This window comes from Mercenaria mercenaria, unplaced genomic scaffold, assembly GCF_021730395.1.
Source record: "Mercenaria mercenaria strain notata unplaced genomic scaffold, MADL_Memer_1 contig_4294, whole genome shotgun sequence".
NCBI lineage: Eukaryota > Metazoa > Mollusca > Bivalvia > Venerida > Veneridae > Mercenaria > Mercenaria mercenaria.
This window is the reverse complement of record NW_026462512.1, coordinates 1-67,790: the sequence shown is the minus strand read 5'-3', so window position 1 is coordinate 67,790 and position 67,790 is coordinate 1. Positions and strand designations below refer to the sequence as shown.

The 67,790-nt window shown below is 35.1% G+C and overlaps 1 protein-coding gene and 1 non-coding gene across 2 annotated transcripts; both read left to right on the top strand.

The window, feature by feature from the left end:
* The first annotated feature begins 13,172 nt into the window (after positions 1 to 13,172).
* On the top strand, positions 13,173 to 13,335 carry LOC128553769 (U1 spliceosomal RNA). The gene has a single exon (XR_008369434.1). It is a non-coding gene; the product is annotated as a U1 spliceosomal RNA (small nuclear RNA).
* A 119-nt stretch (positions 13,336 to 13,454) lies between these two features.
* LOC128553768 (protein unc-80 homolog) lies at positions 13,455 to 44,864 on the top strand. Its single transcript, XM_053534946.1, has 28 exons — positions 13,455 to 13,501; positions 13,659 to 13,794; positions 14,117 to 14,273; positions 14,590 to 14,814; positions 16,137 to 16,321; positions 18,155 to 18,370; positions 20,540 to 20,675; positions 20,812 to 21,057; positions 21,556 to 21,696; positions 22,223 to 22,342; positions 25,362 to 25,564; positions 26,286 to 26,498; positions 26,879 to 27,052; positions 27,469 to 27,607; positions 28,262 to 28,370; positions 28,884 to 28,956; positions 29,339 to 29,473; positions 30,412 to 30,595; positions 36,572 to 36,706; positions 37,692 to 37,792; positions 38,435 to 38,521; positions 39,003 to 39,086; positions 39,729 to 39,797; positions 40,216 to 40,314; positions 40,755 to 40,851; positions 41,289 to 41,488; positions 44,244 to 44,351; positions 44,799 to 44,864. Exons 1-28 carry the CDS (start codon positions 13,455 to 13,457, stop codon positions 44,862 to 44,864), a joined length of 3,885 nt encoding a protein of 1,294 aa, XP_053390921.1.
* Positions 44,865 to 67,790: the final 22,926 nt, after the last annotated feature.

Below are 67,790 nucleotides of genomic sequence, written 5' to 3'. Positions count from 1 at the left end.
TTCTCAGACAGAAAGGGCACAACTGCTTACAGCGGCTCCAGAAGCTGAACGGTCCATTGTTCAGTAGTTACATGAAGGACACAGTGAAGGCCCGCCCACTACAGGAAGTGGTCGACTTCTTTCACGCTTTTCTTGGATTTTGTGTAGATCCAGCATATCTTTTACAACCTCAGCAATGTAAGTATAAGTATAAGGTCCTTTATTATTAAGTTTATATGAGCCACATAACAATTACAGCCTTATGTTATAAGGAAATAATGTATTGGTCTATGTTATTTAAAAGGCAGAGATTTTTTCCAAAGTTACGATTAATTAGAGCAATATTCATACTGGTAGAAAGACAACTTGCCTTAATTTAGTGTTCATTACAAAACAACAAAAAATGTGATGCTAAAGAAATCATTCTACAATTCATCCATCAATGGTCATTTCTTTGGTAGTTACACATTCGTAATCTCATTTAGGTTACATATTGCCTGGTTGCAAAATGAATGCCTGTGAAAGCAGGCCTATCTTTAAATTTTGAGGTATTGTAATTGGAAAAAAGTGTATTTTTTGATAGTTCTGAGAAAAATCTTTTACTGTAACAGTCTTGTATCTTTCTCGGCTAGTCGTTTTCTTGCATATTCTAAAGAGGTGTGGTTTTACTTTAAGAAAAGTCAGCTTGCATTTTGCAGGTACTAACTGTAATTGTCATAAAGTTCTCACAGGAAATGTACCTTTGCCAAATGATTTTATGATCAGAGGTTGCAAATAAGACTTTCGAGTGACTGTGTATACAGATATTTAACTTAATGATGAGCAAGCTGCTGGAAGGCTTTTACAGCTGTCTGCAGTCTGTATGTTTAGCTTTGCTGTGATTTCTTGAAAATGTAAATTGGAGAAACTCTAGTTAATGAAATTCCAGTCACAGACTGTCAAGGCAGGAAAGATGTATAAATCAATATAAAGATTTTCCAATATTTAGTGACTTTATACACAAGATGTCTCAGCATTTAGGTCAGCAGCTGTGTGTTATATATTGAAACTGGCCATATTTTCAGTAGAAAAAAAATTATGGTATGCAAATAAGACTTCTTATGGTGATGGTTAAAATGATGTATTTAAATGGTATTTATGAGTTATAATGTTAAGCAGATAAGTTTTGGCCATTAAAAATATTCAGGCAAGTAGTAACACCACTGAAATGCAAGTTTATTTGGTTATTGTAAAGTACTGGTCTGATATTTGCTGATGTTTTAAATCAGGAATTTCACTTTGCTGAGAGGAAACTAACAAAGAAAGAGGTGTTGAAATAAAACTTTAAGGACATTGTTACTTGTACTTGCATTTTAGAAGATATTAAGATGTGAAGATGCTTCTTTCAGCTTCAAAGAAAACTAGCACTGTGTCGGCAACAGCTAGTCCACCTTCACAAGCTTCAGGTTACACAGATTATCAGCTTTTCTATAACATTTAGCCATTTTCATTTTATTCTTGTTTTAGCATGAATGCTGTTTTATCATTGGCTTTTATGTGATGGATTTGGTTTCATTTTAAATAAATGTTACCCAGTTTATTAACCCTAAAAAGGAAACCGAAAAATGTTACCCAATTTACTGACCAAGAAAAGAGATTGAAAATGTTACCCAATTTATTTTCCAGGTAAACCCCCCCCCCCCCCCCTCCCCCACCCTCCAGTTTATGGATATTTGTAGACTGAGAAGAAATTGAAAAATGATACAAGGTTTATTAACCCTGAGAAGAAGCTGAAAAATGTTACCCACATTATTGGCCCTTTGAAGAAACTGAAAAAATGTTACCCAGTTTATTGGCCCTTTGGAGCAACTGAAAATATGTTACCCACTTTATTGCCTATATGAAAAAACTGAAAAATGTTACTCAGTTTTTTAACCTTTAGAAGAAACCCATTTTATTAATCCACCCATTTTATTTACCCAGGACAGAAGTGTTGTGAAATGTTAACCAGTTTTGATATGGTTGACCATGTGAAGAAACTGAAAGATGTTGCCCACTTTTTATATGCCCTTCTGAAAGATGGGATGTATTATGGGAACACCCTTGTCAGGCAGGTGGATCGGCGTGCTCCACAAACTTTGTCCGCAGGATTTCTTCTTCATGCATGGATTTTGGTGTAACTTTTCACAAATATTCACCAACGTGAGACGTTAGTGTCATTTACAATATGACTTCTTCTCGGTGATATATGATCATTTTGTGTCGAATCGCCGTAAAACCCAACGCACTCACTCATGCGCAAGAACCAGGTCCTTAGGTCTAAGATCAAGGTCACACTTAAGAGGTCAAAGGTCGAGTTCAAGAATGACTTTGTCTGGAGAATTTCTTCTTCATGCCTGGGGGGATTTTGATGTAACTTGGCACAAATGTTCACCCTCATGAAAGGGAGTGTCATGCGCAAGAACTAGGTCCCTAGGTCTAAGGTCAAGGTCACACTTATATGTCAAAGTTCAAATTCAAGAATGACAACTTTGTCCGGAGCATTTCTTCTTCATGCATGTTGGAATTTTGATTTAACTTGGCACAAAGGTTCACCAGCTCTCAACAGCCCGCCTGCTTAGCTCAGTAGGTAAGAGCGTTGGTCTACGGATCTCGGGGTTGCGAGTTCGATCCTCGGGCTGGGCATATGTTCTCCATGACTATTTGATAAACAACATTGTGTCTGAAATCATTAGTCCTCCACCTCTGATTCATGTGGGGAAGTTGGCAATTACTTGCGGAGAACAGGTTTGTACTGGTACAGAATCCAGGAATACTGGTTAGGTTAACTGCCCGCCGTTACATGACTGAAATACTGTTGAAAAACGGCGTTAAACCCAAAACAAACAAACAAACACCAGCTCTTGACAGCGTATTTTAAGACTATGGCACCCTTGTTTCTGAGTTTATTAATCCTGAGAAGAAACTAAAAATGTTACCCAGTTTTTGACCCTGAGAAGAAACCCAAAAATGTTTATACCCAGTTTATTGACTCTGGAAAGAAGTTTTGTAAAATGTTAACTGATTTATTGACTATTTGAAGAAGCTGATTATGTACGTACTTGATCAACTCTGCAAAGAAATGAAAATTGTTAATACCTAGTTTATTGAAAGAAAAGTTTTTTTTTAAAAGTTACCTAATTTATCAGCTTTTCAAAGAAACTAAGAAGTATATTCCTTTTTTTTTACCTTGTAAAGGAAGAAAGAAATGTTACCCAGTTTTTTAAGAAACTGAAAAATGTTATCCAGATTATTGCCCTAAGAAGAAACTGAAAACTGATGCAGTTTATTACCCTGGGAAAAGCACTTTAAAATGATACAGAATTTATTGACCCTGGATAGGAACTGAAAAATGTAGCACTATTTTATTAAAACCAAAATAGGGTTTCATTTGTATAATAAAGAAATTATCAAATACTTCTTTAAAAAAATGTAAATGAAGTACAGTTTATTATCTTTATTACTTTCTTACATAAATCAACTGTTTGTTTTCTTGTTTTCGTACTACAGTTAGCATGAAGATAATCGATTCATTTATAAAATGTAGCATTTCAGTTTTTCACAGTTGGAATGGCTGTTATTGTATACATGTGAAACTAACTAAATGTTAGTGGTACTGCATGTTACAGGCTATCTCTGTGTTCTTCAGAATATATTTAATATATTTTTGATATTTAAACTGTTGTCATTTTTCTTCGAAATCTTTTTGAAAGCTTTTGGAAATGTTGGTGTACTACAAGGGTATTTCCTTTGTTTCTATGAAGTTGTGTTTTAACGTGTGAGTTGATTCTGATAACACAATTGTTTTTGTTAAGCTGATAACAATGCCTCTTGTGCAACATCCAGTCTTATTTGTATGGACAGATTTGTTATAAAGGTAAAAAAAATGCACAAGAAACTGAAAATTCTTTTGTTAGTATATATTTACAAATTATAATTAAACAAACTTGTCATTTAGTATACTACCATTAAACAATATTATTAACCATTACACATAATTTTATGTATTTAACCAAATAAATCTCCTTAGACTGGCTTATTGGTAGCTATTTCAGCTTAAACGATTTTTTTTTTTTTTGTAATACAAAATGAGAACAGAAAATGGGGACTATTACTTTGTATTGAAGCATAACATCTTGGAATGCATAGTTTGATTTCAATTTTGATAAACAGCTAATACTACAGAAATATTTTATAGAGATTTTAATACTTTTAAAAATCTTGTATTTAATCATACAAATGTATTGGCATGTATTTTAGGCCACAGAAAGTCAGCATCACAGGAGGCTCTTGTTAACAATGGTTTTGCCAACAATTTTGGCCACAGTATTGGAGGGGTGGGGTACAGGGGTGTAGAGGGCGTGCTCATGTCCAACAGTATGAAGACGTTTATATCTAGATGTGTGGAGAGTACCAAAGAGCTGTACAATAGTGATAACATTGTAAGTGTCGAATATCTCAAAGGAATGGGTTTGCTTTATGTCCACTGAACAGATGTTCTAATATGGAAAGTTTTTCTGTTTATACATGTATTGTGTTATCTTTGTTTATACTGTGTTATCTCTGTTGATACTGCAATTTTCAGCAGCATTATTGTTTTATTAAGGAATTAGTACCTAAGTCAGAAAACTGAATGCAAATACAGTGGTTTAGTATGATAGATAGGTGTTTGGTCCTTGACTCATTCAGATTTTAGGAATAAAAATGGATGTTTTCTTGCTTAGGGTTAAGCATTAAGACTGGTCAGCCCACTGTCAGTATAATTGTGACGGTTCTGAACCATGTCATATGTATGTTGCATGATATTCAAGTGAGACAGGACTATACATTTAGACATTTTGCTCACAGCAAATTTATAGTCTCGACATATGACTGAAAAATATGCTTACTTCAAACACACAAGATTAAGTGCTGATTAATTTGACTTTTTCTTAAAGATATGCTTAAGACTGGACTTGTTTAAATATGAAAGTTAAAAAATATATAGACCTCAGTTCAGGTTTTAGCATGATAAAATGTTGAAATCTTGAAACGATATCTTAAGCAGAATTCACTTTAATGAGCAATTTTACCTGAATTATAAGTAAATTACAGCTCAAGGTTACTCTTTGTTAAACTTGTCTTTAATGTTGGAAAACAAAAAGGAATTATTTATAACTTGCAAAGAATTGGTTATGTAAACTTATTCCTTTGAAGTTTGATTTTTTTTTACTGATATTTAATGTTTTGCAGAGTTTGTTTTGTGACATTCGACAGCTGATCACGTATTTTAAGGAAATACACGGCGGAACTTTCCGTAGAGTTGCTCTCAGTGGCCTGTTGGACTCGTACTTTGATGTGAAAAACAAGGCTGAACAGGTCAAAGAGGTGGCCACACCAGTATCTCACCCTATAAGGTGGGTTAACATAATAATATCCTCACAGTTACAGTGAAATATTTAATATTCGTGGGTAGCTAATTTTTGTGGATTTTGTTTTTTAAAATATCCTAATGATTACAGTAAAATATTTAATAATCTTGGGTGACTTATTTCATGGATTTTGTCTTTTAAATCCACGAAAATATATCTAAACAAAGAAATTAAATATTCTGTTCCTTTTAACTTTCAACAACTTTACAAGTATACATCCAGAAAAGAATATTTTGGAGGGAAAAAAACTCAAAATTTCATATCCACTAAATTAAATATTCACAGCAATTTAGATTACTGTTTTAAAACTCAGAAATCTTTGTTGATACTTTAATAGATTGGAATAGGTGTTTAACTAATGGCCTGATTGACTGAATTTGTGATGAAAGTTACTTTGAATTATATATATTTTTTTGGTCAAAACAGTTATTGTAAAATTTAGCAGTTAACCTGGTTATTAAGTTGAATGAACTAAGTTAAGACTTTTTTATTTTGCATTTTTCTTTTTCAGTAATTTATTCATACATTATACATAATTTATTTGTTTATAAAATAAAATATATGTCAGAAGCGTTGTTTGTCAGTTTAACTAATATATTCGAGTACTAACTTTTTATTTTATTACCCGAAATTATAACCAGAAGACAAGTAGCATTCACATTTTTACATGTTTATTTGTACATTTCAGATATGAATACAGTCACATATTTCAATTACCGGCACGTAAGATACTGTAAACAGTGCTAATTCAACCTATGAAATATTCCTTTCAATATAAAAGTTATTATCAATATTTTGGCAGAGTATGGCCACTCCAATGAAAGCTATTTGAAAAACCAGTCGACCGGGAGGAAACCAGACGTACTCGTAAAGCACCACGTCATTGCTCCACGTTACCTGTAGAGCAACAAGCAGCGCCACACGGACGCAAGGGATACCACAGTACAACACAGTAAATTAAACATCCCCAAAACTCGACGTTACCTGCAAAGCAATGAGGAATATTTAGCGGACCAACGGAGCAAGGCAACGTACTGTGGTTCTAAGCAACGAGCAAGGCTACAGTACACAACAATATTTAGCGGACCAACGGAGCAAGGCAACGTACTGTAATTCTAAGCAACGAGCAAGGCTACAGTACACCACAATATTTAGCGGAGCAAGGCAACGTACTGTACTTCTAAGCAAGGCAAATACTATAATGAGCAAGGCTACAGTACACCACAGTAAATTAAATATTCCCCATAACTCGACGTTACCTGCAAAGTAATGAGGAACATTTAGCGGACCAATGGAGCAAGGCAACGTACTGTAATTCTAAGCGAGGCAAATACTATATGATGAGCAAGGCTATGACATCAGCAAGGCTATGATACATTTAAGCAAGGCTAGTCAGATATTGCCAAGGCACTAGAGCAATACCTTTAATATACACCGTAACATCCGTACCATCAAAACGTCCCAAAGCACGCCCGATCGCCCCACGGTCGACAGAATTCTTCCAGGCCCTTACAATTAGGAGTGACATAAAAATAATTGTATATAAATATGGAAATGATTAACTGGAATTTTAGTAATAAGAATTATACATGTATTAATTCTAAATTGTCCTTTTGATTTCTCATAAAGCAACAGTCCGGAAGAATGATATCCTTTTAGATTTGTCTGTTTCACAAATTGTTTGTAGCCAGGAATCCGTTCAATTAATGTCTGTGGAAAGTACCTGGAGTCTGATCACTTCCGGAGTTGGCACCCAATGGCAGCATATTATCTGCAACATAAATACTTCACAAAACAGTCAGATTGTCATAACAGAATTAAAGGTACAAAATATAATGAATTGTAGTATACAACAATTTTTATTATTATTATTATTACTGGGGTGTGGCGGGTGGGCAATTTAACATCGATCTGAAGCGCTAGCCAATACACCTTTAGTTCAACTGAGAAGATTGCACGTGCTCTCGATTTAATATAACGCTCGAGTGGTTCCCTGACGAATAGGCGTTTATCATTAATCTGTTATGTTTAGACAAGGAACTAGAAAACTGGATTACTTGACAACGACGATAGTTTATAGCTAACACACCTGGCAACGAGATAGCCATAAATTTCGGGAAAAATAAAAGTAATTAGTTTTAGGCAAAATAATTTTTATTATTTTATTACCCGAAATTATAACCAGAAGACAAGTAGCATTCACATTTTTACATGTTTATTTGTACATTTCAGATATGAATACAGTCACATATTTCAATTACCGGCACGTAAGATACTGTAAACAGTGCTAATTCAACCTATGAAATATTCCTTTCAATATAAAGTTATTATCAATATTTTGGCAGAGTATGGCCACTCCAATGAAAGCTATTTGAAAAACCAGTCGACCGGGAGGAAACCAGACGTACTCGTAAAGCACCACGTCATTGCTCCACGTTACCTGTAGAGCAACAAGCAGCGCCACACGGACGCAAGGGATACCACAGTACAACACAGTAAATTAAACATCCCCAAAACTCGACGTTACCTGCAAAGCAATGAGGATATTTAGCGGACCAACGGAGCAAGGCAACGTACTGTGGTTCTAAGCAACGAGCAAGGCTACAGTACACAACAATATTTAGCGGACCAACGGAGCAAGGCAACGTACTGTAATTCTAAGCAACGAGCAAGGCTACAGTACACCACAATATTTAGCGGAGCAAGGCAACGTACTGTACTTCTAAGCAAGGCAAATACTATAATGAGCAAGGCTACAGTACACCACAGTAAATTAAATATTCCCCATAACTCGACGTTACCTGCAAAGTAATGAGGAACATTTAGCGGACCAATGGAGCAAGGCAACGTACTGTAATTCTAAGCGAGGCAAATACTATATGATGAGCAAGGCTATGACATCAGCAAGGCTATGATACATTTAAGCAAGGCTAGTCAGATATTGCCAAGGCACTAGAGCAATACCTTTAATATACACCGTAACATCCGTACCATCAAAACGTCCCAAAGCACGCCCGATCGCCCCCACGGTCGACAGAATTTTTCCAGGCCACAATAAATTTGCCAAAATTTATCCCCCAAAAATTCTGTGCAACGATTTCTTAAATTCTAAAAAATACTATCTCAACTTTACAACAATTATATTTGTTCTTTAAAACCAAACTGGTTCATCCATATAACTATAACACAATCGGATAGGCTATTTGAAAGACAAGTAGAGCAAATCCCGCCAACATCACGTGATCACGTTTTGCCAATGTATGAAACAAGGAGCGGAAGGATTATCGTCTTGAGTGATTCGGATCATTTGTTCATCATCATGATGATAATCTATAGTTCTATCTTTGAAAGAAATAACTAACTTAAATGCTTACCTAAAATATATTGTTTGGATACACGTTTTATCTTAAGATTTATGTCCTAATGTAATTCAATTAAATTCAATTCCAACCATGTTGATATGTGCCCCTTCAAGGCTATACATCAATATCCAGAAAGACCATTATCCCTTTAATCCGCAAGCATTATCCCTTTTATCCACAAGCATTATGTTGTTACTGCATTTTGGTTAGCTTTTCAATGAGTTTACCAGGCCTCAATCGGGTCGGGTATGACAACACAATCCAATACACTACGGTACCAATTTAAACATAGTATAGATTAACTTGATACTAATTAAAACGACTGCATGTTTATACATTGTGTTATCGTTTGCTTGTTATGGTTCTCATGCATCGTTGAACTCAAGAAGATTGTCAATGAAAAAAGTTAAGTGCATACTGAAATGTTTTCTGTATTGAAACGTTTTAATGAAGAAAATCATAATTATCAAACATTTTATCGTTTAAGTTACCGTGTGGGATTTATACATCAAGGCATGTCTGCCCTATTGATTTATAATAATACTGCGGTAGAATACCGAAGCTAGCGGATGGGTCACACATCCCTAAAAATTGTCGTGCAATTATACATGTATTTATAAATGAATAGATCTACTGCGGAACTAGGTCGATATATTTATCAATAACGTGTTAAAGTAGTTGTACTTCTGTCGAATCGTATATTAAAAGAAAACCATACTTTACTATGAAGACCCTGAATAATCGACTTTTCCAATAATGTTTCGCTATCGCTTTTCTACTTCTAAATACGTAATCGTTCTATAAATAGATTGCGCTATACAGCATGAAATATGTCCAGATATTCAACTTACACGAAAACACAATTTCAACCTTATTTTGTAAATCTAATACATAATGACGTTAACATTATCTGTCTTCAGTAAATAATTTCGGCTTGGTTTGTCAAAGAAATTTTTTTTACTTAAATATTAAAAATCCGACTTTAATAATTTATATAACAAACCAACACTGATTTATGAAATCCCCGGTTCCGGGCTAAGGTCAAAAAACTACAGAATTTCGTTAACATGATATAGTGCTACATGGGCTATTCGGAGAGAATTCACTTACTGGAACAGGAGAAAAATTAAGACAACCAAAAAATTTTCATTCATACATAACGTAACAAACGACTGGTAGTTTGTTACAGATTTCAACCAAATCCCATGATAACCAGCTCTGAAGTTTTGCTCACTACACATACATACTCCAGTGATAAAATCATCAGTCAAGAGTGTTGTAATACAGTATGATGACTTCCAAAATTTTAAGAACCATTAATATGATCTGTGATATTGGATTCGGCTAAATATTGGCAGTATATCTTAACGCTACCTATTTACAACTATGATGACCTAATCTTACATTAGTTAGCTTCTAACACCAAACAAAAACGTGACACTATATAACGGGAAACCAAGTGCAAAACAGTTCTATCTACTGTTATTTGCAATGTCACACCATTTTAAAATGTCATGTTAACTGACACCAGTGCCCTTAGAAATAAATACGAACAGCTCTAACTAAATACTATTAAGAATTAATGACAACCAATAAAATATCATAGGAAAGCTAGCCACATATACATGTATAAATTCAATCGATTTCTCTTTAGTTTTAAAAGTTTAGAATGATGTAAGATTTTTTTTTTTTTTTTTTTTTTGAGGCCGCAACTTGAATTAACAAAGTTTCCGTGATATCTTATTTGACTCTGGTAACAATAGAATCTATAATAATATAATAGAATCCGGTTCTGTATGGAAAATAACAAAATATCTATTGTTTTTCAGCCTCTAAATTGACAGACATCACGATTCTGACCCCGTTTCTTCGAAAAATTCAAGTAACAATGTGTTTCGGGAAACGTAACAATCGTTTCAAATTTAATGTACGGAAAGTTGAGCTTCAACGAAACAGAATTTCCTCACCAAATTAACAAACGTAGTAGTGCAACAATTAACAATCCTGAACACCAAACAAAGAACAAACTGCCCAACTAATACTGTTTAAAAACGTTTGAATCTTATTTTCATAATAGACCACGCGATTTTTTTTATTTTTTTTTTTTGTAAAACGTTTGCGAGCATTTAGCCTAAAATAACAGTGAACGAGTTACATAAAATTTATCAACAACATGCGTCACTCTATTTCAAAGATGCACTACAAAGTAACGGTACTCTTTGTAATCTGTGATGACAACTCTACATGATTTGCATGAAAAATACATGAGGCACACAAGAATTTAGTTCAAAACTGACAGTGACATATTAAGCGAAGACAATGTGCATTGCATGAATTAATGTAGCGATATATATGTACGTCGGTGTGTTTAGTTAAATTTCAATCATATTTTGTTTCCCAGCATAAGAAAATTATTCCTCTATACTTGACAAACTATGCTGAAAAGAGATTTAATAAATAAGTCTTCAGATAATGTTGCGAAAACACATTTATCAAAGGAAGGGCCTAAATTACCCACCTGACATGTACATTATACCTGTATTATACAACCTAGCAAGTTCAACATCTTTATTTATTTTGGATTAAGTATTGTGGATCTTAAATTTTCGATTCTATGGATGCACGTGTTCCCGTGCAGTGTATTTGAAGATCATTACCGAAACCAATCGGAAGAAAATGTAAGTACATCTAAGTCTAATATTGAACCAGTGAATTTGTTAGTGATATTTGTTTATGATATCGAAAGAGTTAAATGACCTAACTGATCCAACGTTAACAGGTGCTGATGCCTGCGTTTGCATGCCGACAGATTCTCCTGGTCATGTAAAACTTATCGCAAAGTGAGGGTCGTAATTAATAGTGTTGAGAAAACCTACTTAAATATCTTACAGTTGCGTCCTTGTATAAATATTTTTCCTTACAATCTTTCTGGTTTCCATAACCCATCCGATCTTAATCCGTATACTATACCCTTGCAATACTAAACTATTCGACGGTCCCATAAAGGGGACATTAACGTAAAACACTCCAAAAAATTTGCTATTTAAATTGCGGGAAGTAAATGAGCACAACAGTGTCACTGTCTTATGAAATGTGACGTCACCGATGTTACTATTTACTTTGCGAGCACCATACGAGTAATAAACGGAAATGCCCTATGTGAATCACGTGTATTGAAAGTACCACTGCCTGTCGGAATCAAGAAACTATTACGACAGTGACTGAACTAGCATCATTATTGTTTTGGTTCGAATCTGTAAAATTATGAGAAATAGGGTCGCCACACCCCGTATTAAGTTTACAGTTAATCAATACACAATTCATAATCGGTGCATAGATGTTAACGGGAAGAGATTAACTGTGTATAACTATTTACTGACGTAAGTACTGTCATTACCAAACTGCAGAATTAATTGCGACTCCTTCGAAATTTGTTCGAAATCAATAACAAACCTACCGGCATTTTGTCTGATGCCTGGAATTTCTGGCAAATCCGCCGTCTAGTTCGCCTTTCATTTCCTTCCCTTCATAATCATCTCGACAGGCTGGCTCGCCTCTACCTTTCAGGCGTGTTCTGCATCGACCACGTGGCATGGCTATTCAATTTAACATCGATCTGAAGCGCTAGCCAATACACCTTTAGTTCAACTGAGAAGATTGCACGTGCTCTCGATTTAATATAACGCTCGAGTGGTTCCCTGACGAATAGGCGTTTATCATTAATCTGTTATGTTTAGACAAGGAACTAGAAAACTGGATTACTTGACAACGACGATAGTTTATAGCTAACACACCTGGCAACGAGATAGCCATAAATTTCGGGAAAAATAAAAGTAATTAGTTTTAGGCAAAATAATTTTTATTATTTCTTATTTACTTTTAAGCATTCATTTATAGCATGACACCAAGAATTTAAGATGTTAGTTTAAACTATCGATAATTTTTGAATGAATGCATTCTTGTAGAAAAAAATATCTGTTTTATAAACAGCTTCTAAGATTTAAGATTTAGTAAAGAAAATTACTATTTGTTAAATACACTGCTGTTATCGCGGTACAGTGCCCTTGTGGTTTGTACAGATGTTTAAGCTAGAGTAGCTGGCCTTTGTGGATCTATTTTTAGACCTTTATCAATGAATACCACTATATTTTCTCTGCGTAATCGGTTTAATGATAGCTTTCTGTGCAGATTTTAAGAGAAGGGTTATGATTTCTCTTTCCTATTATTTCATTTTAAGCCTGCATAAAATTTGTTTTATATGATAAATTGAAAATTAAGAGAACTGTTCTTAATAGTTAATTACTGTTCATGAAAAAAGAAATAATTTTGAATATTGTAATATTTGAGCTGATGGTGGTTTATTATGAGACAGTATAAAAGCTTGAAATTTTCGTGGTGTAGCATACTTACCTGGTACAGGGAACACCGTGATCAGCAAGGCGGTTTCCCCAGAAAGAGGCCCTTCCATTGCACTTCGGTTGGGCTGACGTCTGCGATAGCCCCAAATGTGGGTTACTCGGGTACGCAATTTATTGGTGTGGGGACTGCGTTCGCGCTATCCCTAAATAATAATTAAGTGTGATAAATGATTGCTTAAAATGCATTTAGTCTGTAAAATCAAAACTGTTGGTTACTATGCTGAAGTATGGTTATTATAAAAATACCTTGATCTGCAATGTTATATATGACTGGAGTGGATTTTGACAGACCTTGGTCCTACGAGGAGCTTGGGTACAGTGTGAAAAGAAAATTGAATACAGGGTTTTGTATTAATTAGTGAAATACAGGTGGTAATTTAGACAGATTATGAAATAGTTTGTAGGGATATGATGAAAGAAGATATTTGTTTAGCAGTGTCTCAAATATTGATTGTTTTTACATGTTACAGTCGGACAACCTCAGTTACATCAGAAAGTGGGGATGAGAGAGATCCACAGAAAGCCTCAACTCTCAGCAGTATTGCAACAGAACTGAAGGATCATGGGAAATCTAGAAAATCTATATTCAGAAAGAAACTGAAAAAGGTATGGTGGATTTAAAGAAGTATAGATAAATGAAACATGCACTGTCACTAAAATATTTAAATTTAAGACCTGTATTAAGTGTTTTTTGATTGAAATTCATTTCTGTTTTAAATGTAATGGTTTTTGATTTGGTTTTCAGAAACGATCCATTAAAAAGTCACATGTTAATAAAATGATAATTAATTTAGGTCATGTGATCTTTCATTTTTATTTTGAATCCCTTATATATGGCTTTACCCTTACAAATATTTATGCAATGGTTTGGAAAATTGTATGTGTCTGGAGTGCCTTCACTAAATGCAGTTTTAACAATTTTTTTCAGCAACTGTTACAGCAGCAACAGTATGCAGCCAGTGATTCTGAAATTATTGATGACCTTGTATTCAAAGGTAGTCCCAGGGCCAGTCTGTCTGCCACGGAGGATGAAACACCCTCGGGAACTGTCACACCACGCAGGAAGTTCAGCAAATTTCATATTGGTTTGTAGTCCACTATTTGTTGATGTATGCCAGCATTTGACTGTTTGTGCTTCTCTTATACTCTTTTGAAACTTGTTTAGCACAATTTTTATAATGAATAGTAAATTCTTCAGAAAGCTTCTTTTTCTCCTATTTTCACATACTCTTACATTAAAAATCATAGGTACCTTACTGCATGACTAGTTGTTAGTTATGCATTTTGTCACCTTCAGCAAAAATGTATTGGAATTTCCTAGAGCATAGAAGTCCTCAATATTACAAAACTATTTTGAAAAGGGTTTAGAAATACATAAACAGTAAATATTCTCACTAACAGGTTGGAGGAAACCCAAGTCAGACCACGAAGAAGACAGTCCTAGTGACCAGAGCCCTTTAGACATGAGTAAAAGTGACAGCAGTTTCCAGCGGCATGCTCGGCGTGGTAAGATGTCATTTAAAACAGCCAGCCAGGCCACACTGACATTTCTCAGTGCCAGGAGAAGGATCGAGGGTGGACTCAAAAGTCTCGGAAAGAAAGCGCACAAAGCTGACCAAAGTAAAGGTAACGACTTTATGTACTGTAATCATTAAAATTTCTGTATTAATACATATAAGTCACAGTTTTGTAATGTGTGTGATTTTTTATTGTAATTTCACCAGAGGGAAGAAGTTAATATCTTGACTTTTAAAAGGAACAGTTGTTATCTAACTGACTTTTGCTCATAAGGTCCCATAATGACACTTGACAGTTTCCTTGAGAGTTCATTTGTAGCTTATATAAGTACATGACGATCTGTACTGGCCTGAAAAATGTTGACGTTGCTTACAGAGTGTATGTAATCAAACAGTTATTGTCAGTTGCCATTACTAGTCCACTACCTTTAACACACAGCCATGATTGACCTTAAATAGCTGATTGGCTGTATAAAATTAGACTTTTGATATATGATTCATGAAGTATTTCTCTTGTGTGCTGGTTTTCCAAAAGGTAAATGTTGTTTTGTCTTTGCAGTAAAACTCATAACTAACAACCTATTTACCAGCCTGTTTACCAGTATTTAATGGTGTTAGCATATACTTGTTTGATTAGAAGATACATTCTGGAGAATGGTGTTGATAGGGGTCAAATACAAGAAAGGGGTCAAAATTTGACCAACAATAAGCAGCAGAAAGTGGCTAACATTTGACCTACAGCTAAGTAGTAGAAATGGGCCAAAATTTGACCTGAAAGAGGCTAAATTTGAACTGAAGAGGCTGAATTTTCTCAACAACTTGAGTAGCCGAAAGGGCTGAAATTGGACCAAAAGAGGCTAAATTTGTCTATCAAATAGTATAGCAAACAGGGGTTGAAATTTGACCAGAAAGAGGCTAAGTTTATATTATAACTTGAGTAGCAGAAAGAAATTGAAGTTTGAGCAGAAAGGAGAAATCTGACAAGAATGAGGCAAAATTTGCCCAATAACTTCAGTAGTAGAAAGAGGTTAAAACTTGACTAGAAAGAGACTAAATTCATCCTACAACTTTAGTATTAGAAGGGGGTGATAAGTTGACCAGAAAGAGGCTAAACTTGTCCCACAATTTGAGTAGCAGAAACAGGCTAGAATTTGACAGAAGGGGGCTTAATTTACTGTACTATGTGACTAAGAGAACTTGGTTGATACTTGATAAGCAAAGAGCTATGTAGTAGAAAGAGGTCAAAATTTAACCTGACATTGCTGTGCAAGGTTAAGACAGAAAGGGGTTGATGTTTGACCAGAAAGAAGTAAAATTTGCCCTACAAATGAGCAGCAGATTTTGACTGAAATTTACCCTTGACATATGTAAAGGAATGTCTTGTATTGTTACTCTAACTCACTGTGAAATGAATTTGAATGGTTATTTCAGATATAAAACAGAGCCATACTGATCTTACTGAGGATGCAGATGATGTTGGTCTTGTGATGAGAGAGAAGAGATTGGTAGATAAGTTCATCATTAAATCTGGAATGCTACGCTTCAGTTTTCTGCTGGAATGTTGTCATCCTGGCACTGTGCCAGATCCGCAGCTGGTAGCTGCTATGATACAACTCGTAAGTGAATTATATTTATACATGTAATGATATACATAATTTGTTGAGTCTTAGATTAAGGAATTTTCTGACCAAGTTTGGGAGTCTTTGTGAGCTATTTCTTTTTAAGACCTAGAAATATGACAGTTTAGAATAAACATGCATATTGGAAGAGAAATGTTTTATAAGTCTGTTTTCTTTTTTAGCTCACATGTCACAAAGTGACAAGGTCAGCTTTTGTGGTCGCGCAGCGTCCGTCGTCCGTCCGTCAGTGTGTGCGTCCGTAAACTTTTGCTTTTGACCACTCTAGAGGTCACATTTTTCATGGGATCTTTATGAAAGTTGGTCAGAATGTTTATGTTGATGATATCTAGGTCAAGTTCGAAACTGGGTCACGTGCGATCCAAAGCTAGGTCAGTAGGTCTAAAAATAGAAAAACCTTGTGATCTCTCTAGAGGCCATACTTTTCAATGGATCTTCATGAAAATTGGTCAGAATGTTCACCTTGATGATATCTAGGTCAAGTTCGAAACTGGGTCACGTGCCTTCAAAAACTAGGTCAGTAGGTCAAATAATAAAAAAACCTTGTGACCTCTCTAGAAGCCACTTTTTTCATGGGATTTGTATGGAAGTTGGTCTGAATGTTCATCTTGATGATATCTATGTCAAGTTCGAAACTGGGTCAACTGCGATCAAAAACTAGGTCAGTATGTCTAAAAATAGAAAAACCTTGTGACCTCTCTAGAGGCCATACTTTTGAATGGATCTTCATGAAAATTGGTCAGAATGTTCACCTTGATGATATCTAGGTCAAGTTCGAAACTGGGTCACATGCCTTCAAAAACTAGGTCAGTAGGTCAAATAATAAAAAAACCTTGTGACCTCTCTAGAGGCCATATTTTTCATGGGATCTGTATGAAAGTTGGTCTGAATATTCATCTTGATGATATCTAGGTCAAGTTCGAAACTGGGTCAACTGCGGTCAAAAACGAGGTCAATAGGTCTAAAAATAGAAAAACCTTTTGACCTCTCTAGAGGCCATATTTTTCAATGGATCTTCATGAAAATTGGTCTGAATGTTCACCTTGATGATATCTAGTTAAGGTTTGAAACTGGGTCACGTGCGGTCAAAAACTAGGTCATAGGTCTAAAAATAGAAAAACCTTGTGACCTCTCCAGAGGTCATATTTTTCATGAGATCTTCATGAAAATTGATGAGAATGTTCACCTTGATGATATCTAGGTCAAGTTCAAAACTGGGTCACGTGCCTTCAAAAACTAGGTCATTAGGTCAAATGATAGAAAAACCTTGTGACCTCTCTAGAGGCCATAGTTTTCAGTGGATCTTCATGAAAATTGGTCAGAATTTTTATCTTGATGATATCTAGGTCAAGTTTAAAACTGGGTCACATGAGCTCAAAAACTAGGTCACTATGTCAAATAACAGAAAAAAGACGTCATACTCAGTTCAAAACTGGGTCATGTGGGGACAGGTGAGCGATTCAGGACCATCATGGTCCTCTTTTTTATGCTAATTGTCTGAAAAATTAGGAAAATGATCATAATGAAAATGTTTCTAATGGCTACTAAAATTCAGCAACATTGAAATTGTAGTTTTACTTTTAGCCTCCCTTCAAACATGAGGGGTGTGTTATTGTGTTCGTGTTTGTTGGTCAGTCGGTCATTAAGTACTCTATTTGGTTTCCAATCAGTAACTAGAAAAATCACAAGCCTAGAGAAGCCAGACTTCATAGGAAGATAGACGACATCTATTACTTTGGGGTCAGTAAGTCAAAGGTATAGGTCATGGTTAAGTAGTTTGGTATTACTTAAATGTTTTCTTTTTCCCTTTAGGATGCTCCTGTGTCTGCTAGAGCTACACTGTTGTTGGAATGTGCCCACTTTGTTCACCGCTGTAACCATGGTGACTGGCCTAACTGGATGCGTCTCAACTTACCAAGTTTTCGGCATTCTTCATCTGCCCTTCATTCACGAGGCCAACCATCTGGTTACAGGAGGACACTGAATCTACAGAAAGCTGCTGGGAGACTCTTCTATGGTTGGGCTGAGGTACATTGTATTTAAGATCTTTGCTACATTCATATACAGTATAACACCAATTACTTGATGTGGCAAAGGGATAAGCAGAATGCTCAAGTTATCCAGGAATTTGAGAGAGCAAAACAGAAAATATAAGGAAAATGGCTGGGAACCACACAAAGTGCGCAGGGAGCCTGGATGCTCCAGCTGTTGATACTTGAGGGACCAGTGTTTAGATTAAAATCCTACGTTCCATTGTTTCATAATGATTATAATCCTTTTAAAAAGCTCACTGTATTATTATTACAATGTAATTCTAACAACTTCAGGACAAATAAGTCCCAGATGAATTTCCATTAGTGTGTCATGCAAAGAAAAAAAAAGCTTTCAAAAAAAGCTTTCATCTTGAAAACCTGATACATTTGCATTTTTGCAAGCATTATCAGAGGATTCAGATCTCGAAGTTAGCCCTTTTCAGGTCACTTTCAGCTTACTGAAGATATTTATTTTACTACCGAAATTCTACACAAGAAACAACTGCAATATTCACAGTTTACTACATGTTTATTTGTACATTTAGGTATTATGACATTCACATAGGCTATACTGATTATAGGTGCATATGATACTACAAGCAACAACTTTAATTATGTAATTCATACTTATATATGAAAGTTATTATAAATAGTATGGCAAAGTTTGGCCACTCCATTGTTTGTAGTAACCCTGTCGACCGGGAGGAAACCAGACGCGCCTGTAAAGCACCACACCATTACTCCACGGTTTGCTGTGGAAGCAACAGTCAGCACCACACGAACGCAAGGGATACCACAGTACACCAAAGTAAACCAAACACCCCCATAACTCGACGGTTGGCTGTCAAAGTAATGAGGAATATTTAGCGTACCAACGGAGCCAGGCAACGTACTGTGATTCTAAGCAAAGCGAGCAAGGCTACAGTACACCACAATATTTAGCGGACCAACGGAGCAAGGCAACGTACTGTGATTCTAAGCAAAGCGAGCAAGGCTACAGTACACCACACTATTTAGCGGACCAACGGAGCAAGGCTACAGTACACCACAGTAAATTAAACATTCCCCATAACTCGACGGTTGGCTGCCAAAGTAATGAAGGAATATTTAGCGGACCAACGGAGCAAGGCAACGTACTGTAATTCTAAGCAAGGCAACTATACTATAATGAGCAAGGCTATGACATAAGCAAGGCTATGACACATTTAAGCAAGGCTAGTCAGATATTGCCAAAGCACTAGAGCAATACCTTTTACACAGTAACATCCATACTATGACAACGTTCGTAAGCACGCCCGATCGCCCCCGCGGTCGACAGAATTTTTCTCGGCCCTTAATATATTAGGAGTGACATCAGTATAAAGATAAAGAAGATTAATTTGAATTTTAGATTCACTTTAAATAAATTCTTATCAGTATAACTAAAATGTCTATATATTTTCTTTTTTCTTTTGGTCCTCAATGCATAACTTGGTAAATTGTCATCTAGGTTTCTCATCATCAGCCATCTGGAAAAAGTTAATACCAAATTGGATTTGTCTGTTTCACGATTGATTTGTAGCCCAGGAATCTGTTCAATTTTGTATCTGTGTAAGGTGCCTGCATTCTGTTCACTTCCGATGTTAACATCCAAATGGCAGCATATCATCTGTAACATAAGTACTTCACAGAACAGTCAGATTGCCATAGCAGAATTTAAAATGCGATAATATAATTAGTTTTAGCATAACAACAGAAATTTTTATTATTGGGGTGTGGCGGGTGGGCAATTTAACATCGATCTGAAACGCTAGCCAGTACACCTTAAATTCAACTGTGAATATTGCACGTGATCCGAAGTTAATATAACGCTTGAGTGGTTCCCAGACGCTAAGGCGTTCATCATTACTCTATTGTGTTTAGACAGGTAACCAATAAATCACAAAACCAGATTACTTGACAACAAGGATAGTTTCTAGTTTACACACCTAGCAACAAGATATCCATTCATTTCGTGAGAAAATAAATGTAATTATTTTTAGGCAAAATAATTTTTATTATGTTGTATCCTAAAAAAAAGGCTATATATGTATTAAAAACGACATTACTGTTGACAATGGTTAAAAAACATAGGGTATTTTGAAATCTTCACCTTTTTCAAAACTTTTCACCTTAACTATTTCAGAACTTGGGATACCAGTTGGAATATATGATGGCAAAGGAACAGCAGTCACAGCTCAGTCATGTTGAGGTGATCTATGATGAGAAAAAGAGAAGACAACTCCGTATAGAAGATGATTTTGAAGACTTTCTGGATGAAAGTAAGTTTGTTGTTGTACTTGGTTTATTTCGTCTGTTCTGTCCGAAACAATTCATTTCTATTAAATTTACAGTTAAACGAGCTCTGGTGTGAGTTTGAGTAGAACATATTTGATATTTGATAATGTTTGATTACAGATACAGTGAATCCCAATGGTAACAACTGTCCCTATGCTTTGAAGATGTTAGCTTGTCTAGTGCTGGAAGAGATCACCACATTCTTGCGAGAGACATTCCAGTATCTGCCACGCAAGAAGCACAAGCTTGAGCCAGGCTGGGACAAACATTTGACCTCTCGTAGATACAGCAGTATTATATCCAGTCCAGGCCACTCCGATAAAAGTTCCGAGTCTAATGTTGGAGAACCTCCACAAAGTTCACCAGGTTTGTGCATTTTAGTTTACATTTGATTATTTTAGAAATAAAGTATTTTTAAGTGAAATAAAACTTGAAAGGAACCCCTGGCAAAATTAATTTGGCTCATCTAAATAATAAATTTGGAAATGAAATCTTATATAAAAAACAGATGCAAAAAAGCTTTTAGCCCTTTAAACGGTTAGTTTAAATCTTAACAAATCTGGGTTTTTACTAAACAGAGTGTGTTAATTTCAAACACCGTTAAATATTTTAATATGGATTAATTTTGGGACATCGTAGTCATTGAATGCGTTTTTTTTGCTGCTGATGCATTTGCATGTTATTCCAGTTAATTTTAAGTATTCAACTCCGATTTGAAAGCGTATTTCAGTCATAGGCAAAATGCAGCTTGTAACCAGTCTTTGATAGTTGTTCATTTTGGGAACAAACTGTCCTGTTTGACATCCTCATTGATTTAATGTAGACAAAAGTTACCATGAAGGTATGAAATAACTTTACTTGTAGGTGGAGCAATGGGTAGTCCCGGTGATAGGAAGATAAGTTTTGCTGTACAGATGGAGAGGTCAGATTCTCTGAACAGCAGTCAGACCTCACTGTCTATAGATCCAATGGCTTCTCCACATACACCAGTGGAGGAGAGGAAAGGTAGGGAAGTTTTTTGTCAAACTTTTATAGCCCAATACTGCTTTTAAAAATAGGGTTTAAATTTAATTACAGAGGAAGAATTTCAAAGGTATTATATTAGACTTAATTGAGTAATAAAATGTTCCAGAGAAACCATTGCATATTGTAACAATTGGAAATAAACTGTCTAAACTTATTTTTCTTCCATAAACAGCCATAATACCCATCTTGAGACAACTTTTCTAACAGTCTTTTGAATGAGTAATAGAGAATTTGAGTACTACCAATTTTCTTGTTGTCTGATACTCTTGGTTTTCAAAATTCACCACCTGCAGACAAGTCAAGAGGAAAAATTTTAGTCTGTGTCCTTTGCATACATGATGTTTGTATGAAGTCGATGAAGTATTGTTTTCTTTCAAAAATAAAAAAGTACCACACACACTTTGGTTATAGTTCTTTCCTCAAGTTTTTTTTCTGCTTTGTATAAGAATTTTTTTAATATTGAAATTCATTGGAATTTAACTTACTTGGTATTGCTATATTGTAGGACGTAGACTTGCCCAAGGTCGCCAAAAGCTGTTGAAGCACTTACGTCGTGGGTCGACACACAATACCAGTTTCAGTAACAAAAACAGAAGCTTCCGACTTAGGAGACAGGAAGGAGGGAGTAAGTTTTTACAACAAAGAAAGTTCTACTGACTTCTACTGACCCATATCAGTCATCAGTTTTTAAACTCAAATGCATAGCACATTTTCAGATTACAGGTATCACTACGTCACACTCAATGCGGTCATCCCTATTATTAGTAACAAACACTCATGGCTCAGAGATTTTCGGACAGCAGAATTCTATAGCACATAGAGTTAATTACTGTAAGGATTGCATTTGCACATTCTTATCTCACAGTAAATGATGTACCTGGCCAGTGTTTCAAAATTTGTTTATTTTTAAGGCACTAAAATGCATATTAACTGAGATGGTTGAATATTTGGTGCATTTTGTTCATATCTTTTAAATATAAGCATGAATGGAATATACATGTAATAACTGATTATGTATACATATTTATGAGACTTTAGTAAAAAAATGCTTATAAAATGTCTTAACAATTGGCAAAAAGGGCAGTTAAAATAAGAAAATCTGCATGATTTAGTATAACTTAAAAAAATAATGGGTTATAATTTTACAGCCCATTTTAAGCTACCGTACTTCATCAATGTACCTAGTGAAGGTGCTGGACAAACTTTTAAACTATTATTTTCCACGATGTTGTTAGATGATATTTGTTAATGATAATAAATAGATTATATTTTGTAACAATCACTGCTTTTGTTTAAGACGGAAAATTAAATATGAATTTAGTAACTTTTACACATAATAAATATTTACATAATCTTGAATGATAGTAAAAAAAATGCAGAAAAATATATTGTTTTTAATTTTTGTTACATATATAAATTTGTAACATTTGTTTCGGACAGATTCTACTTGTTTTTTTTTTCTTCTTTATTGTTTGTTGCGGCATTATTATCATTTTAGTCCTATTTAGGCTATGCATCATGAGTCTCTGAAGTAATGTAAACTGTCATTAGAAAAATTTAGATGAGAACAAATTATTTCTGATTTTATCTCTCTAGTCTAATTGTCACTGAGATCTGGATTGGCCACACTGAGTTGGCTAAAATACTGATCATGTTTTAGTTTAAACAAAAAATAAATAAAATTTCTTACAAAGTAAGACAGTTGTCCATGATCTCCCCACTCTGGTTCTCAAAAAAGGGAAAATTGTTTTATACTGACAGATGATCACAGATCACATTATGTAACTTTCATATTAATGTTTTTGTTTTTTTTTTGTATTTTTTTATTGATATAGATTTCAATCTAACCTGGCTTCAATAACAGATGTTTTATTTTCCTATCGGTGTCGTCTTTTGTTTACTTTCACCAATGATAATACAGAACAATATGTGATTTTATTTTATGATAATCTTAGTTAAAACCAATTTTTAATGTTAATTTTTATTCATCAAGTTTTCCTGAATTATTATTTCTTATAACTAATGTAAAGCTCTCAGTATAGTCAATCTAATTAAATTTCAACACGAATAAGATATAATCTAATTTGGTGTGAAAACAGTTTACTGCATGTTATAATAACAACATGTAAAAGTAAATGTTTCTGTAATTCAGTCAACAGAGTTCTAGGACATATCTGAATCCATTTACAGTTCTTAAACAGAAAAAATAATGTGTATAACAATATTCAACCATCACATAACAATCATTGAGTCTATAAAAATAACACCATCTCTCTCAATGTTTGTCCGAATCCTAAAACCATAAACCTCGGTTTTTACAGGTCATTCTAAAAATAGACACAGGGGCTGATTAGAGAATGTGCTATTGATACTGTTTAACACTAAATTAAATGGTTGATTTTCAGGGTTGTGTTTTGCTTTTAAGTAACAGAAAAGTTTATCGTTAAAAGATCCTGTATGTATGTACAGTCAAACTTTTACTAAGCAGCATGTCAAGTGAGCGACACGGTCTGGCTGCTTAAGGCAGGTGGTTTGTTAAGTTGAAAACAAAACATCAAGTCAGGTTGATAAGTTAGCTGAATGGCTGCTAAAGGTAATTGGTTGCTAAATGTGGATGGCCGCCCTGTTAGGTTCAACTGATTAGTGAATTATGAACAAAAGGCAGGGGAAAGTTTGCATTCCTTGGAGTACCTTATTTTCTTGCAGCAAATTGTGAATGGCCTGTTTACCGGTAAACAAAATATTTTAGAAACTTCGTGTTTGTGGGGGAAATAATTGTGTCAGTTGGTGCACTGATAAAAACTATCATGGTCTCTTGATGGTTAATCTGTTTGAACTTAAAAGAATTAGCTAGAGACATGATTGAATATCTTATAAGACTTTGAATACTGCCAAGTCTGTATTACAGTCAGTCACACCTGTATTAAGCAGTCAGTTAAAGAGAATTCCTGTAGTTTTTTTCCTTTCATAGAATTTTTTCAAAATTACATTTATGATAGGAAAATTTGTGCTGAAAACAATGAACAAATAAAAACAATGGGTCACCAGGCTTATTTTTGTGAAAAATTGTCTTGAACTCTTAATTCTTTCTATAATTGAATACTAAATAATCTGAAAGGTGATATTGTCTTATCAGTACTAAGTCAATTGTCTTACATTATATGAACAACACTGTCTTTGTACTAAAATGTGATGTGAAAACACAACCACAAAAAATGGCAAGATACCTGTCAGGCATGATACTTGTCAATACAACATAAACCAGTATCAACATTTGATTACTGATAAAACTTATCAAAAATGTTATTTCATTCCAGATTTCTCATATTTAAGATTGTCTGTCACATGTTTCAACAAATGTTGACTTCACTTCAGTTTTCCATAGAAAGTGTCCGCTGCGCAGAAAGATGCGCATAAAAAACTATAGGAATTCCCTTCAAGGGAGTGACAAGTCAAGTCAAGCAGAAATCGAAAAAAAGTTTCAAATTGGAAAGTTAGCTGATTGGCAGTCTAAGGCAAGTGCCTGCTTACCAAATGAGGCTCCTAAGGCATGTTCACCTAGGTGTAATTATTATTTATATTACAGGCATATAAATGTATGGAAGGATGAACTAACTTGGTGAACATGTAATTCAATATTACAGGTATTAAATTGTATGGTAGTATAAAATCACGTAAAGTAAGCAGTCAGTCAATACACTCTGACAGTAAGTTTATGGATGGGGAGCCAAGTTCGGAGGATATAGAGTCGATGACAATCTTCACTGAGGAGGCCCAGGAGGTGGCCACTGAGGACCAGCAAGAGATAGAGGATGAACGCATGTATCAAAATATGCCATGGGTCAAGGTGAGAATCTAATCTGTTTAGTTTCTGTCTCATTGATGGTTCTTTTAGGTGTAAAATTGGATTGTTGTTGTATTAAAATGGATATTGTGGATTTGAATCTTAAAAGCTGATAAATTTATTGCTATTTCCTTTTGAGGAACAAGCATTATCAAAAACACAAGATAAAGAATGTGATGAGGTACATCCAGTTGATTACTACTGAAAAAACTTGTGTATGTTGCACATATTTTTGACCTCAGGACCACCTGTAAGTCAGCGTTGCATTTTGTGCACTGGTTTAGATGGTTTTCCAATTTAGATAAAGTTTGTTTATGATTGTTTGCCATTTAAGTGAAGGGAAACTACTCTTGCAAAAACTGTCTGGGCTGTGTTGCATTCAGTAATAGATGAGAGGTTTATTTTTTAAACAAAATTAATTTTTAATAAATTAAGTAGTATTTTGAAGAAAAGAAAAGCATTAAAAATCATTTGGACTAAGATTATAACAACTTGGATTAGAGAAAATCGCTTGAAAAAGTAAAAACAATTCAGTATTTAGAAAGTACTTGAATTTTGTGGCAGATGTTTTGTATGCATCATGCAATATGTTAAGCTATATTTCACCCAGCTTCTCTTTTTCATATGAAAAACCAAAATTCCTTAATTTGAAGTTTATTTTGAATGCTGTCATTTGGACGATCTTTAAATATAAGGTGATATGAAGTGTGTATTTTTACTATAGGTTGTGATTCAGCTATCAAACATGTCCAACTTTATCTGTCCCCACCAAGGATACTGTCATCCAGACTGCTATGAGAGGCAGAGGAGAAGTTGTTCCCGGCTTGTTACTGCTGTGAAGAAAATCTACGAGGCTACAGAAGAGGAACCAGTGAAGGAATCAGAGAAAAGACTGGATCAGAGAAGAGATGTGCTAAAGGAAAAATACAAAAGAAGGGTAAGGAATGTGATTAATGTCATAGTAAAACCACATGTTTTTTGTGAACAGCAACTTGATAAGATGTAAAATGCATTCACTTGTCAAAATTTAGGTTTCTTGACATTTTGTCAGGATAATGTCTATTTCAGTCAGTTTTTATAGATGTTATTAAGGTAATTTATGATTGACAGTCCCAGCTTCTTATAGGGAATTAGAATGGCTGGCATAAGAATGATCTTACTTTTTTTCCACATTGATTTACTATAATTATTCATTTTCTTAAAAAATATTTGATTAAAGAAAAAACAGTAGAAACCATTCATTCAGCATGCTAGGTTAGTGTAAAAGGTAGAGAACAATACTGTGAATCATTATGTTGAATTGCTTTGGTTTTTCAGGAATCTATTTTTCAGCAAGCATCTCCTATCAAGAGAAGGGAGAGCACTCCTCTGTTGGAGAAGATAAAAACAGATGTGTCAATTGTAAAACAGAAACTGACAAACTGGAAGAAACCAGAGAAACCCAAAGAGAAGAAAGAAGACTCGCCCATGGTCAAATACATTATATCACAGGTAGGGGACTTTCTAGGTGTAAAAGTCAGGATGTATTACTTTCACAATGATTTGAGCTTTCAAATTGATAATGTTTTAAAGTGACAAAGGATTGTTTTAGTCTTAGACATCTTTTTTTTTTAATGATAACTGATAAAGGAGTTTGAAGTCTTCAAAAGATAAATTCTGTTGGACTTTTGATTGTTGCTTTACAAGGATATACTCTCTTCCTTTAACTCTTAGGAATATCAAACTTTATAACTTCTGTAATCTGGCTAATTTCATTACTTCAGTTTTCTAAACATGTGCCTGTTGTGTTTCTGTATGCAGGATACTGACTTTATTCTATGTTATCCCAATAAATTACCTTACACCATGACATCAGGCTTATCAGACATAATATATTTTACAACATTGATACATTAACATCTATTTAGGCCCAGAAACTCACCCAGTGTCCATTGAGTATTCTGACAAAGGCTGCCCCTGTGTTGGCTGAGGATAATTTCTCGGATATCATGCCTGTTGCCTGGGAACTGATGATGGAGACAGACCAGGAAGTGTCAGCAGCTGCAGGTTTAATACATTTTCATTATAAACTTACTGTTCTGCCGTTACTAAAACAGTATAAAGGATCGGATTGTAAGATGCTAGATGATGGATTATAGTTTGGCCTTCTTTTGCCATATTTGATGGTTTGACATCATTGTCAGTCTGTACTAAAAGGTCATGTGAATTACTATTGGAGATAGATTGTCACAACTTTTAGAATATGATCAGCAGTACTGAAATTTACTACATGTATTATGTTACTGAAGTGCAAATAAGTCATGAACAATACCAGTAATTCTAAATACAGTCAATTTTGAACGATAATGAAAATGTAAAAGTACTATCTTATGGATGTTTATATATAACTTGGCTCCTTCAAGTATCCAGCATTTCTAGTGGTTAAGGGAAGTCACAATATCAGGTTTATAAATGTTCCATTTTGATTTAAATATAATGGCAGCTGCGTCACTGGCATATAATTTAATACCATCAAAATCAAACCATTTCACAGTATATTCCAACTATGTTCACCAACAGACCATATGACAAATATAAAGCTGAGTTCTAATAAATACTTTTTAAGACAAAGCTGTAATATCTTGTTTTCATATTATCATAACAGGTAAAGCTTGAACATGCTGAACATACAATTACATTTTAATAATTTTTCATTTTTAGCGACAATGTTTCTGATAGCATCAGTAAAGGCATCAGAGAAAGCACAGACCATGGTGTTTAAAGAACTCCAACATGAAGATCCGGTAGTAAGAACTAATGCAGTGCTGAGGTAAGTTAGTCTGTCCTAAGTTCTGTACAAACTTCATTGTTGTTAATAGAGTGAACAAGAGCACTTAGTTTCCTTCTAGATGGAAGGTGTCCTTCTTCCGAGGGGTCAGGATCACACACCTGTAATCGCTGGCCTCTCCTCTGTTGGTTCAAGCTGGCTTTTTAGATGGTTGGTGGTTCTACCCAGGTGCCAATCTTTCCATACCTTGAATTAATATTAGGAGGGGCAGCTGGGATCTTTCTCCACCATTTTAGCTGGAAAGTCACAATGTGACCAGAACTGTTTCCGTGGGACTTAAAATATCCAACAAAAGAAACACATACATGAAGTGGAAAAAAATTGTCATCTCTTTTCCAAACATGCTTAGCTTTACAATTCTCAAGTTTGAAATCTATTACAGAATCAGATGTTTTAAATACAATCCCAATGCAGTGTAATACTGAAATTTCAACAACTTGTGAAGAAGTTTATATCATAAATAATACATTGAATTTTATGATAATCTATATGTAGATTTGGTATCCTGTGGAAGTTCAGGCATCAGGTATGGCCCAGAATGGAAGAGGGAGCACAGCTTCATTTCAAGGTAAATACTTGTCAATACAGTAAAACCTTGTAAGAGGATGAGGAAAAAGTTTGAGGCAATCATGAGTTTCAAGAGATCAAAATATGGAAAATATAAGAAAAACAACTTGGGATCACTTGGAGCAAGCTCGAATGCTTGAGCCATCAGTGCTCAGCAAGCAGTGTTTAACTGTAATCCTTACCATTGCTTGATTTATTGTCTGATATGCCAAAGTTCAGAGCTCATTTGCATAAGAATTTAGTTGAGTGTCTGACAAACATTGGAATTCCTCTTGAACTGTTTCATATTGATGACATAATGAAAAAGACTGAAAAGCGCAGTGATGGCATGAATGATGTGTTCTAATCAAGTATTCGGAAGATTATTTTTCACATTGTTTCAGGTTCTTCCTCCTGGCATAGATTTTACCCTGCCATCACCTACCATAGGACTGCCCGTTCAGCAGCCAGTAGACCCACCATGGATACCCCACTTCAAGGCAAAGATTGAGGAAGTCACAGTTAATCAAGACCAGACTGTAAGTACAAATATTGATGCATTACATTGTGTAATACTGTAAAATCACGAGGGTGACTACATCTTATGGTTGCCTTCATCTTGATGTTTTCTGAGTAGACAGTTTTGCTGTTAGTTTTATATCATGAAGATATATTGTAGTTTTACCAGCAAACTCTAACGGTATTCTTGTTTTATAATTATATACAATGTGGGACAAAATCATTATGAGTACGTCAGACAGTCTCCCCTTTCATTTTGTGAAACATCAATTGGAATACCACTATTTAAAGTGCCAATTACCAATACAATGTATTTAATTGGAAAAAATTAAATACTGATAGAAGGATATGTTTAAAAAATAATAGGGATACTTTGGCTGTTGAACAAAGAAATTTTGTCTGCTTTGATCAAGTAGTGCATAGGGGTGGTAGGGTAAGGGATGTTGACAGAGGATATTTTATCTGTATGCCAAAGTGGTAGGCTGTTATTTTATCTGACCCTATTTCTAAAGCCATCCCTAAGCAACTGTCTGTTTCTTGATATGATATGATGCTGTAACTATACAGTTTCAAATATGTCTGATAAAGATTTAAAAATTATTGGTAGATTAACATTCTTCATGAAATGTTGCTTACATTTGGCAAAGTTAACATTCTTCATGAAAAGTTGCTTACATTGAGTAAGGTTAACATTCTTCATGAAAAGTTGCTTACATTGAGTAAGGTTAACATTCTTCATGAAAAGTTGCTTACATTGAGTAAGGTTAACATTCTTCATGAAAAGTTGCTTTCATTTGGCAATGTTAACATTTTTCGTGAAAAATTGATTACATTTGGCAAGGTTAACATTCTTCATTAAAAATTGATTACATAATTATTGCAAGGTTATAATTCTCCATGAAAAGTTGCTGAATATTTGGCATAGTTTAACCTAAAGGTTCTTAATAAATGATTATAGAAATCTGTGGTTACTGCCACAACCACAAGGCGTAAACAGCAACAGGAAATGATCAGAAGAGCTCTTCAGCGTGAGGAGGAGAGAAAGAGGATTGGACGAGAGACCTTTCCCATGACAACAGTGTCTGTCACACAGCTTGCGTCAGAACCGTCGTTGCAACATGCTGGCGAGGATCATGAGGAAGGTAGGAATTTATTTAGGAAACACGAAATATCTTGTGTAAGACAATACAAAGGATATGTATTTGAAAATTATTATAAGAAAAAAAATGTCCTAGAATTTGAAATGATATATGTTGTAATTAGAATGAATAGTTTTTATAGATACAATTTTGGCCTTTTTGATGTGCTAAAGTACTAAATTCAAAGAAGTATCAAAATTTTTTGTACATTAATTAAATTTTAGATATTATTGTAACTATAAGTATTCAAGTAAATACATGTGAATAGGGCTGTCCTCAATGTGAAATTTACCTAAGTACTGGAAGAAAAACAACCAAGATTTATTCACAATGTAGCATTCAATTTCTGAAACCGTATGTTTCTATTTATAAAAGTCAATCTGATAGTTTATGGACAGCTCCAAATTGTATTTTTGTTCATATCTGTTAATTTGGTGTTGGTAATATGTTATTTTTTCTACATGTAGCATTGTGGTGACCTGTTGCCTATATATAGCATTTTGATGACCTTGACATTGTCATGACCTTTGACCTGTATTTTAGCTGCATGTCTAGAAGCAGAGTGCTTGCATGGAACCCTGTGATCAAATGGTATTGCTTAGTTTATAGTATTATAATAGTATCTTAAAATATCACAACCTGTTCGTTCACCTTAGAATTTTGATATTTTTTTCCAGTTTCAGCTACTGCAATTTCATTAGCATGGAAAAATGTTTGTCATAGCCCAAACTGGAAAACTGTTTAAACCAGAGAACTGTTGATTTCTGTCAATTTGTTGATATGCTCTAAAAATTCAATCTTGATGTCTACTTTTAATGAAAGAACATCAGGTAATCTATTAAAATACCAGCGTCTTAATATCATATCTGTGATGTTGAAGTAAGTTTTACCTGTTACACTTGACCAAGCTTGATTCAAGAATATTTCCTGTGCTCATTGACATATTTTGGGGGGTATAAAAGTAATGATGGATTGAAAGAATTTTGATTTAATGAAAATATTAATCATTGGAAAAGATTGAATAAACAGTTGAAAACTGAACAACAATGAATGTACAAATATACTTGAATATGTTAAGTTACAGCACACATAATTACATTTCTCTTGCTCCTTTACGTTTTTTAATGAATTTTTGTAGTTTTGTTTTTATGCTTTTAAATGCAAATAAAAGTTTAGATTTTTGTCACTTGCAGGTTTGATCTTATTAAGTTGCACTTACATGTATGGCATTTGATATTTTTGTTTTTCGGTTAGTTTTTTTTTTTCCAAATGCAGAATTTAGAATTTTATGTGCTTTCTGTGTGTTTTTTGTCTTGTGTGAAAAATTTGTTTTACATGTTTATGGTGATAAATTTTATAAAATGTAATAAGAACTCATTTTGCTAGGCCTTATTTCATATCATTATAGATTTCTAGAATTAAAGCAGTGTATTATGATTTTTTAGTACAGTTATAGCTTGGAGAGACCTCACAGATTATCTAAGAATTTGTCTTGTGATAATACCTTCGAGTTACCTTGACTGTCTGGGTTATATGAAGGGTTAAATGATGTGGTGGGTTGATTTTGTAGTTTTTATGTGGCATTAAATCTGACAAGATGCTGACTTGACTATTCATTACTTCTGAGTAAACAGTAACCCGGCACTTTTCCTAAATGCATGTAAGTGACTTTTAAGCTTTTAAAAGTTATCAGTAAAGATGATTATGAGTACACTAGGCATATTTCTGTCATCATCTGTTACTCTGACATAATGGTAGGGGGAGCCGGCAATGTTACCTATATGCAAGATCTATTATTGTTTGTCTTAGTTATGGAATGGTGTGGGTTTTGTATCTGCAGGAAAGTATGTTACATTTCATGTATGACTTCCTTGTATCAGAGGGATTAGAGACATAGGTTTGCTGAAATTCTGTCCTGTGTGTTTATGTATATGGTGGTGGAACTAGTTGCTCCAAAAACATACCTACTTACTGATTGATAATGAAAATTGTCTGTGTAAAGCTATATATGCTGCACACACTACAGTTGCTGCCAGTATATAAATTTTGTAGTTTTTTCTTGATAATGAATGCAGTTGCTGATAAAATTTGTACACAGAAACTGCAGCTCACTGGTCACTGGCATAACTTGGGACAGTCAAAGCAACTTATGTTATGGTGTCGTGGATAAACCAGGTTTATGCAGATTTTTTCACTCCTCAATTTTCTGGTGAAATATTAAGCCTTTTGGAATACCCTGGTTGTACTGAAAGCTCTCTGCATCTATATACTTTCACAGATAATCTTTATAAATTAATCAGGCAAGTACTATTGGAATTATGAATAAAAATGTTACTTTGATCAATTGAAATTATAGTTCTGTATTTACTAATTTATATTTTAAAAATTTGGACCGGTTGTTTACATTGCTGAATTCATGGAGAATGTTATAATGAACAAAAAAGCCCACTCGTCACAATTTCAATGTAAGCACTTTCAAATCGGTTTTGCACTCATAACTTGTTTAGTTAAGTTTTTTATCAGTCTGTTTTAGTTTCATAGTATTTTTTATACAAATAACATTTATTGACTTGACACAGTTTATTTTAGCTTTACTTAGCCATAGAATGCTTTAACCAAATTATTTTTTAGAGCACTACTAATGATTTGATTACCGGTACATTTAAGGATATTGAGAAAAAATACTAGTTTGTATAATTGATGCTAGACACTGGAATACATAAAAGCAGTGGTTCCATCACTCTGAGATTTGAATCATTCTGAAATTAGTTATCTGTAATCTTATATCGAAATCTTGGTGGATAGGGATGAATGTAAGAAAAGCTTTGTTATATTTTATCATAATTTATGTATCAGAAAGGTCACTTCCATTTAAATCTTGCTGAAAATGAAAGAGTAAGGCATGTTGAAGCCAGTTATAGATGTAACAGTTTCATCCAATTTTTACTTTAACATGACTTGACGTCAGCCTTACATTATCACTCTATATACTAGAAGCTAGAGTTTTTCAAATAGTTGAGCATTAAAACTTCTGTCATTGCCCATGCTTTGTAATTTACCTAAGGTTTGCTAGATGTTTTTAGCTGTAGAGATTGGACTTTTTCATTAAACTTTTAGATGTGGCATAAGAAAAGTGCTTAGTTAATGATAAATAACATTGTAGAAAAAAGTGATCTGCATGACATTGTCATTTAATTGATATATCTGTATAGAAAAACAAGTATGCATGTACTTCTACTCTAGCTTTGCAAGAGGAGATAAATTTGGCAGCACGTCGCGTGTCTTTTGCTCCAATGAATCGTAACAATGTGACTAGCCGAAGCATGTCGTGGAGGACCAGCAGTATGCATTGGGCACGACTAACAACCTTCGAAGGTACACCAGTGTATCAATAAATTCATCACATTTCAGATAATGTTTTTTAATGCCACAGTTCCAGCAAAGAATTTCAGTATATTGTTGAATGGGTTCAACAAAGAATGGATTTTCATTTGATATTTGAGCCGCACCATGAGAAAACCAACATAGTGCGTTTGCAACCAGCATGGATCTAGACCAGCCTGCGCATCCATGCAGTCTGGTCAGGATCCATGCTGTTCGCTTTCAAACCCTATTGAAATTAGAGAAACCGTTAGCAAACAGCATGGATCCTGACCAGACTGCGCGGATGCTCAGGCTGGTCTGGATCCATGCTGGTCGCAAAGCCACTATGTTGGTTTTCTCATGGCGTGGCTCATTTATACTTGTGTATTATGAATTTGATTTTGAAGGATATAGCAGGGTGCTAACCTTGCAATGATGTTGTGAAGGTAGAGATTAACTCTTAGCCTGCTAATTTTATAAAATGGACTGGTCCATCATTCAATTTGGGCAATATCATTTATTATTCAAAGGGGTGTTCACTGAAAATTTACTAACTGAATAGCGAACAGTGCAGACCATGATCAGCCTGCACAGATGTGCAGGCTGATCTTTGTATGCACTGGTTCGCAAAGGCAGAATCACTTGCTGCCAGCAGGCTAAAGGTTAATTAGAAATGCTAGTTTCCCGCATCTGGCTAGAAAATGGTCATAATTTTCACCAATTATAACTTAAACGTTGTGTTTGAAAAATAGCAATAAATATATAAAGCTAGCATTTCTGATTTCTATTAAAGTCTTTACAAAACTGAAACATTCAGGCTTCATTTGATGTTGATTTGAGAAATTATGCATGTAGAATGTGCATTTTCTCTCCTATATACTTGACGAACAATAGTGACAATGGTATACCAGGAAATTTCAATGTGATTTGTTCATCGTGTTTGTCCATGTTTTATTACTTGTCTGATTGAATGTCCTGTCCAGTTATTCATTGAACTTTTGTCATTGCAGTGTATATTTTAGGTGGTATTGTGAACTTTTCAATATTTTTTTGCAGCTCGTACAAGTACTGCTTGAGATTTTCGTGCAATTTACCTCCTTCCTACCTCCATCCTGTTCTGACCTTTAACCTTTACCATGTGTACTTGCATTATTTAGCACCCTGCTATATTGAGCTAACCTCTACATTGTATCAGCGTCTGTAAAAATCCATTTTAACCGTATCCATTTCTCTATATCTAAATTGTCATTATATATTTGATAGATATAATTATATGTATTTCCAAACCTTGTGTTCATGTTAATCTTGTTTAACAATCAATCTTCATGTAAAAAAATATTGTATAAGGATTTGTATTCACATTGCTTTAACTTGTACACTGAAATGTGCTAGAATTCATTGTTTCTAGCAGAAAAAATGAAATTCATTGATCATTTCCAATGACTTTTTTTCACAAAAAAAGACACTTTTTTTAAAACCTTTTACAGCAATAAAAAAAAGTGGAAAATGACTTGAGGATGTAGAATTCCAGTTATGTGCTTTTCAGCGGCAGAACATTGTGAATACATTTCCTTACATTTTTCTGTGGCTATATAATCAAGTGTGTGACCACTATGATTTCAAGGTATAGAATGCATAAATTCCAGTAGTAGTGAAGTATGACTATATAACTCTGTGACTGTATAACAAGTGTGTTTCACTGTATGTAATTAACTCACTCACTTTAAAGTCTGGATATTGTCATAGTGGGACAACCAATCAAATGTTGTTTTAAGTTTCAATGCATCTAATGCTGTTGGGTTTGAGATTTATTGTGTTTAGTGTGCGACACATGCAGTATCTCTCCCCACCCTTTTAAATTACTTTATCTTATCCAAAGGCCAGACTACTGGTGTAATTACACATGATAATGCATTGTGAACAGTAGTCCAACCCAGGGTTCAAGCTAGCCCAGAAAAATTCAGAGAAGTAACTTCTCCCTCCAATCCAGCGAAAATAGGGAGAAGATTTCTCATAAAAGGGAGAAGTGAGGCTTTGGGTCAAAATAGTCATTAATTACACCATATATTACCATTTTGATGGTACAACACAAAGAACCTGTGTAACAAGTCCGTTTCTTTTTCACAAATGAATTTGTAAGACTTACTTTTCTAATTGTACAGATTTACAGTGACCTGTTTCTGTCATCGTTTGTTTCTTAAGATTTTGATGAGAGATCGCTGGCATGGCTTCTCTTCAAAGCTGGTGTCTGTCTGCTGCATTATTTGTAATTTTTTTCGTTTTCTTCCGTGTTCTTCTGAAGTACTGGATCTTTAGTGTAACAAGAAAATAATGTCAGATATATCACATCAATTGAGCTGTGCCATGAGAAAACCAACATAGTGCATTTGCGATGCGCAGGCTGGTCTGGATCCATGCTGTTCGCTTTCAAAGCCTATTGCAATTAGAGAAACTGTTAGAGGACAGGATGGATCCTGACCAGACTACGGGGATGTGCAGGCTGGTCTGGATCCATGTTGGATGCAAATGCACTATGGTGGTTTTCTCATTGTGCGGCTCAAATATACTATCCTCCGGTTAATATGAAATGTTTAAGTTTTATGGTACTGCGTATAGGTGACGAGGAGCGCCAGGAACATGGACATCATGTGCAGTTAGCTCAGACTTTCTTCCCATCATCCATCTGTGCTATTGTATTACCCATAATACATCTGCTCGAGGATGGAGAGGTTAGCGACGATGGTGTAGCAGGTATGTGTTTGTCTCACGAACACACTTTTTAAGTGCTGTGTTGTGGCTTTAAAAAACACCCCGTACAAGTTATGAAAAAAAAAAAAGGTACACAATATGTTGTAATGATGCCTGAACAGAATATATATAAATCAAAAGAGCTGTATTGGAGAAAGATGTTCATTATTTATACACTGTCAGTTTGTAATTAACTGCAGACATATAGGTGCTAATGTGCAAGGCTTTCCACTTGAAAAAAGGTTGTAAAATGTTGCTAGTAAAAGCAGAACAGCAAATTCTTTCTACATTGATATATACTTTGTGTGATAGGGATGGGGTATTAATAGAGTAATTCCACCAACCCTAATCCCCACCCTTCAACTCACAGGTTATTGGAATACATTAAATATTAAGCACAGTTTTTTCTGCAATACTCCTAGGTGCTGCAAAAAGTCCTCTAAGAAATATGCTATCAAGAAATCAGTAGATCATATTGCATTAAGAATTTTTATGCCTCCGGCATTTACTGATGCAGGAGGCATATAGTGATTGCCCTGTCCGTTCGTCCGTCCGTACGAGGTTAACCAAATGGGACCGTTTCGTCTAGCATCAATACTCCTTACTAGAATGACTTGATACTAATGCAGATGTAACCTGTGACCATTCCTCATCTTCAGACATAACCTGACCTCAGTTTGACCTTGACCTTGACCTCGTTTTTGACTTAGGTTGCTTTGTATGGGCCATCTCTTGGTTAACCAAATGGGACCGTTTCGTCTAGCATCAATACCCCTTACTAGAATGACTTGATACTAATGCAGATGTAACCTGTGACCATTCCTCATCTTCAAACATCACCTGACCTCAGTTTGACCTTGACCGTGACCTCGTTTTGGACTTAGGTTGCTTTGTATCGACAAGGATGCCACCGGGGGCATCAAGCGTTTATTGAACGCAGCTTCTTGTTTAACACATGAATAACAATGTGGAATCTCTTTTCCTTTAGTATGTGAAGTAGCAGAGAAGATTATCTGGAACTGTCTAGTAGAAGATCCAGTGCTGTTTATGAGACATTTCTTGGAGAAACTCACACACAAAGATAAACATGTAAGATTTCCAATGTTACATTTCTTCAGACACAAAACAAACTCCAAATTCAGTATTTTTTAAACTCAAAACTAGCAGTACAGAATTATTTAAACCGTGTATGTACCTGAATGACACAGATTATTTACTGGTTTTAAAAAGTTAATCCAAAATTTTTTAAAGTACATTTTAAATCAAAGCCTTGAGATGTCTGGTGGTTGCGGGTTTTGCTAGAGTCATTTTCATTTTAAATGCCAATCTATAAATATACAAGTATAAGAAACAAATACTAATGTTCCTCATATCTAAGATAAACCCTGCCTGACCTTACATGAACAGCTGGAAGTCAGTGATGTAACCATGGGCTGGAATACCTAATCATTGACAGATCTTATATAATCTAAATGGCCAGTGTGAATGGATAGAGGATGAATAAGAACTGCTTGATCATTGATAATTCATCCGCATTGTTCATGAATGGGACTACTTTGTGTAGCACATGAACAAATTCCTTTGGATGTGATTTGGAATCAAATAAAGATGCTACATGATTGTCAGAAATACACTTAACTTGGTAGTGGGATAAACCCACAACCAAAAATCATATTTACATAAGTTGAACTACACTTTTTGTACCTGTTTCATGTTCAACACGTATTACAGGAAGAGTTACTGTTCCTGTTGCGAAAACTTGTCATGTACTACAGAGAGTTACCTTCCCAAATGGCTCATTCCCTGTTCAACTATCTGGTAAGTATAGGTGTAATACCAACATTAAGTGTACTAGGGTAGTTATATAGCGGTTTCAGGTAGTACAGTCAAACTTTGTTTGCTCAAACTGGATGAAACCTGCAAAATTTCTTCGAGTTATCAGTACTTAAGCCATTGGACAAAGCACATTATACAGGGGCCTGACTGAGTTTAAGCGAGGGGCGGTGGTCAAATTTAATACGAGTTCAAGTCAGCAAAGTTTGACTGAAGTAGAGAAATATGCATATAAAAATGCGGTATCCATATTTTAAACATTTAAAAACTAATTGTTACTTACCTATGATACAACTGGAACAAATGGAATCAAAATGGATAAATATTTGGGGTAAACAAGTATTATGCAGTTTCAAAATATCTTGTTCAAACTTTTCTTAGAAATTTATTGAACTTTCTTGAAAATTTTACTGTTCTGTAATCAAGATTATGTATACACAACAGTCAGATTTATGTATTTTTACAGATTGGGTACGTGATGTTTTATGTTAGAACACCGCAGACATACGGACAGGAAGCCATAGCTGGTGCCCTTGCATTACTTTGGCAGGTAATACACCCTTGATTTTAGGCTTATCACTGTCAAAAATCTTCTGCAGTTCAAATGATGGCGCATGACCTTAAGGGGTTGCCAGAGATTAAAACAGAAAAATATTTAATGTCTTCTCGTGAACCACTTGATGGATTTTCACCAAACATTGTCTGTTATGTCCTTATAAGAGAAACCCTTAAATTCAATTAGACGGTTCTGCTTGGCTTCTTATTTGAGCTAAAAATAGATAAATCTTTTAAACAACTTATTCTCATGAACCTCTGGGATCGTTAGAGCTAAAAATACAGAAACACCTTTACACATCTTTTTCTGATGAACCTTTGGTTAGAACATCTCCAAACTTTGTCTGTAGCATCTTTGTATAGTCCTCTTTCAGAGTGTTTTCTTGTTCACTAATATAAGAAGCTTGCTTAATGCAAAACACAGAAGATCAGAGATCTAAAGTAACACAATATCTGTATCTTCACTTCTGATGGATGCTTTAGCATCTGCATTGATGTACAGCAAATGGTAATACAGCAGAAGATAACCAAAACATTCCTATCAACTCTACTGCTTTCTTTTAATGCAAGACTTGGGGAAAACTATTAAAAATGAGTTGCTCACAGATATTTGAATGTGATTTCTTTGTCGATACAGATAGTGCCTAGTGTTGAGGGAATTTACTTCAAAGATCTGAAACAGACTCTGAAAAAGGAACAGTGTGATGTAAGTCTGTTTGATACTTTCTTTTATTTCCTCTTGAGGGCTGTGATAGTTTCAGATTTTGAGAATTCATATGATTGTAACTGAAAGATGTAAGATAAGTTTGCCATGAAAAAGTATTTTTTTATTCATTTAGCTGATAGCTGTTACACACAAAATCAGAATTGCATTTTGAGTTTATACAGTGAATTTTTCACATATTTAAAAGCTGTTGCTTTTAATTATTCATTTATGTGCCGGTACAGATTTCATGGGAGACTTTGGTTTAAGAATGATAAATGATTCAATAAGACGTATTGGCAATGATTTGAGAATAAGTGAGAAAGAAATTCCTCCAGCTCTGCTCTGATGAAATACCTTACATGGTAATTTTAGTATCTTCTTAATATATTCTTAGTAATGTGCCTTTATTGATTTACAGCCAAACATTATGATATCTGCCAATGTTCCCAGTGCCAAGAAGATTATTGTACATGGACCAGATCTGACAAGTATACCATCACAGTTCCCTGTTCATGAGGTAAGCTGTACATTGAATACAGTGAAACTTCATCCTTAAACTCAACAGGACCAGCAAAATGTGTGTGAGTTATCGGTAGTTTGAGCAATTGCACAAAATGTAGAGCACAAGATTTCAATTCAAAAAGGTGAAAGTTCAAGTCTCTAGAAATGTGCTGTCTGTGATGATTGAGTGAAAACAACACATGTAAGATCTTTTGTCCTCGAATTGTAATGTTCATGTGGGAAATTTGTCAGCTACATACAGAACACTGGTTAAAGCTGGAAAGCAAACTAGGAACATTAGATGGGTTAACTCAGTAACTGATAACCATACTGAAACAATGCTTATCAACAGCTTCAGGCCCAATAAAACAAACCAATAAAATAAATTTCATTAACATTTACTAGGGTCTTTATACAATGATTACAGCTTAATCTCTATATAAACTTCGAATTCAGGACACCCAGTTCAATGTGATCCACCAAGACAGTTTGGATTTCTTCAACATACCTGAGGATGAACAGAATTCTTACTTCCTGGTTGATACCAAATCAAGTAAGAATATATTCTACAATTTAACATCTCTTATTGACACCTCCTAGGAACAATTCTTTCATACAGAGACAAATAGTTTCTTTACCATCAGACAAAATTCATAGTAAAATTGCTAGATACCTTTCATACCAAGATCTTTATTATCATTTTGAAGTTTTGAAACATTTATGAAATTTGCTTCAAGAAAAAACGTTTCACCAGTTATAATGTTGTACTTCTCTTCATAACAAGGACACAATTTAAGTTGAGAATTTTAAAAGCCTGGTTATATGGTTGCATAGTTTGTTAATGATTGTTTACATTCCTATTTAGTAATAAGATTTTTCTTGCTGAAATTTTTAACTTGTGTTTGGAAATTTATGTTCTTAATATTTCTTGTTGTGAAAGTAAAATTTGTAGTTTATCACATAGAACTCAGTAATTGCCTAACATTTCAGACCAAATCCACAACATGAACTCGTATGTGAGAGACTTCTACTTCTTCCGACGTAACTTTTACCCTCAGTTGAGTCTCGTACACATGGATCCTGAAGAGGCACAGGAAAACCTACAGAAACAAGCATTCTTACTGAAGTTTGGAGAGATAGGGAAAGTTCTGTTTACAGTGTCTGTGCTGCAGAGTACAAGTTCTCATCAGGTAAGTTTATCAATTTTACAAATGGAAAAATTCAGTATTCAGTTCATAAAAAGTTAAGGAATCTGATGTAATGGATAAGGAACTGACTTAACTTGGAGGTAGAGAGTTTAAACCCCACCAGGATCATTATCTTGCCTCGCTGTGTAATCATGGTCTAGGTTTATCACAAGAATAGGAAGAAAGAGTGATTTGATAAACAAGCTTTCTTCAATATTAAGCTAAAATGATTTAATTAAAAAAAAATTGAGATTTTTCGAAATGCCAAATGATAATGCTGCTTTAGACACAAGTAGACTTTGTTTCAAGCATAGAATACTTCCATGTCTGAAAGCCATCCAGCTGGCTACAGGTCACTGGTTCTACTTGTGTTACTTCCCATGGCTGAAATAATATCTGAAGTGGCATCTTGGGTCTTCCTCTACCTTTAAAAAGCTAGAAAACAACCAGGAGATGAAATTGTGATGGTGTGGCTTAAAACTAACAATATTTCTGTGTCCGATTGATTTGTGTATTTTGTATCATGCTGACTGCTAAATAGTTATAATCTTCTGTCTAAAAAAAGAAAAATTCATACAACTTCTCTGTTATTGAAGAGGGAAGGTTTGGAGAACATATAGGATTCTGTAGCAGGTAGAGTTAGTGTGACAATTGCTTATTTAAGAGTACACTTTCACCCCCTATTTCTTGCTTTCACCATATTTCAGTTGGCTGAAACACAGACAGGATTGTGCCCTTGATGTTTAATGCATACTTCTGTATGTGAACACACTTGAACTGACAGATGCATACATTTTTAGCTCACCTGAGCCAAAGGCTCATGGTGAGCTTTTGTGACTGCTCAATGTCTGTTGTCCGTCTTTTGTTGTGTATCGTGTGTCCGTCAACATTTTCTAAAAAAATCTTCTTGAAAACCACTTGGCAGAATTACACCAAACTTCACAGGAATGATCCTTGGGTGGCCCCCTTTCAGAATTTTTCAAAGAATTGAATTCCATGCAGAACTGTGGTTGCCAAGGCAACCGAAAGGAAAAACTAAAAATCTTCTTGTCAAAAACCACAGGGCCTAGGGCTTTGATATCTGGTGTGTTGCATCATCTAGTGGTCCTCTACCAAATTTTTTCAAATTATCCCCCTAGGGTCAAATATGGCCCCGCCCCGGAGGTCACATGGTTTATATAGACTTATATAGGGAAAACTTTGAAAATCTTGTACAAAACCACATGGCATAGGGCTTTGATATTTGGTATGAAGCATCATCTAGTGGTCCTCTACAAAGATTGTTCAAGTTATCCCCCTAGGGTCAAATATGGCCCCGCCCCGGGAGTCACATGGTTTATATAGACTTATATAGGGAAAACTTTGAAAATCTTCTTGTATAAAACCACATGGCCTAGGGCTTTGATATTTGGTATGTAGCATCATCTAGTGGTCCTCTACCAAGATGTTCAAATTTTCCCCCTAGGGTGAAATATGGCCCCGCTCTGGGGGTCCCAAGTTTTACATAGACTTATATAGGAAAAAAAGTTTAAAAATCTTCTTGTCTGAAACCATTACACTTAGACCTTTGATATTTGGTTTGTTGCATTGTCTTATGGTCCTACCAAAATTATTCAAATTGTACCCCTTGGGTGAAAAGAGGCCCTGCCCTGTGGGTCCCAAGTTTTATATAGCCTTATATAGGAAAAAGCTTTAAAAATCTTCTTGTCTGAAACCATACTACCAAGGCTTTTGATATTTGGTATGATGCATTGTCTAGTAGTCCTCTACCAAAATTGTTCAAATTATGCCCCTGGGGTTAAAAGAGGCCCCGCCCTGGGGTCACTTAATTATTATATGGGTTATATAGGAAAAATACTTAAAAACTCATCTGATCCTTTTTCCAAGACTGTTTAATTATAATTACCTGATGACCCCAAGTAATATGATGTCACTTGACTGTAACCTTGACCTACTGACCTACTTTCCTGTTTTTTTTAAGATACAGCCTCGAAATTTTGATGACATACACAGTTTTGCACACACAAATCGTAAAACTGACCTACGGACTTTCTTAATATTTTATCATCAGTTTGACATTTGAAACATGTAGCTCATATTACTCAGGTGAGCGATCCAGGGTCATCATGACCCTCTTGTTTGTAGTGTGTTACCCATTTGATGCTAACAGGATTTACCTCTTGCTGATAAGATTGATCAGATGGTTCAGACCAGTGAAGCATTGTATTTCACTAACAGCCAATGATGTGCAATTTATTTTCTATGTGTAATGAAGAGTTGTTCTGTTAAGAAAGTCAAAGCTTTAGACCTCTCCAATCTTGCACTTTCATCACCCAAGTCATCACCCAGGTTACTGTTACTCCTTCCTCACTTTACAAACACCTTATACATCACTGTTCACACTCCTGTATCCATCATTGTCAACCATGTCATCATTATCATCTTCATCATCACTTGAATCATTGTCATCATCTTAATAGGATTTAGCTTTATCGTTTTCAAAGTATCATAGGGTTGTTTTGCAGCTGAAAATCTTAATGAGAAAACACTTTTTATCAGAAAATACTTTTGAGTTATTGGTCTTTTTTAACTGAACATTGTGAGTCTTTAAAGTTCAAAGAAATTTTAGATTTGATTTAGAACTTCATTTAGATTTTTCCTGGACTCTTCTGAAGTTTTTTTTTTTTGGTCAAACAAAATTGCATATTGCTAAACATGTATATCAGTATATTATTATGGTTCTTGTTTGTTTATACAGCTACAGAATCACATCAGTTTCCTACATGAAGAATTGGTAAAGCTGCCCTCATTCCCGAGGAAAGCTCTAGATGCTGAGTTTAGTTTGTATGATGGTAGCCTTGGAAAGGTTAGGTTCTTTATAATTATTATGTACCAAAGTGGAAACATTTTTAAGATCTATACATTCACAAATTCTGTCAGACATAATGAAGATCACATTTGACCGCAGGGCCCTCTGGTTGAGTGGTTAAGGTCGCTGACTTCAAAACATTTACCCCTCACTGATGAAGGTTCGAGCCTCACTCGCGGAACTGAAATCATTATGTGAGGAAACCATATACCCGCTCATGATGAAATAATCAGGGCGTCAAGTTACCTATATTTACCTATATTTTCCTATATTTTAGCCCTCTACCTATAATAACCTATAAAATCCTATATTTTGCCAAAATACCTATAAATACCTATAATCTGGAAATTTTGTGGTAAGCAAGGAATACAAAGGTCATTCAGACCATTAAAAAAGAAGTAATTCTATGATAATTGAGTTTATAAATATGCTGTTACCTTTTAGGCATTGAAATTTGTATTCCTTTCAGGCGTAGCGACCCTGCCCAGCCCAGCTTTAGGAAAGCTTTAAGTAATGGAAGTTCTTTTTTCAATTGGAATATTTTCCATTTCTTAAAGCTTTCATGTATAAAAATATGAATAGGAAATGCACATGTTTTTATTTTGTTTTCAGAATAAACAAGCCTTAATGTTTCATAATTAAGCCTCATAATGCCTGCTAATAAGAGTCAGATTCGAGATAGGTGGCTATCAGAAGTAGATGGCAATGGACATGAACTGAAATTATGGTGTGTGAGGACTTCAGTATTGTTAATCAGCTTAGTGATGAAGATATTGTCTTGGGAGAAGCACGACAGGAAATATCAAACATGAAATCATCAGCAGCTCAGCACAAAGAAATCCTTGGAATTCGAGCATTCTTCACCTCAGTATCAAAATACTTGGTCACTCGACTTCCTTTCCAGAACAAACTTATAAAGTCATTAGGTTGCCTGTCTCCAGTCAGAAGATTTGAAAAAGACTCTGTAATTGATGCTGAAATTTTGTCCAGGAAGATTAATTTTGATGAAAATATGACTGTTAATATTGTGGATGAATGGAAGGTATATCAAAAGAAGATGATTTGAAAGAAGAAGATATAATTGACCATTATTGGAGACAAGTGTTTGTGAAGAAGCTTGATAGTGGGCAGCTCAAGTACAGATTTTTACCCCAACTTGTCAGGAAAGCTCTGGTATTACCACATGGAAATTCAGAGGTTGAGAGAAGTTTGTCAGTGAACACTAGTGTAGTGACTGAGGACAGAGTTGCCTTGGGTGAGAAAACTGTTACTGCCATCAGAACTTTGAAGGACATAGTTAAGTTCAGTGATCCTGTAGATGAGCAACCTCACAAAATACCATTAAACAGTGAAATACTTCTGGCAGCAAAAATGGCCCATAACAAGTATAAACAGAGGATTGAGACAGAAAAAGAAAAAAGAGAGAAAAAGAAACAGGAGAGAGAGAAAGAAAGGCTTGAAAAGAAAAGACTGGAAGAACTTGCAACAGAAGAGAAGAATAAGACCTCCTCCATGCTTGAAAAAGAAAAAGCACTGCTTAAAAAAGAAATGGAGATTCAGACAAGGTTGACTGTAGCAGAGGAACTGTTAAAAGATGGGAACAAAAAGCTTTCTAAAGCTGTTGAAAGTAGTGACATGAAAGGTGCTTCTGTAGCACAAATGATGATAGCAACAGCCACATCAGAGATAGAGGGTATAAGAAAGGAAATGGACAGGGTACGTGAAAACCAAAGGGATGTTGAGCAGCAAATGAGACAGTTACTGGTTAACAGACTAGATAAGTGCAGTTCTAAATCATCAAGCAAAGGAAAGAAACAAGAATCAGCCATATCAAGTTCCAAAAGCTCTGCCACTGCTTCAACAAGAACTTCAAAATCTGAACCAGACAAGCAAGCTGCCTCTTCTTCCAAGTCCAGTCCTTCATCAGAAAAGCATTCATCCAAGAGAAAGAATGAAGATAAAGAAACAGATGCCAAGAAATCCAAGAAGGTTTAATGTAACAATATTATAGGACCCTGGGTCAAGGGACTCCATGTGTTATCATGTTTACAGAGATCATGGTATTCATAAGTATGAAACTGTTGTAATTTTGTTCTGTAGATGGTTTGATTATAATTGTTTTCTTTTCATTCATGTACAAATGCAGGCCCAACACAATATTTTATACTTGTATTAACAATGTACTGATATATGTTGTTAGCAATATGGCTTGGTTTGCCTAATTCCCTGTTAAACTGATTTGAGTACCAGTATTGGTAAAGTTTTGTCTGTTGGTGAATTAATAGTTTATTATGAAAGTAAGATATATGTTAAAATGTTATTTGTTTAAAATCATAAAAGTAGCCACTTTTTCTGTTCCTTTGTATTTTATGTTTAATAAAAGAGAGTGCTGGTAGGTGGTGGAGGAGGATAAAACACTTGTCTGACTTGTTTTCTTCATTATAAGCAACCTATATAATCCTATATTTCTGGCCCGCAAATACCTATATTTCAGGATCCTACCTATATTTTTGACTCCCAAAAGCACTTGACGCCCTGAATAATGCATAAAGGGGCTTCTAAGGGCTTCCTCCACCATCAAAGCTTGAAAGTCACCATATGACCTATAACTGTGTCGGTGTGATGTTAAACCCAACAAAAACGGAAGAAAACATTTGACTAGACATGACTTGGCTGTAAGGTCATCTTTTTCATTTGTGATTTTAGTGATTGTGACACATTTTTACCTTTATATAAAGAACACCTGCAAGTAATGATAGCATTTTGTCTCTTCCAAGCATGGATTTTTAGACAGTTTCAAACATTTTATCTAGACAGATTATAGCCCATGTAGACAAATTAGTTTCAAGTAATGAACATTTTAGAATAAAGTGCCATATCGATTTGACAGTACTCAAAGCATGTATAAATATAGCTGCTACTTAAGTAACATTCAGTTCTATACACTTGCATTATAGTTTTAGGCCAACCAGATATGTTAGCTTTTAAAAGTGACACTCTGATCTATATTTTGTTGCAGGAGTTGTTTGGTCTGGACACACTACATAAATTCTCCTGGGTAAAGGTAAGTAATTTTGACATTATGTTTCTATTATACCAACATGTCTATACAGGTAGCCGCTCAGTGTATACTCAGCCTGGACCAAGGCACTCAATTTTTCTCCGAAGACTATGTCGAGTTTACTGATAAGGCTCAATTTAAAAGAATACAGTAAAAATGACATAACGTTAATTTCATTTACTAGTCATATGTTTTAAATGTAAACAGCTGTATCATTAGTCAGGATTATGATTTCATTTTTTAGCTCACCTGTCACAAAGTGACAAGGTGAGCTTTTGTGATCGCGCGGTGTCCGTGGTCCGTCGTCCGTCCGTACGTCCGTAAACTTTTGCTTGTGACCACTCTAGAGGTCACATTTTTCATGGGATCTTTATGAAAGTTGGTCAGAATGTTCATCTTGATGATATCTAGGCCAAGTTCGAAACTGGGTCACGTGCCATCAAAAACTAGGTCAGTAGGTCTAAAAATAGAAAAACCTTGTGACCTCTCTAGAGGCCATATATTTCATAAGATCTTCATGAAAATTGGTGAGAATGTTCACCTTGATGATATCTAGGTCAAGTTCGAAACTGGGTCACGTTGGTTCAAAAACTAGGTCAGTAGATCTAAAAATAGAAAAACCTTGTGACCTCTCTAGAGGCCATATTTTTCATGAAATCTTCATGAATATTGGTCAGAATGTTTACCTTGATGATATCTAGGTCAAGTTCGAAACTGGGTCACGTAGGGTCAAAAACTAGGTCATTAGGTCTAAAAATAGAAAAACCTTGTGACCTCTCTAGAGGCCATATTTCTCAATGGATCTTCATGAAAATTGGTCAGAATGTTCACCTTGATGATATCTAGGTCAAGTTCGAAACTTGGTCACATGGGGTTAAAAACTAGGTCAGTAGATCTAAAAATAGAAAAACCTTGTGACCTCTCTAGAGGCCATATTTTTCATGAGATCTTCATGAATATTGGTCAGAATGTTCACCTTGATGATATCTAGGTCAAGTTCGAAACTGGGTCATGTGCCTTCAAAAACTAGGTCAGTAGATCTAAAAATAGAAAAACCTTGTGACCTCTCTAGAGGCCATATTTCTCAATGGATCTTCATGAAAATTGGTCTGAATGTTCACCTTGAAGATATCTAGGTCAAGTTCGAAACTGGGTCACGTGCGGTCAAAAACTAGGTCAGTAGGTCTAAAAATAGGAAAACCTTGTGACCTCTCTAGAGGCGATATTTTTCAATGGATCTTCATGAAAATTGGTCAGAGTGTTTACCTTGAAGATATCTAGGTCAAGTTCGAAACTGGGTCACGTGGGGTTAAAAACTAGGTCAGTAGATCTAAAAATAGAAAAACCTTGTGACCTCTCTAGAGGCCACATTTTTCATGAGATCTTCATGATTATTGGTCAGAATGTTCACCTTGATGATATCTAAGTCAAGTTCGAAACTGGGTCACGTGGGGTTAAAAACTAGGTCAGTAGGTCGAAAAATAGAAAAAAACCTTGTGACCTCTCTAGAGGCCATATTTCTCAACGGATCTTCATGAAAATTGGTGAGAATGTTCAGCTTGATGATATCTAGGTCAGGTTTGTAACTGGGTCATGTGCGGTCAAAAACTAGGTCAGTAGGTCGAAAAATAGAAAAACCTTGTGACCTCTCTAGAGGCCATATTTTTCACGAGATCTTCATGAAAATTGGTGAGAATGTTCACCTTGATGATATCTAGGTCAAGTTTAAAAGTGGGTCACATGCCTTCAAAAACTAGGCCATTAGGTCAAATAATAGAAAAACCTTGTGACCTCTCTAGAGGCCATATTTTTCAATGGATCTTCATGAAAATAGGTCACTATGTCAAATAATAGAAATAATGACGTCATACTCAGTTCAATACTGGGTCATGTGGGGATAGGTGAGCGATTCAGGACCATCATGGACCTCTTGTTTTAAATTTTAGGTACTTTCCTTAAAAGTTGATAATGTTATAATGATAAAAAGTGAAGATGTACAATTGTGTGTTACAGTTAATGGATAAAATGTTCTCCCTGATGACGAGCTCGTTCAACTGGACCCAGGATCTATGCTTGTTCCTGAATGTGATCAATGGTTGTATCATACTACATTGTGAAGATTCTGCTCTGCTCAGATACAGTCTCGCTACAATCCTCAACACCTGTATACACTTCAAACAAATATTCTCCATGAATGGGTATGTATTCTATATGGTATCAAAACATTGCTCAGGTGTTTGTTTTGGTAACTTACAGAGCATTTAATCAGTGTGTAAAGAACTGTGGTCACCAGTCAGAAGATAGAAAATTTCAAAAGCTTATTGGATACAGCACTTGAATGCCCTCCAGTTAACTTTGATCTTCATTCCCCTGAATAAGGAATATAATAATAGCAATGTCTGTTTGTTAGAACACAGTCATGTTTACTGAAAATTTTATTACACAATCACTTTAAAATGTTTTAAATTAATACATATCAGTAAATCTCATTTGGATTGGATTAGTATTCTGTGTTTACTTTTCGGCTGATATTTGTGCTGGCTCTGTAGAAAATACACATTGTGAGAAATAAAAAGCTATATTAGAACGGGCATTATGAGTAAAATGCTGGCGATTTCTGTAATGCCCGGTCAATACAGAGCTATGAAATATACATGCTGGTATAATAATGATGTGCTGGAATGACCGTAAAAAGCCTAGTCATTACTATGTAATAACACTCGATATTTGTATTTAATTTTCAGATTCCTGAATGTGATACCAACATTACTTAGAACTTACAGCAACCATCAGCCTAACCCTGTTATATGTAAGGCTATACAGTTTGTGTGTAAACAGCTCTACATACTTCACAGGAAACCATTCATGTTACAGGTTCGTATGATAGACTTCCATTGAAAGAATACTACCGGGTTATTATGTCCCACCACACAGTGGTTTGGGAGACATATTGATTTACTCCTGTGTGTCTGTCACAAATCTTGTCTGCACTCTAAGTTGAACATTTCTCATCCGATCTTCACCAAACTTGAACAAAATGTGTTTGCCAATAAGTCCTCGGCCAGATTCGATAACTAGCCAAATCGGCCCTGGAACCTCGGAATTATGACCCTTCAAACTTGTTTTTTGATAATCAAAGTACTGAAAGTCTGATAAGGCAGTTGAGGTCTTGGTGCATGGTTGACTCGTATACTATTATTCAGGTGATTAGGCAGATTTGGGAGGCATGTGCTTTTCTCAAAAGCAGCTCTAGTTAGTATAAAAGAAGGACAAATTTTCATGGTTGCATGGTTGAATCAAAAATGAAACCCCAATTAATAAATAAGAATCCCATTACTTGGAAATCCACAAATTCATCTTTGAAATAGCTTTTCTTTTACAAAACCATGAACTGCCATGCCCATGAAATTAACCTTTACCCTGCTAAATTTCTAAAATGGACTGTCCTATCATTCTATTTGGGCAGTAACATTTATTATTGGAAGGGGTGTTCACTGAAAATTTACTGACTGAACAGCAAACAGTGCAGACTATATCCGTGCAGGCTGATCTTGGTCTGCTCTGGTTGCAAAGGCAAAATCACTTGCCTCCAGCAGACTAAAGGTTAAATGATTTAACAGTTGCTGTTCAAATTCATAAATATTTCCAGGAATTATGTACTTTTACCTCTGTGTAAGGCTTAAACTATTTTGAATTGGAATTTATATACTGTAAAAAAAATGCAAAGTTAGCAAAAAGGAAAGCCTTTGCGACATTTTGCATTGTATGTTGTCTTTATGGAAGTTAAAATTTCCTCATCATAAAGCGCCCGCTTAGCTCAGTAGGGAGAGCGTTGGTCTACGGGGTCGCGAGTTTGATCCCTGGGCTGGGCATATGTTCTCCGTGATGATTTGATAAAAGACATTGTGTCTCAAATCATTCATCCTCCACCTCTGATAATTCATGTGGGGAAGTTGGCAGTTAATTGCAAAGAAAACAGGTTTGTACTGGTAAAGAATCCAGGAACACTGGTTAGGTTAGCTGCCCTCCGTTACATGACTGAAATACTGTTGAAAAACATCGTTAAACCCAAAACAAGCAAACAAACAAACAAATTATCATAAAGCGAGAATATGTTAAGATCCCCATGTTAAGAATATGTTAAGAAACTTATCCCAGAAATTATATATTAATTTATGTGTACTTACCTTTTCTGACAACAAGAAGCCCTCTTAGCTAAATAGGGGACAGTGCAAATCTATGGGTCATGAGTCCGATCCCCGGGTGAGGCATATGTTCTCTGTGACGATTTGATAAAAGACATTGTGGCTGAAATCATTTGTCCTCCACCTCTGATTCATATGGGGAAGTTGGCAGTTACTTGCAGAGAACAGGATTTTACTGATACAGAATCCAGGAACACTGATTAGGTTAACTGCTCGCCATTACATAACTGAAATACAATTGAAAACTGGCACTATACCAAAAACAAACAAACAAATGTGCTGACATCAGCACAAGCACCAGGTATTTTTACAATGTACTATTATTTCCTTGGTTCATTTTAGAATGATATGTTGAGGATTTATTTCAGATTACTAGCCTTACTTAGAAAATGTTATTTTGCAGTTGTTTGGAAGCACATCACCTATATTGGATTTTAAGTCTGCCACCACTGGCCTTAAAGATACAAGTAAGGTAGGTTGGCTTTGGTTTGTGTTTCTGTCATTGATGTATGTGACATAAATTTTGACAATAATTATCACCGACTGAGATGTTAGATCATGCTGCTTCAGCTTCAAACCTGGTTTGTTTGCTGTTCATACAAGTTTGTTGCTGCTACCTTTTTGTCAGATTTTTGTTTGTTTGAAACAGTAAGAGCTACTGCATGCAGATTATATTGGAAGCATTTAATGTTTTTAGCTCACCTGTCACATAGTTACAAGGTGAGCTTTTGTGATTACCCTTCGTCCGTCGTTAGTGTGTCAACAATTTCTTGTCTGCACGATAGTGGTTTCATTTATGATTTTATTTTAACCAAACTTGCACACAACTTGTATCCCCATAAGATCACGGTTCCTTTCTTGAACTGGCCAGATCCCATTATGGGTTCCAGAGTTATGGCCCATGAAAGGGCCAAAATTAGCTATTTTGACCTTGTCTGCACAATAGCAGCTTTATTTATGATTTGATCTTTACCAAACTTACACACATCTTGTATCACCATAAGATCTCGTTTCCTTTTTTGAACCGGCCAGATCCCATAATGGGTTCCAGAGTTATGGCCCCTGAAAGGGCCAGAATTAGCTATTTTGACCTTGTCTACACAATAGCAACTTCATTTATGATTTTATTTTAACCAAACTGGCACACAACTTGTATCACCATAAGATCTCGATTCCTTATTTGAACTGGTGAGATTCCATTATGGGTTCCAGAGTGATGGCCCCTGAAAGGGCCAGAATTAGCTATTTTGACATTGTCTGCACAATAGCAGCTTCATTTATGATTTGAATTTAATCAAACTTACACAGATCTTGTGTCACCATAAGATCTCGGTTCCTTTCTTGAACCGGCCAGATCCCGTAATGGGTTCCAGAGTTATGGCCCCTGAAAGGGCCAAAATTAGCTATTTTGACCTTGTCTGTACAATAGCAGCTTCATTTATCAGGGTGGCCACCGACTCTGGAAAACAGGGAAAAAGGCTAAAAAAAATTCCCTGCATGGAAAATTCAGGGAATTTGAAAATTTTGAAAAAATTAGGGAATTATCAGGGAATTTTTCAAAAATTGAAAGAAAAAATTTAAAAGACTGTATAATTATGTCTTGGCTACTGGTGGTTTCTCTTCTTCATAATAGTTACATTTATTTTATATAATACAGAATACTATACTTAGCAAATGCACTCACCATTTGATGATTCTAAAACTGTTATTCATCAACTATAAGAGATATGTTTTTGTTTCTAAAATTGAGAGAAGCTAAAATGGAATTGAGCAACCATTGCCCCAGACCTCAAATACTAATACATTGTACTTTGAAAGCAAGCAAAATTTGTTACACAACTAAAAACTAAAATGAATTGAGTGACAGTACATTACTGACATTAACAAAATGTATACCAACATTTGAATCATGCATTGGAAGTACCTGCTGTATTGGTAGTAGTTGCTTGTTAGACTTTTGCTAGTTATTAACAAACATTTACATTAGTCTTGAATAGCATAACTATGAAATGTATTTTTAAAACCATAAAATTAGCAACTTCATGAGAAAACTCTTTGGCTTTAAAACCATTAATGGAATCAAGACTAGCCTATACATTCTGTGTAGTCTGATCAGGATCCATGTTGTTTGTTTGTGCACATTAACTGTAACAGCCATAGGTCTATAAAGTAAAAAAATGAACAGGATGGGATGGTTCCTGACAGAGTACAGGCTTTTTTAATCCATACTGGCCACAAAGTCATTATGCTGGTGTCCATGTCATGACTTCGAGTTTTAAACTCAGTTAACCAGAAAGATGAATTGTTATGAATGCAAGGAGGTGTTGACAGTTATAATGCTGATTTAGTGGACTAATTCATTTCGAGGAACTTTTATGTCAATCTTGAAGACCATTTGTCTAGGTTTAATATTTTTATGCCCCGAAGGGAGGCATATTAGTTTTCGTCCGTCGTTCGTTAGTTTGTTCATTCGTCACAACATTAACTTTTTGCATGAAGGCACTTACTTGCCAACCACTGCACCAGGACTTCAAACTTCAAATGCTGTTAGTACTTATTGAGTACACAACCTATGACTTTAGGGTCACCATGTCAAAGGTCAAGGTTAAAGGTCAGGTGCTGCGGGGGCATTTGTCACCATTAGTGACAGCTCTTGTTCTTTTTAAGTTAAAAGTTAAAACTGCAGGAAAAGTTATTTCCCACTGCCTCATATTAGAAACTAAGTGCTGGATTGTTTATGTGTATATGTAACATCCTGTTTTGATTACATAATTGTCTAATGACATTAATAGTGTTTTAAATTCAAAGTGAAAACTGCAGTTACTGGTAGTTTTGTGAGTATAGCTTGTTAGAAACCTGAATGGCTAGAATGTTTGTGATTAGAACATTGATAATGTTTAGAAAGTTACATATTTGTAATGCTTAAAGGCTTATTTGTAACTTTCTGCTTTAATATGTTGTAGTATGATTATGAAGATTGTAGTGTCTTGGCATTGTAAAGGAGAATGTTAAAAATCAGGCTCAGTTCATTTACATTAAAACATGATAACTGATTAAAGCTGTAATCACATTATTAATTTGAATAATCAATGTTATAGGCAATAAAAGACACTGGAATTAGTATCACAACAAGTTACAAAATAAATAATGGTATGTATGTACATGTATGTGAAATGTAAGTCATTGCTGCTGAAGTATTGAAGTTTTCTTTTTTGAGCTGATTTGAGTTGTTACTTACCATGCTTACTACTCTTACTGAAGTTGCTCAATGAGATCTTAAATTACCTATATAATTGATTATTCAAACAGGATTCTGAAAATAACGTAAATAATGAATAAATTTTTAAAATATAATAAATAAATATAATTTCATATGTATATAAAATAGATGTAAAATAAACAAGTTTATTGGTGGAGAAGGTATGGCTAGAAGGGGAGGATGGAGGCCATAATATTACTACATTTATATTCACAATTGTTGCTACGCCGAACAAAGTATCAGGGAAACTGACTATCCTGTCAGGGAAAATTCAGGGAATTATCAGGGAAATTTACTTCAGATTTTTGGTGGCCACCCTGTTTATGATTTGATTTTAACCAAACTAGCACACAATTTGTATCACCACAAGATCTTGCTTCCTTTCTTCAACTGGCTAGCTTCCATTATGGGTTCCAGAGTTGTGGCCCCTTAAAGGTCAAAAATTGGCTATTTTGGCATTTGCAGCCATATAGAGACTTCATTTATGGTTTTATTTGATACAAACTTCCAAAATATCTTTAGCAACAATAAATCTTGGATTCCATGACAAATCAGATCCAATCATAGGTTCCAGAGTTATTTTATATCTGATTACCTCCCCTGATTGTAATCAAAATGGATTTATATCAGTAAGTACTTTAATACAGGAATTATTTGAAATTTCATTATTGTTATTAGTTGGACTGAGACAGTCAGGGTAGATAACTATGGACTGATTTTTGAGTCGGCTAAACGCTGTCAGGCGTTTGACAAGTCCTTGCTATCGCCCGATTTCTCATTCTTAAATGGCCTCACAACACAGCGAAGTGATGTAGTTCCATTAGATTGTCTCTAATTTCAAAGAGTTCATTGATCGAATGAAGTTCATTTATGTCAATCCTATTTGCTATGGCCAATATACGACGTAATCTGTCATATTTATGACTTGTAATTGTGCAATACTCAAATAAAGCCACGTATTTTCTTCCTCGGTAACTCATTAAGCATAAACACGCATAACGATTCTGCGGGATTTGGTAATACATTTGCGCATATGATTATGGTGACGAATTTTATGCCCTTTTGTCACAAAATAGCAAATATGATGTTCACAAATTCAAATAAAAACTGCATATTAACTTATAAGCCAAATTATCCATTTGTTACCCTGTCCGTTTCAAAAAATAATCTTTAAAATCATTGGGCAAATAACAAATTTATTGCGCTGCGCATTTTATGAATTGCGCAGGCTTACAAAGCTTGCGTAACATCCAGCGAAAGACAAAATATAGTTCCAGAACATACTGCTAGTATTTTATTGAGTGGGTACCTCTGAAAGCATTTGAATGTCTCTTATCAAAGAGTTTACCACATCGATGAAATTAAATTATGACAGCTTCATTTTAAATGACCCGAATAAGATATGTGCAGTACGTTAATTCTTCCGCGAGACTTCGCGGATGAATCCTAATTACATTCTGGACACTTGTCGGCGAACACGCGTGACCTGTTTATAACAACGCTTCTACGACTTTGCGTGGGTTGAATTTTGCAGTCAGTAAACGGATAAATTATCGGAAGAAGAAGCTCTTATTGGTTTGTTTAGTTACTATTGATATTAAAAATGATTTTATTTCTTATTTTTCGAGAAATAAACAAATCGGCGAAACATTAAATTGTATTTTCTTGTAGTTTTTGAAATCGAAAGTAGATCGTCTATGTTTGGCTGCTTTGACGAAACGAAACAACGTTTTTATGAAAAGATTTAAATAAGAGGTAATTTAACCGTAAACTTCAATGTCAGATACTGCCAATTGCTGCTAAATGTCTTCGTATTATCACAATTTGTAAAATATATTGTTGAAACTGGAGAAAAGTGTAATCGTATCCGGATATAATATTTTGGGTAAATATCGAGCTGTGTTATGAAATTTTAACATTCAAGTAACATACATGATAGATATTATTGTAACAGAAATTATTCTAGAATTTATTTTTATTACACCTACATATAATCTATATCAGACTCATATTCTAGTCCTGAGGCATGATCTGAAAGTAAAAAGATGAAGTGACAGTCATACTTTGGATATTGTAATACTAGAAAGAATCTAGGTAATATTTAGAAATTGAAACAGAAGATTTTCAGTTAAAATCGCACCATGGCTGTATCAAGGGTCTACATATTCAAAAATTTCTTGTGGTAATACCCCAAACCCTACTTGCAGGAGGGGGTATCCTCCCACATCCTTCCCCCATATTGCCACTTTACAGTTTGATACATTTGCCCTTTTACCACCTTCCGCAATGCCCATTTCAAAAATCTGACTGCAATTTAAAGCGGAAAGAAACACCCCTCCCCACACCCACCCTGCTACCGACCACGTAAAAATGGCTCAAACATTTTTCTGCCCAGTCTGGGCCTGTCTGTCTACATGAATCAAAATGGATGATTGAAAGTGGATGGACTTCGGGATAACAGACATGATTTTTAAGGGGTTAACAAGTCTGAAATAGAAGAAATGATAGTTTTAACTAAAAAAGAACTGCATTTATTAATATCGGTTACACTATATATTGACACTCAGCAACAGTTACATACATGTATCTCTAAACGCAAAAGTAAGTATACTTTAAATTGACATCACTTATAATATGATTGAACAATACCTAACATATGACAAGGCTATCGCCATGCCCATTATAATATCTATTAAATATCAGTTCTTTAGTCCATCCGTTACAAATTGTATGTGGCAATCCGCGCTGTAAAAATTTAATATTATAAATTGTCATATTCAAATTTTATCATGTGCGAATATATACCAGCCGATAATTGCCTCTTTTGGCAATGCCGGAGGCAAATGTTTACTGGAAAAATATATAAAGTAATGGGCAGTATCTTAGTGTCAGCTGTCAAATTGTAGTTTGTACTTTCAACATTTTTATTTCTGCGAACCACTCTTCAATTTTAGAGAAATATATTGGGTTTAAATACATGTATAATGTCAATCAAAGTTTTACTAGGCATCGACCGAATGTTCATTTCATTTATTGTAACAAAATCTCTCTTTAGTTGGGGAAAAAACTAAAAACAAACTGAAACTGGTAGACTATACTGTCAGTACATCAATCATAAGCCGACTCAGGCCCTTCAGGCCTTTGATATCAAATTACCTCCCTTTATTTCAAATTAAAATTGTTATATCTCCATAGCTACTGAAAATACTGATCTGAAATTTCATTTATGTCAACAGATTTATTTGGCAGATCCTTCTTTTGTCCACTTACAATATTTTTTTTTAATTACTTCCCTTTTACATTACTATAAATAGCTTATTTTTAGTAACTTTTTTATTATTGGCCGTAGAGAAAAACACGACACCAGTTTTCTGTGGTACATCATGGATGGTACCTCCAATTTTTAGGTGTATTTTAACATATCTATACCTTGTAAGATTATTTTTTCTTTTTGTTTAAATATCTTCCCTTTGTTGTTCCCGGCCTTTGGACTTAGATATTTTTTTCTTAGGACCTTCTTGTCCTCAAGTGCAATGATAACAGGTGAGCGATATAGGGCCATCATGGCCCTCTTGTTTAATGCATCTTCTGGAAAGTACAGCAATCAGGTAATAGTCCTTGAATTATTATAGGATCATGATAATACTTAACTTCCATTCCTGGCAGGATTAGGTAAATATCTGTCTTATACAGGCAGATATCTAACTTAAAGATCATTTTTATTTGAGAGTTAATACAATTGCAACATTTTCAAAGATAAAATATGTATGAATACTGTATATCATTTATTATATCAAACATCCCATTGCACATGTGTAGCTTGCCTTTTTCCTATGGAAAAGACAAGATGATCTACTGCCTGGATAACCTTGTCCTCCCCTTTCAGACAAGCAAGTAGCTGTTATCCATATGAAATTCTATTATAGGTACAGCCAGATTGCCTGTTTGACTTGCTACTGTCTCTGGAGAAAGATGTCCCTGATACATTGTGTATACTTGACATTGTGAATGGAGAAAAACCTTTCAAAGCTTTGGTAAGATTGTCTTAGTTGAGAACTCCCTACCCCCAACCTTCTTGAATATCTATGATGGACAGGTTATAGTAAAACTTTTGTTAATGACATCTGAGGAGTAAATACCTTCCGAAGGACAAATCTTTATATAAATTAGTCTCACAAGAGGAACAACCTCTATACAATAAATATATTTCAGTCTTTCCTGTGGTGTTACCTGTAGATTCAGTAACTACTGAAAATATTCATAATTTGATAAGATTAAATCTCATTGAAGAAAATGAGAAAATACAAATATATGATGTTTTTAGACTGACTGTTTTTAGGATAAAGATATGTTAGACCTGAATTTCTTAGATTGAGGATATTTTTAATAAAATTCTTAGAATGAAGCTAAAGTAAACTTACAAACTTTTTACCTTGACCTATTTTCTGTTTGACAATTTCAGGATTTTTGTTATGAGAATGAGCCAGACACATTTAACCTGATAGATGTAATAGACATGTGTGTAACAGTGGTTGTGTACTCACCCGACTCATTTAGAAGTGTACAGATGCTTGTATGTATACCTACTGTTCAGATTGTGAACTAAAATTAGAAGACTTCTAATCATTTTTCCTTTTACTTTTAGGCAAAAAATTGTCAGTCAGGACTTTTATAGAATGTCTAAGGTTGAATAATTCCACTGCCTCTCATGATCTTCATTGACCTGACTGGCGTTATGTGCTGGTGTGATGTAGTCTGGTCATATGACAACAGGGTAGCTCCATACTAGCAGTAGCTGCAGGCTTTTGTCCTTAATGGCTGATGTTTATTAGTATCAATGGCCTCTTTGACCCTCCTATTGATATATAATGTGTTGACGCTCTACTTTTTTGATGAGACAAGATTATATCACAGGTCCACCAGCAATAAAAACAACTTGGCTGATGAAAACCATGAGATATGGTAGAAATATTTGATAATCAAAGTTCATTGTTTGGAAGCGTTGTCTGGAACAAATTGAAAGGCTTTTCTGTTAATAAATGAACAAGTGAAAAGTTGTCACTTTTTTGCTGTATGGATGGCATTAGTTTACTGAAATATTTTGGTAAGGCATAGGTTTTACGTAACTGATGAGAATATGCTACAGAAATCGGTGTGAAGCTTTCTGGTCTCCTTTGATACACATGCACCTTGAAATCTTGTTAAATTTTATATACAATGGACATAAAATGTTGAAGTTTGGGCCAAAATGACCTTTGATGGGACTTAAATGCATGAATTGTGAGTTTTTAAAATGAAACAAGTGGAAAATATCTTCTCTTTTTTTCATGATTTATTTTTGTGGACTGACATGATCATGAAATTCACTAAAAACTACTCCCACCCATAAATAACATTGATTTCATAGTATTAATAAAGTGATATGTTTTATAGACAACCCTTGAAATAGTACTACCCCGCTATCTGGAACATATGAAAACTGAGACAAACAAGAAGGATAACCCTCCAGCAGCAAGGGCAGAAATCAACATGATCAGTAACATTGGTTGTTCTATAAGGGCTCTCATCACTTCATGTGATTTCTTCTCAAGGTAATTGATATACAAGCTGAAATGATGGAACAAATGTATTATCTATTCCTTCTGTGTTTGTTTAAAGACAGCATGTTAGCAGTTTCAGTATATATATTGCTTTTTTTAGTACCACAAGACATGTTTTATTGATGCGCTGTATATAAGTTACTTCATTAGTATCTCTATTGGAATCAATTTGTGTCTTAGCTATTACTTTTATACAATAAAGGAATTTCAGTGAAACTACACAACAGTGAGGTATGTCAGGCACAATTGTCAGTACTGTTCTATCAAGGTCACTAACTCTTACCCAGAGTCAGGTGTGCCATTTAAGGGGCATATGTGTGCAAACAAATTTTATGTTTATAATCTTGTGCGTAAATTTGATAGAGGCAAGTTATGCGTGTTGTTAATTTTGTTTAGGCCCTTAATGCATGGTAATAAAACAGCAGTTTAAATCTTGCATATTTCTCTCTTCAAATAATAAAGGATTTTTTGCAAGAAATTAGAAAAAGCATGATTACTGTTCTACTGTAGGAGTATGAGTTTACCCCTCCGTCAACTAGAAGCAGAGAAAAGCAGTATGAAGGACAAGGGTCGAGGTGGCTCTCCTGTAGAGACAAGTGTCTTCTATGATGAGAGGGAGGATTCTACTTGCGGGTAAGTAACACAAATATCTGTTGTTGCAGTGAGTCATTTGTTTACAGAATGTGTTCCTTTATCACAGTAATGTTGTATACTGTCAAAAGTTGAAAAATGGCTGGAGGAAATTTAAACAACACTTTCTTCTTGTATCTTCTTGTACAATATTTCTTATGAAGTGTATTAAGAAGTGAGATTCTGTGGAATCATAAATATTCACGTGGAACTAAACATTTTCATTGAAATCTACATTGTTGAACTTTTTTATAGCAAAAATGTCCTCAGAAGTGTAAATTTCCCAAAAGAAACTCATTGCAAAATTTACCAGTGGACCAAATTTTTTCAGATCAGATTAAGAAAAAAATCAAGCACACGACCCTGTCTTTCTTACTGGCTGAATTTCCTTTGTATGGAATTGTGCTATGAAAAATAATATGGTTTCACAAAACTCTGCATTGCAGAATCAGTATTTGTTTCAAACCTTCAGACCTTCAATAACAGAGATTGTGACATAATTAGTAACTCATCATATGGTGATTTACCTGATTACTTATTTACACACAGTTATATGTAAAGGTGACTGATGAGGCAAGTTTGAGTTACTGCAATACTATAATATAGTATATGTAGCATTGGAAGGACTATTGTGTTATCATCACTATTACAGCAGACATATGGAGGAAGGAAGGAGTAGAAAAGGTACACACTACGACCAGGATGACGAAGATCTGCAGATGAGGAATGATTTCCGAAAACCTCGTGACTGTCTGTTGAATGTGATTGCTGAATTTTACTCTACCTGTCAGCCAAGACTTCGAGAACTGAGAAAAATACTAGCCGATCCTTCATTCCGACCACCAGAGCTTCTCGACCATAAGTCACACAATGTAAGTAATGTAAATGACTTCTGCAGAATGAATAAATGTTTTAAGTTATTGCAAATTTTAAGAATTGAGTTGTTAAAGATAGATTAGTATCATTATTGTACCCCCCGACAACAAAGTTGTAAGGGGGGGTATACTGGTTTCAGGTTGTCTGTCTGTCTGTCTGTCTGTCCGTCTGTCTGTCTGTCCGTCTGTCCGTAGACGCAATCTTGTGCGCACCATCTCTCCTTATCCCCTTGACAGAATTTAATGAAACTTCACACACGTGATCAGTATCAACAGTAGTTGTGCATGGGGCATGTTAGGTTCTTTAAGAAAAAAAATTTGCAGAGTTATGGGACTTTGTTTTTTGTTACTATACTATATACATAGACACAATCTTGTGCGCACCATCTCTCCTCATCCCCTTGACACAATTTAATGAAACTTCACACAAGTGATCAGTACCAACAGTAGTTGTGCATGGGGCATGTTAGGTTCTTTAAGAAAAAAAATTTGCAGAGTTATGGGACTTTGTTTTTTTGTTACTATACTATATACATAGACACAATCTTGTGCGCACCATCTCTCCTCATCCCCTTGACACAATTTAATGAAACTTCACACAAGTGATCAGTACCAACAGTAGTTGTGCATGGGGCATGTTAGGTTCTTTTAGAAAAAAAAATTGCAGAGTTATGGGACTTTGTTTTTTTGTTACTATACTATATACATAGACACAATCTTGTGCGCACCATCTCTCCTCATCCCCTTGACACAATTTAATGAAACTTCACACAACTGATCAGTAACAACAGTAGTTGTGCATGGGGCATGTTAGGTTCTTTCAGAAAAAAAAATTGCAGAGTTATGGGACTTTGTTTTTTTGTTACTATACTATATACATAGACACAATCTTGTGCGCACCGTCTCTCCTCATCCCCTTGACACAATTTAATGAAACTTCACACAACTGATCAGTAACAACAGTAGTTGTGCATGGGGCATGTTAGGTTCTTTCAGCGACAAAAATTGCAGAGTTATGGGACTTTGTTTCTTGTTAACATACTATGTACATACAGCCTGCATATGCAATCTTGTGCGTGCCTAATCTACCAAACCCTTGCACACAATTTAATGAAACTTCACACAAGTGATCAGTACCAACCCTAGTTGTGCATGGTGCATGTTACATTCTTTTATAGATAAATATTCTGCATAGTTATGGGACTTTGTTTTTTGTTACTAGTATACATACAGTCCACATAATTATGCAGTCTTGTGTGTGTCAAATTCAATGTACTGTGTCAGTGCATGCGGGGGGTACATTCATCACCTTTAGTGATAGCTCTAGTTTGAATTAACTTGATCCTTAATTACTTCAGGTCTCTTCAAAGATAAGTCTTCAGTTGTAGTATGCTCATATATTGTTTTACCCAGTTAAATGCCATGTTGCAAGATTTACTTCCACTGCAGTGTTGATAACTTATTTGTATTTGTCTTTTGTCTATCTTATCAAGATTGAAAATACTTGTGTAATATATGTTTTGATACTGGGCCATGATTTTTAAATGTATGAAAAGTCTGTTTTCTTGTGAATAATTATTATAGTGCTATTTTTACAGAGACTGGCAGAAATTGCTCACACCCTGTTGAAGTTGGCACCCTATGATTCAGAAACAATGAGCTGTGCTGGCATGCAGAGGTAGGCATATATGATGAAGTTTTATGGTTTATAACAACTTCTTAATTTGCCAAAGGTTTCTTTCTGCAGGACACTTTTCACCACATGACAATGGAATTTTCAAGGAAGACTTGCCTTGTTTTTTAAAAGCATCAGTCATATTAATGCATGTAGGTTAGTTGGCTCTTGTAAATTAATTATGCCCCCCATGAAGAAGGAGGGGTATATTGTTTTGCATATGTCTGTCAGTCGGTCGGTATGTAGACCAATCAGTTTCCGGATGATAACTCAAGAACGTTTGGACTTAGGATCATGACAGTTGATAGGGACGTTGTTCATGACCAGCAGATGACCCTTATCAATTTTGAGATGAGTAGGTCAAAGGTCAAGGTCAGAGTGACCCAGAACAGTTAAACCGTTTCCGGACAGTAACTCGTGAATGCCTGGGCCTAGGATCTCGTCATGTCATTACTCATGACTGTATTTAGATCGGTGGCAAGGACTGTAATTACAGATTTAGTATTGAAGTTAAAGATGGACTTGTTGCTGTTATAAACTGAGAACATCAAACAACGAAATTTCATGATATATTTGAATCAGATATATGTAGTTTAACATTGACTGATTGCAGAAATACATCTGAGAATCGCAGACAGTCAGATTTCATGATATATTTGAACAAAATATAATTAGAAATGGACTGGTTTCAGCATTATATCCAAGAACAGGAACCAGTGAGATTATATGATATTTTTCAGGTATATGACAGAGATTCTGCCAATCACAGACTGGTCCCAGGAAGCTGTGAGGCCAGCACTAAACCTGATACTGAGACGTCTAGACAGACTCTTTAGTAAACTGTCCAAAAACAAGAACAATCTGAAGGTTTGTAATACAGTCAATTACAAAATATAGTTCACAAAGTTAAGAGATTTTTAAGTAGATGGCTGTTATATTTTGCTGTTCCATGGAATTAAAGTTGAAAAATTTGAACTGTGTACAAGTGCTCTCTGTTCTTACAGAGTTTTTCAGCAGAAATGCTATTTGTTATATTTTTGAGAATGGTATTGAATGCTTCCTAATATTTCAGTAAACTAATTGTATGTGTGAACAAATTCAGAGCTTTGGGTTTTTGATTGTTCTAATATTTCAGAGAAAGTGTGACTGGGAGGCTGCTGCTAATTTGCTAAAAGGTGAGTTCCTTAAATTATAACTTAGTTTGTAAGTTGCACAGAATACTTAATTTTAACTGGATACAAAGACTACTTTTCGTAGAAATTAGTTTGCGTAAGATTTCAACTGTGTCATTGGTCCTTGAGAGGGAATGTATTGGGTCAATGGTAAACTTGAGAGGGGACATATTGGGTCAGTGGTAGTACTCTCTGACTTGAAAATCAAGGGTTGTGACTTTGAGCTTTGGCTCCTTGAAACAAAATTACAGACACTGGGATATGAGTCCCATGTATGGATGCATTACATCTAGCATGCCTTAGAACTAGAGAAGCTTCTGGAATTGTTGCATTATCTGAATCTTGCACTGCCCACCAAACCTCCTTGGTAGCCTAGTGATAGAGCGCCACCTTCCAGTGCGGGAAGTTGTGGGTTCACTCCTTAGCCATGTTTTACCAGAAATGTTAAAAATGGTACTGCTAGCTTCCTCGATTGGCACTCAGCATTAACAGGACAGTTCTAGGACTGGTCAGCCCAATGTCGGTATAATGTGACTGACTGGGAAATCATGTCATGTGTCTACAATATGATATTTTAGTAAGGCAACACTACGAAGTTGAGCACTGTGCTTACAGCTACAAGTAGACTTCGTCATTTATATGATTTAAAACATGCTAAGCCGGAACACATATACTGCACTAAGTTACTTACAGTCTTCAGGAGAAAGAGGAAATATGTGTTACTGATGGTGACTAAAACTAACCTTATGCGCAATCGCATGAAACGTTCGCCCAGAAACTAGCTTTTCACAAGACTGTCAGTATGCTGAAACATTTGAGATATCTTTAGGCAATGTTTTCCTTCCATCTGAAACTGTCCTGTTTGCTAATAGAGAGAAAATACTGCAAGATTTTAAGTTAGTGATGCTAGAAATAGCAATTGTATTTTTTTTTTTTTTAGGCGACTTTATTTACAAATTCTTTGTATACTTGTAGTTATATTTGTATGTGATTGTTTTAAACATTTGTTGTTCAATATTTATGTAAGATATCTTTGTTTTAGGTGTGTTCATGACGTTAAAAAAGTTTCCGTACATTGCACATTTGCCACATTTAAAGGTGAGTTAAATTTTTAAACTTCCTTGACAGTAACTCAGAAAGATGTTTCTTTGTACATACTTCCATGCTGTAGACATTGTAACCTGTGCAAGCTGGCTCTCAAATAAAAGTTTAAAGAAAGTGTTTAAATTGATTGCTATTAAGTAATTGAAATCATATGAAAAAAAAATAGAAAATTTTGTTTATTGTGAATCTTGATAGCCCTGGTAATTACCTTTGAGAATTGATAGCCTGCTTGTCAATGAAAGGTTTTGTAGCTCAAGTAAATTGTTGAATAAAATATTATATGACATGAAATAAAGCTTACCTTTACATTTGACCTTTTATCTGTTATGAAAGAAAATGAGGCAAGGGCAAAAAATTGCAAATTGGAACTTGTTCTGCTTGTGCATTGCACACAAGATGTAAAAATTCCATATGTTTAATATACAGCCACAGTAGGTCAGTGGTAGAGTTCCCACTTTGAGTGTGGGTGGTCAGTGGTTTTAATCCCTGGCCACGTCACATCAAAGATGCGAAATATGGTACTTGCTTGGCTTTAAGTATTTAAAGGTTTGTATCTGGAGGTAAAATCTGTTACTGGATACCTAGTTGGTCGTACAAGGGCATCGTAGGCATAGTCTTTTGATCACAGTCAAACTTCGTTAACTCAAACTTGGCGGGACCAGCAAAATTTGTTCGAGTGATCGGTTGAGTTATCGAACAAAATTCATTATATAGGAATTTTTCTTGGACCTGACGACGAGTTTGAGAGAAAGGTGGTGTACGAATTATCCGAGTTTGAGTGAACGAAATTTGACTGTATATGGAATGTTAAATGAGCCATGCCATGAGAAAACCAACATAGTGGCTTTGCGACCAGCATGGATCCAGACCAGCCTGCGCATCCGCGCAATCTGGTCAGGATCCATGCTGTTCGCTAACAGTTTCTCCAATTCCAATAGGCTTTAAAATCGAACAGCATGGATCCTGACTAGACTGCGCGGATGCGCAGGCTGGTCTGGATTCATGCTGGTCGCAAAGCCACTATGTTGGTTTTCCCATGGCACGGCTCAAATTATGCTTTACCTTTATCTTAAAAAGCACAATCCATTTTTAATTTTTTATCAGACGCTGATCAATGTGCTCATCACCATAGTTCTATCAAGTGGTTCTCAGACAGTAATGGAGAGCCTGCCAGGCATGGGTGTGTTCCGGGCGGAGCACAGTAGCTCCATTATACCACCAATATTCTGTTCTGAGGTTGTCAAACTTGTTGCCATGCAGATGCAGGCTTTAGGGGTAAGACATTTTGTATTTACTTACAAATTGTTTTGATGCCTTTTTTAAAAAGTGGAAATAGTTCACTGATTATTGTTATGTTGCTTTTGTTATTTATTCGACACAAGTTTCTTTATTTCAACATTTTCATGCTTTTTTTTATCTTTTGTCGTATTTTACTGTTTCGGTAATGTAAATTTAAAACAGTATATGACTTTGTTAGAAAAAAGTTGGATAGATTTCTTAAGTTATCTGATGTTTTAGTATTTAAATTTGTACATGCTGAACACAAGGTAATATAGGCTGTATTTTTTGTCTATAGAACACTTAAATACTAATTTGTTTATTCACTAAATCATAATTTAGATATTTAAAACCTTTCTTAAATGTGTTTGCTACAGTTGTGTGTGTCTGTCTGTTTTAGCATGTGTGTCTGTAGTTGATACAGTACAAATAAGTTTTGCCAATCTGCTTTAGTAAAGCCTTGAAGAGATATCTAGATAGACTTGGTCCAGGACCTCAGAAACTGCCATAAAAATAGTAACGTTCTTTTCTGATACAAGTGTATGCCTGATAGTGAAGTTACCATATACTAATATTC

What these genes read in the sequence shown, in the direction of transcription:
- LOC128553768 (XM_053534946.1), top strand. Translation starts at nt 13,455, where the DNA reads ATGACTGGAGTGGATTTTGACAGACCTTGGTCCTACGAGGAGCTTGG. An exon ending in ACCAGTGGAGGAGAGGAAAG is followed by an intron (nt 21,697 to 22,222) that starts GTAGGGAAGTTT and finishes GCTATATTGTAG; the next exon opens with GACGTAGACTTGCCCAAGGT. An exon ending in TAGGAGACAGGAAGGAGGGA is followed by an intron (nt 22,343 to 25,361) that starts GTAAGTTTTTAC and finishes TCAATATTACAG; the next exon opens with GTATTAAATTGTATGGTAGT.